This window comes from Lampetra planeri, chromosome 25 (assembly GCF_965212315.1).
Source record: "Lampetra planeri chromosome 25, kcLamPlan1.2.h2, whole genome shotgun sequence".
Taxonomy (NCBI): Eukaryota; Metazoa; Chordata; class Hyperoartia; order Petromyzontiformes; family Petromyzontidae; genus Lampetra; species Lampetra planeri.
Genome location: NC_136131.1, coordinates 5,592,720 through 5,664,808, shown reverse-complemented (window position 1 = coordinate 5,664,808; position 72,089 = coordinate 5,592,720). Strand labels below are relative to the sequence as shown.

Below are 72,089 nucleotides of genomic sequence, written 5' to 3'. Positions count from 1 at the left end.
GTCATCTGGTCCAACACCAATGGAGACTAGGCTCTAAGAAAAGCTGTCTCGGGTGTGGACGAATCAACTTCAAGGACAGTGCATATCATTATCATTATCAGAGTTGTTTCTTTTTGTTTGCATTTTTGACTGCTTGTGTTGTGGTTATTGCAAACACGATGCCTTGTATAAAGGTGCCAGTTTTTGTACCAGTTGAAAGGGTAAAAACCTATTACTATATTTTGCCACTGGTAAAGGAGATGTCTCATAGCGTAAACTATAACGTTCTTTGGGCCGTATGCATTTGCGAGTGCCGCTCACGGGCCTGGCGCTCTGGGCAACCTCAGCCCTGTTGATGTCGCATGGCCCTTTCAAAATCCAACCGTCAGCTCGTGTTCTCATGGCTCAGCTGCTGACTTGCAGCACAGCTCAACAAATCAAACCGCATACAATCTCAACATGTCCAGTCGGTCAGTGTGCTGCCCACGATTCCGTTATTCCATAAAGCCACGTATACAAACACACGCGCGCGCGCACACGCACCACACACACACACACACAAGGTCAATGAATGTTTGTGTGTGCATAACTTTACCGCCGTTTCGTTTTGTTTCACGGATTTACACCCGAGGTGTTATACATGTGTGAATCTTGTCCCGGTTCAGGCATGTCGCATCAGGCGTGCAGAGTTTAAAGTGTGGTGCGTATGGAATTGCTGTTACATGCCCTGAGGGATCTACCAGTTCCATTCATTCAATAGATGTAGCCAATAGACTTGGGAAATCACTCGCCCTTCACCTGCCCTGTATCTATCGGACACATCTGGCAAGGGAGCATTTGTAAAACTCTGCTGTACACGAGGTCATAGAAACCCCACCACAACACAACCCTTTGATTTCAGAATCAAAGGAATTTGAAGAAAATAATAATAGATCTATAATGAGTCATTATTTTGTCAATAAGGTATGGAGGGACTCTTTTGATATATTTTGTTTACACCGTAACTAACCAAACAAAAGTGTTGCCATTGATTTACACTCATCAGTGCAGTAGCTAAATAATGTAAGAGCCCTTTGTCCACACAAGGCTAGATGAAGGTCTCCCCATGCCTTTCGGTCGTGGGCTTTTCTTTTGGCCATACTTCAGCATGCTGGTCAGTGCGGGTTGGTGCAGATGTTGTATGCCCAAGACCGGCTACAATGGTCAACAAGGGACTCATGCATTCAGATACTGATTATAATCTGATGTTACTTGATTGCATTGGACTCTATGATTATACATGATCATAATGATGGTTGTTGCGCTGATAACAATTACAGAGAACAGCGGCCTGCAGACCAGCACAATAACAAAGGTAGCAATGGGGACGCAGCTTGAAGGCGAGACGCCGAGCTTCGATATCACAATGGTGCTCACCGATACTTTAAGCGGTAGATGCATTACAAAGAAATTGCGCACGAAGCGAAACCTTGCAGCCCAGTCATCCAACCCACAATGTAGCACACGAGAGAGTTGCCAGCCGAGTAGGACACGTATGGTGTACGGATAACGTTGTCCCGCCTCCGACGGCGTTGCAAGGCATGAGTGAATTCAAACCGCAGAGAGTGGGTTTTGAGTAGAAATAGGTTATGCATGTGTGTTGAACTTCTTCTTGGTTCTTTCGGTAAAGTCACGTAGAAGGGAAGTAATAAAATAATAAAAATAAAACATAATTTATTTCTTCCCTTCTACGTGACTTTACCGAAAGAACCAAGAAGATGAATCGCTGCAGTCACGAAAGCTTTCAATCGAAATGTGTTGAACTTCTTTCGCACCGTACGTAGCCAAGCATACTAAATCGCACTAACATCACCCGCATAGATCAAGCGAAGGCTGTACATCGCTGCTCCACCCGCCCCCCCCAAAATGTAACATTACTGTATAACATTAAAAATTATACCCATAAATGATCAACGTTAAATGGTATGCATGGGTGGCTCTGTGCATTGGCTCTTAAAAGAGGTGAGAATCACTCCCATTATCTCCCATTGAAAATTCTGACATTTGCACCGCGAGCCCGATTGTTACTGATTAAACAAATGACGGGGGGAGGCTTCAGCTGGGGAGGGACATCACATCATCGGCAGGTCGCACATGTGGACAGAGATGGCAGATGCACTTAGAGCAAATATTCCCTTCAATATACGTAAACAAAAATCGATTCAGCTCAGTCCAGATTTTCATATGAAAATCAATCTGCGTCCCCATTGCTACCATTGTTATTGTGCTGGTCTACAGGCTGCTGTGCTGTATAATTTAATCAGCGTAACAACCATCGTCATGATCATGTATAATCATAGAGTGCAATGCAATCAAGTAACAGCCCATTATGATCAGTATCTGCACGCACGAAAGGCTCTTGTTACCGTAGTTCCGTCAAGGTAAAAAGTAAAGGTGCAGCCCGGCAAATGCTTTCTCACTCCGCGGTCACAGGGTGCAAGTGTCTGAAGCGGCTGCTTCTCCACGTCGCTGCGATGTGCAGATTCATCTTCTTAGGTTTTCTCGGTAAAGTCACGTAGGTAAAAAATTAAAAAAGTAAAATAAAAATAAAAATCACGACGTTTCGGAGGCAACACAAGCTTCCGTCTTCAGGTGGAACCGTCACAGCACGACAGCTGTATCAAGTAAATGAGAGATTACAAGAGATACCACTCCGTAGAAATAACATCCTCTACTGGTATATATTTAGGGAGTTCGGTGAGGACACAGCAGCGGATGTGAGTGTGAAAGCGATGGGTATTACCTTGTTATCTCGACACCTGAAGACGGAAGCTTGTGTTGCCTCCGAAACGTCGTGATTTTTATTTTAATTTTACTTTTTTAATTTTTTACCTACGTGACTTTACCGAAAAAAACCTAAGAATATGAATCCTTGTAGTCACGGAAGCTTTAAATCTAAAATAGATGTGCAGATTCATCCCCGTTGCAGTCGGCGTACCCGGAAGTTCCACAGCACCGAGACTTCTCTACTACACGGACGACTGGCGCGCCGCAGTGTTGGTTGACCTAGATCTCTCTCTCTCTCTCTCTGAGCCGACTTCGACACCATCAGGTGGCTGAGGTCACTGTTCGGTGTATTGGAAGGGGGGGGGGGGTACTGGGGTGGATTGCTTTGTACCTACGTGGTCGATCACAGTTCGTCAAGCCGGGCGACGAACGGTCATCGCCCGTGCCGAGTCCGCGTGCTGCAGGGGAGGAGGAGGGGTCCGTCATCGGGCCCTTCCTATTTTCAACGCGCGTCTCTCCGATCGCGATGTCATCTCATCGCGTGACGTGAAGCTCCATCAATATGATTATGATAATGACGATGTTACACAATTGTGCACCGCGGCGAAGTGAAACTTAGACGTGGAGAGCCTCGGTACATTCGAAGATTGCACGGCGAGCGGTGCACGTGTGGTTGTTTGCACAAAATGAAACCCAGGAAAGAACGGAGGTTCTCTGCTGGTTGGCACTTGGGCTTATCGGCTGTAACTTCAGCTTGGCAGGTAAGGGAATCGCAGGTCTTTCGATGAGTCTGTCCTATGGTTAGGTTCCGTCGAGACAAAGTCACCCTCAGGTGGTCATCTACAATATTTAGATGCACCCTCTTTCCGCAACAAATTATTTAATCTGAACTGACATAGTTTGCTTAGCTGTTCATACGAGTTCTGATTTGCTATATAAGCTCTAAGCAGTCAGAACTCTTGTATGTGCTTGACGGAGCTACATGTAGAGGGGTGGCTCCCCCTATGATATTTAAGTTGGCTTCGTGGTGCAAGCATTGTGCCTCCACGTGGTGCAAGCATTGTGTCTCCACGTGGTGCAAGCATTGTGTCTCCACGTGGTGCAAGCATTGTGTCTCCACGTGGTGCAAGCATTGTGTCTCCACGTGGTGCAAGCATTGTGTCTCCACGTGGTGCAAGCATTGTGTCTCCACGTGGTGCAAGCATTGTGTCTCCACGTGGTGCAAGCATTGTGTCTCCACGTGGTGCAAGCATTGTGTCTCCACGTGGTGCAAGCATTGTGTCTCCACGTGGTGCAAGCATTGTGTCTCCACGTGGTGCAAGCATTGTGTCTCCACGTGGTGCAAGCATTGTGTCTCCACGTGGTGCAAGCATTGTGTCTCCACGTGGTGCAAGCATTGTGTCTCCACGTGGTGCAAGCATTGTGTCTCCACGTGGTGCAAGCATTGTACCCCCACGTGGTGCAAGCATTGTGTCTCCACGTGGTGCAAGCATTGTGTCTCCACGTGGTGCAAGCATTGTGCCTCCACGTGGTGCAAGCATTGTACCCCCACGTGGTGCAAGCATTGTGTCTCCACGTGGTGCAAGCATTGTGTCTCCACGTGGTGCAAGCATTGTACCCCCACGTGGTGCAAGCATTGTGTCTCCACGTGGTGCAAGCATTGTGTCTCCACGTGGTGCAAGCATTGTACCCCCACGTGGTGCAAGCATTGTGTCTCCACGTGGTGCAAGCATTGTGTCTCCATGTGGTGCAAGCATTGTGTCTCCACGTGGTGCAAGCATTGTGTCTCCACGTGGTGCACGCATTGTACCCCCACGTGGTGCAAGCATTGTGTCTCCACGTGGTGCAAGCATTGTGTCTCCACGTGGTGCAAGCATTGTGTCTCCACGTGGTGCAAGCATTGTCTCCACGTGGTGCAAGCATTGTACCCCCACGTGGTGCAAGCATTGTGTATCCACGTGGTGCAAGCATTGTGTCTCCACGTGGTGCACGCATTGTACCCCCACGTGGTGCAAGCATTGTGTCTCCACGTGGTGCAAGCATTGTGCCTCCACGTGGTGCAAGCATTGTGCCTCCACGTGCTCTGAGCTGACAGACAAGCCACCGCCACAGGTTATTGAGGGCTCACTCGACTGGAGCCGGAATGTCACTGTGGTGTCGTGGTTAGCACGCTGGACTTGCAGTCTAGAGGTAGCGCCGGCTCGCTCTGTTGGCACAGCAGTCGAAACAATTGGCGCGTTTCTATCGTGGATGGGCAGTGTACCACAATAATTGAATGATCATCTAAGCAATTCTAGGAAATCTAGAGAAAATTAACCCAGGCACAACCCTGCTGGTGTGTCCATGGTTAGTCACCAGTCCTTAGGCTTACTCGTATGTTTTGTGTCAAGTTGTGTTCGTGCATTTGTTATTCATCTTTAATTACAGGTTGCAGTATTCTTCAGAGTTGTGTTTTTCTGTTTTACAATGATAGCAGTGTAGTGCTTCATTTAATACTTGAAGACACAATGTATATGTAGGTGTTGCACACGACAATAAACACAGGAAAGCCATTGACTGTGCTCACAGCTTGCTGCCAACGCTCTTGGTTTTCCGACTAAAGCCAGTGCTGTTTTTCAGCAATGTTTTTTATAGCCAAACCAGAGTCCACTAAGACAATGATCTTTAGCTTCGACTGCCTGGGATAAAACAACAACAACAACATGCAGGCATGAATCTATATACATTACAAGCAAACACGAAACGATAAAATAGGTCATGGACGAAAGCCTCGTGAAATAAATAAAGATGCAACGTCAACAAAGCAACATAGCGATTGTGTGTTATACAACAGTGCCTGTCTATAGACAGTGCCTGTCTATAGAGATAGAACGGCCATCGCCATAGAAATGTTGCATTTTTCACACTTGACTGACGATTGCCAACAGGAATCAGTAACCACCCAACGCTGGTTTAATCTGAGAACACTGAATCTTAATCGCTGTGTATACAGAGCAGTGCACACTATTGTAATGTAACCGATGTTACTTGCAAGCGTAAAAGCGAATGCGAAACAGCGTACAGCTCAGCTCAAGCGGCGAACAGCATCGAGCCATGATTGGCGATGCATCCTCTCAGACGGGCATCTCGCTGCGAGGAACACAATCCCATTAATCCGTGGTGGGGCTTAATTACCGCTCGTTACGAGAGTGTGCGCGCGCGCGCGAGCGAGCACGCGCATAATTCAGCACCACGGACAGCGCCCCTGGTCCCAAGACTCTGTGTTTATTGAGGCGACCTTCGTATGGATCCCCGCCTCGGATCGTAATAAGCAGGCTTTGATTTATTGGAAATTATAGTTTTCACGTAAGGAGAGCTGACCAGGGATGTGTGTTGTTTTTTTTTTACTAGGGGGGGGGGGGGGGGGGGGGGAACGAGCTGCATCTGCGCATCGTGCAATGCATGCAGAGATGGCTCTGTCGTAATCATTGGGGCACACATTATGCGCGCCCGCAGTGTCGCAGTTTCCTTATTGACCGAGCTTAAATGAAGGGATAGGAGGAGGCATTCATTAGCAGAGCATGTCCAATCATAGCAGTTACTCCCCCTTCCCCGCCAAACGCCCCCCCCCCCCCTACCCAGCCGACGATGGTTACAGAAACGCGTGAAGGCGAGCCGTGCACAAGACGTGCGTTGTAATACTAAAAGTAACGGGTGTCTTGTCCCGATTCATAATTCATTTCTTATGATTTATGTCGTCTAGGCATAATGTCACATTTCAATTGTAACCCTCCACCAGCCAACAGAGCCAATCAAATCAAGTTGTCACGTCGTGGGCTAAGACGATATGCAAATTTATTTGGTTTATTAGCAAGACCGGAATGCTGAGGTGCAAGCACACTTGGACAACGTTGCACGAGGTTTCTATTCTGGCGTGTTTCGTCCCCTTCACCAACCCGCGCTTACCAGAGTGGTGAAGTACGGTCAAACAACCCCTTCCATAAACCGACAAAAGTCGATTGCACAAAGGGCTGAACATTATTGTAATTTTTGTATTATTATCATTTAATATCAAATCAGACTGTCCAATTAGGATGGAAGGGAATGGGTAATACAATAATGATAATATAACCTTAAAATTAATGATGATATGTTTTGAGATTTGAAGCTTTCGTGACTGCAAGGAATCATCTTCTTAGGTTTTTTCGGTAAAGTCACGTAGAAAGTAAAATAAAATAAAAACAAAAATCACGACGTTTCGGAGGCAACACAAGTCTCCGTGTTGCCTCCGAAACGTCGTGATTTTTGTTTTTATTTTATTTTACTTTCTACGTGACTTTACCGGAAAAAACCTAAGAAGATGATATGTTTTGATTTGTGTGTGGAAGTGTAGGCGTTTGTGGAAATATAAATGCTGACATTTGAGAACCCTTGCTTTATAAGCAATTATACTGCACTGTAATTAATGTTTTAAGGTATATTACAATGCACATGAATATGCTGGTGCTACTGGTTTACTGTATTCAACATGTATTTCAACGTTCATTATAGAATTCACATGTGCAGCATTTATGTAATAATAGCAGTTCATGATTTATTTACGCGATATTTAACGGTCTCACGTGTTGTTCCTTCATTGAATTTGTGTTAAGACCTAACTAGTTTTGAATCGCATGCACGTGCATGTTCAGCTTTTCGTGCAACGTGCACAACCCCCGAGAGAGAGGCATCTTTACTTTGTGTGGCTCGTGCAAGCTTCGTTGATCAAGATCAACAATAAATGACATTATCATGGGGCAAAGCCACTGATGCCTCCACATCCTGGCAACGCTTTCTATTCCTCAACCAGCTCCTGGAGGCACCGTACACACAAATAGGCCGCAGGGTCTGACACATCTCAATATTTTGTAGCAGCTGTGATTTAATTGTTAGACTTGGGTTCTTTCGGAGACAGCTGGGTGTTCTGAGAAATAAAGTATCTCCCCCGCCCCAATTTCACACGTGGCCATAAAAACTGCACCCGTTGATATGAACTTCAAAGGTTACACCGGGCCAAGAAAGCACAAAGACCACCTTGTCGGCTGTCTCATTAATGGGCGGATTGATGGCATGTGTACTTTTTCACGCCTATGCGTCGAATGTGGCCACCGTATGTACGAGTTGCAGCGATATTTACCCCACGGCGCCTAATTTGACACTGTCCGTTTTATTTTGCTCAGGACAAACTCACTGACGCGTTCGATCTCGTCCAATCCGGGCAGCTAAGCAGGGGTTGAGTCTCCGTGGCGCTTTGACGGATGACCACTATGCACAAACAGGCTGCCATAGGGCTAAGGGAGGGTAGGGGGGGGGCTCTGTAGTGGGCATCAGAGGGCAGTGCAGCTAAAAGAACGGGATTGTTCACGCGTTCGGTTTCATGTAATATTGAACTTAGTTTTAGCCAATTGTTGACATCATTTAAACAAGCGTGGGTGGTGCTCATATTATATTGACGGCGCTAAGTCAGCGGTGAAGATTCCACGTTACTTTGACGGGAACCAGTCTCCTCGTGGGACAATCGCTGCTGTGTTTTTTTTTTGTACCAACGTTGTGTGCTTAAGTAATACTTGATTCACCCCGGATAGATGACCCCGGAGAGATGATGAGTCAACTCTCCCCCCATAAGAATGTGTACTCGCCACTTACCCATTGGATGCTGCCGCGGTGTAACGGTCAGCACACTGGTCTTGAAATCCATTGACGCCGGTTTCGGCAGTCAAGACAATGGGGTGATTTTCTTTAAATCCCGCCGCTCTTCGTTCACCAGGCGGTATAATTGAGACCACCCCGGTCGATCGACAGGTCACGTGTGGTGGGGTAAAATGCGGGAACTCCCACCTGCTCGGAGACGTCCGATCGCCGTGGAATTTTAGACAAAAATTGTCCTTTTCGTGCCTCCTCTGCTGAAAGACATTCTGCTTGCAGTGGTGCGAGAGCAAGCCATTGCAAGGCTGCGCCTTTATCTACAACAATAGCAGTTCGGTATACCGATATCATAGATTCACAAAGGGCTTTTTTTTAAAGGCGTGAGCTGCATGCTGAGGTGCAGCCTAGAGCGAGGGATGGCGAAAACGTCGCGATTCACGGACAATTGATTTTGGCCTTGGGCGCAACAAAGGTTCCAGCGGTAACAATGTCGCATTCTGCGTGGTTTGAAGGCTAATCCCAGGAATTACCACGGAAATATCACCCATACACAGTTTGGAAAATGCTATGGATATAAATAGAAAATGTAGTGGCCTTGCAGTATGTGCGTGTATAGCACGTATCTTTCGGATATCTATGGAAGCTGGCCACTTCATAATTAATTCCACAAGAATCGTATCCTTTGGCAGATAACAACACAGCCGTGAAATGTCACTGCTGTTCTCTCAAAGGTATTCACGAATTCTAGCAGGCTATAGGGGGGAAACGGGCTATATCTCTGGGTTTATAATTGGTCGTTGGCGAAGTTTTTCAATTCATGTTCATAACAAAACAATTATCACTTAAAATCTCATTCACCGCCTCCCAAATCACTTCGTAGATGCGCGGCCTCGTTTTTGTTTTGTTTTAATCCAGCTGCTGGATGATGCCTCCCCGCACACGTGCGCGCGTGTGAGCCGTGGGGGATATTTTTAAATCCTTTATATTAAGTTCACTTGCTTGCTTGCTTGCGCGCTTACGACCGTGCAAATCTTTCGGTCGTGTTTAAACCCACTTCCCGTGATCCAATCGAGCTGACATTTTGCACACAGACTCGTTGTGCGTGATAATTTATTTTCGTGAAAATTTTTTTCCAAAATTTTCCACTTTTTAGGAAAAAAAAAATTCATATTTAATTTAAAATACCAATGTGATAAAATGAAACTCTTACTCAAGTAAAACAGAAATGAATAATAAAATAAAACCGATGCCACGCATATAAAGGATTTATAGTGAAAAACTTTGTTTTTACGGGTTAATTTTTTTCGGACCAAACCTCACCACGCTGGTCAGCTGCGGGGTTGGGTTGATGGGGAGTGCAGGCCAAAGTAGACTTTAGCTGCAGCGACCCCTTTGCTGCTCATAGCGCTCACGACACCTCTCTATTACACATGGCAGTATTGGTGGTGGTCAATCTATCCGAGCACTGACCAAGCTCAAACCGCCCTTCTGGGCTCCAGAGATTTGACGAGAATGGGCATCATCCCTGGTGATTTTGTCATAGCCAGATCAATAAGGCGCCGCGGTGGCTAGGAGATGTTAACTCTCTCGCCTGGTATACATACAGGTGGTCGTGGGTTCGATCGGGACCCTGACGCCAGCTGTATATTTGGAGTTTGCACGTCTCCCGTCCCGTGGTCGTTTGAGTTTTTCTGCGCGTCCTCCGGGGTTTCCTTCCACATTCAGACACGTACGTTCAGAGTATTTGGCTGCGATAAACTTTCGCACGATAAGCCACTTCGTTGAGCTATCATGTGTACTCAGGTTGCTTCTGAAAAAGAGCTACATTAAAGAGTTTAGTTTAAATAGTTTAATGTAATCACAAGTTGTTCATAAATTCGTACTGCCTCCACCCCGACCGGTTCCATCGCCCGCCTCTAACCTACTCCCAGGCCCTCCCGTCATCTTCCTCCTCCTCCGACCCTAACTCCTGACCCGGCTCCCACGTCTCGCTTTCTCCACGTGCACCTAGCCACGTCTCTCTCCCAGCCCTACGCTGTGCTCCTCCATCGGCTCAACTGTCTGGCCACCAGACCTCTGCCCCGACCAACCTTCACCTACCCTCATCCATACCCATTTCACCACTTCACACGTGTGCTCCCACAACCTCACTGCCTCTCGTCCACGTTGCCCCCATCAGACACCCTCGCTCACCATCACACTCCACCTTATTCCACCTGGTATACCACCTGAAGACGGAAGCTTGTGTTGCCTCCGAAACGTCGTGATTAATATTTTATTTTTATTATACCTTTATTAATTTTAATTTTTTTACCTACGTGACTTTACCGAAAAAAACCTAAGAATATTATTCCACCTTACCTACCACAGCAACATCTGCTCCATTCCCAGCCTCTGTTCATTCCATCAACTTCCTCACTGAACGCCGTCGGCATGCATCTTAATAGAATAGACGATGCCCCACATGTACATGTAGGCTACAATATGCGTACACCTACTTACATTGCCAAGCAAGTGTGCACGAATTTAGCAACACATCTGCCTGCGTGGTGAAGTGTGGACAACAACCATCGTGACCCAACGACGTCGCGAGGCCTTCCTTCATCCAGCAGTGGATTGACAGAGGGTTGTAAATCTGCCTCGTGGGGTGTGCAACATCGCATTGACGTGCGTATGTTAAATGAACGCTTTGTACGTATATTTTTTGCCTTGGTTGTGACGGATCGGCTGTGATTCTAATTAAGCATTGTTGAAATTATGTTTACGGGGCAAGGGCAAGCGAAGATAAATGTGGGCGTAATGTTCATTGCTATGCTAGTGTCTGCAAATAGCCCAAAGGACCACTTGCCGATGATGTTCTCCTGGCGCCGAGCCTCATGAACTTCTGATTTAGTAGCACATCGGATTATGTAAATTCGCTCAAACTGTGTTACAATCTCGCCTTTGATTAATAGTCGTTCCGTGCATATTGCGTTGTGGAATAATCAACAAATGATGTCTCAATGTGCGTGCGTATTAAGCTGTGCTGTGCCCATGTATTATAATCACAAGCTATGCATTGGTGAGCCACGTTTGCCTGGTGCTTAGAGAGCGATTTGAATAATGAAATCACCTCGGATGCGCCCCGATCGCGCTGCATCTCGGAAGCTAAGCAGAAAAAGAGCCTGATTATGATGATTGAGATGAGTAATCGCCTGGCAATGGCAGGCGTTGTGTGATTGGGCAGCCAGGTGGCCAGAAGATGGCAGTATAACAATGCAGCGTTGTGTTTCATCGTCAAGAGTTTAGAGCTTTAGCATCGCGTACGTGCGAGTTTCATCCTGGAACTCAGATTTCTTCCTATAAAGCCAAATGCACAGAAACGGAATTGGCCAAACATTCCAATACATGATCCTATTTTTTTTTATAAGTATGAAGATTCAGTGAGGCTTAAATTAAGGACGTTGATATATCTTGGGTCATGTCAAAGTGCTTTCCCTTCTCATGTGCGTGTTTCACGGCGCTCAATTTTCTTCAGCGGTCCTGAGCCAGCGTTGGACATTCCACGTTACGATGGCGGGGGCCAGTTTAACCATGGAACGGCCAGTGTGTATTTCCTGTATATTGGTTCCATTTTTAATGACGCCAGAGAAGTGATGGGTGGCGTCTACCGTCGACCTTTTACTTGTTAAATCGAAGGCTTTGGTCATAGTCCCACCCATCATCATCAACAGAATCCTCCACAATCAATCCACTGCTGGATGAAGGCCTCGCAAAGCTGGCACCATCTCGCACGGTTCCCCCAACGGGGCAATGCATTCAGCGCCTCGGCACGCGATCTCGATTTCGGCTGCCACTCCGATTATCACGGTTGGCTACATGCGGTGCGAAAGAAGTTCAACATCGTACAGACGTACAGCACCACCGAGCCGAGACTACGCGTTACCATTGGGTGGAAAACCTGTGTGGATTTGACCTTCACAAAATGTATTTTTTTTGTTAGTTTTTACCGGGACATTAATCTGTTAAACGAGAACGCGCCGTTCCTTGAGAGGCTGCGGTCTGCTTGTGCCAACGTGTTATCGCTCCCCTAACACCCTCCACCACCACCACTGTCCCAAACCCCTGTGGGCGTTTGTCCTTTGTGACGCGTCTTGGTGTGTTGCCGACGCCACGCGAGCCGACAACACACAAAATAAGTAATATTAAAAAAAAAACTTTAAAAAAAACACGCTTTTATGAAATGTACCGTGCTAGTAATGGAAGAACTCCACGACTCCAGGAAGTGGCCCCGAAGCTTGCCATAACGTAAGGGAACGTGACCAATTACAGCCAACGTCAGTTGAGCGTGGACATTTAGACCCAAGCCGAAACATAACATCTAAAAAAGAATGTTTTTTTAATGATATAATATAGTATTGTCATCAGTATGACATAAGTATACCAAGTTTGCAGTTGATACCACATTGGGAAGTGTGTTAAAATTGAGTTACAAGATTTGAGGATACAACAACGACAACAACAACAACAGACAGAGTGAGTTAAATGAAAGCGTGTAGTAGTAATAATAAAAAGACCCACGGCGGCTCTACTTTGGGACGTCATCCAGTCAAGGCCCAGCGTCCTCCTATTCACCACGTGACTTGTTGGTGTTGTTGTGTTTCGGTTTGTTTCATTACCGAAATCGAAACAAAATCTCTCTTCTCGCAATATTAGTGGCCAAGACCCTCCCCCCCCCACGCCCCCCACGGCCTATCTATGCCAACCGTGGAGCGTGACCTTATTTTAAAAGGGCAGGAGCAGAAGAAAACAACAGAATGAATATCGGTCTGATCCGGCGCCAATTGCTGTCGTGCAGTCTGTTCGAACTCCAACTCTCTGCATACCCAAGGAAACGCGCATATGTATATAGATATATCAAGTGTGTTCATCAACATTTGTTTACTTGGCTATCACAATTTCGAAGGTGGGGGGAGCGTGAGAGAGGAGGTTGAGCCTTCATCAGCTGAGAACATTTTGGTGGCCTCGGCCCACGTGACCTCTGCTGCATTGCCCTCTGCTGGCAACGTGACCTCCGCCGCAACCTACAGCACCTGTGCATCGGGCATTGGTGGGCGCCCATCGATGCGCTGTCAAGGCTCAGCTCTCGCTCGGCTGCCCGATGTTCGGCGAGAACTAGCCCATCCCCGGATGATTCTCTCATCGGGGAAAGCACACGAATAACAGGCTCGAGTGTAAGTTTGCGCTTTTGTTTAATATTGAGTGGCGCTGTTGCGCTCTATGTAGGGCGAGGGGTAAAGGGGTAAAGGTGCGGCCCTGCAATATCTCTTTGGTTCTTTCGGTAGCGTCACGTAGAAAATAAAATCTAAAAACAATAGAATACGACGTTTCGATTGCAACACAAGCAACCATCATCATGTAAGAATGAATGAGAAAAAAACAAACCTAGAATGATGATGGTTGCTTGTGTTGCAATCGAAACGTCGTCTTCTATTATTGTTTGATTCTATTTTCGACGTGACGCTACCGAAAGAACCAAAGAGTAATTCCTGCAGGCACGAAAGCTTCGAATCCAGTCTGCAATATCTCGTTTAAAAAAGACGCGTGGCGGTTTTCCCTCATTTAGAAGGAGAGTTGGGTAGTTTGGTCTTCTCTTCTACGATGGCCAGAATCAGAATTTGTTTTATTGTTTTAGACTGGAGGAATCCGATGAGTTGTGAAGCTCTTTTTGACGTGCAGAAGTGGGGCATACCCACGGTTTACCCCACCGCACTGTGACCTGCCGATCGACTTGTGGTGTAAACGCACGGGGAAATCGAAAACCAACCGGAGACCTTTCGGATCGCAATCCCGACGCGCTCACCACCCTATTACACCACGCGGCACCTCCGATTAGCACGGTTGGCTACGTACGGTGCGAAAGAAGTTCAACATCAACACAAAGCACGGTTGGCGAAGCATGGTGCAAAAGAAGATCAACATACGTGCACACATAGCACGGTTGGCTACGTACGCTGCGAAAGAAGTTCAACATACATACGCATATCGGGCAGCACGCTGTCCACTAGCGCAATACACGTGGCATCAATGTTGATTTGAAGCTTTCGCGACTGCAGTCCCCTGCGTCAGCAGTCCTCCTGGCTGTGTTTGTCTCACCTCCTGATGACGGTTGCCTGCGTTGCGATCGAAACGTCGCGATCTATTCATGTTTCTATCCACGTGACTTCACCGAAAGAACCAAAGGGTCACGCACGGTCTCATCGCGTGGCGAGGGGGCTGGCGGGAGACGCACGAGACACACGGGATGAGCCCCCCCCCCCCCCAAGAGCCCCCCCCAAGAGCCCCCATCGCGTCTCTCAACAAACCTCGTGCGTCGCGCATTCTCGCCACGCCAATCACCGTGCGCACCAAGACGCGCGCAGGAGTGAGAGGCGCGACGGGATGGAGGGGACTTAAAGCGGTGGTGGTGGTGGTGGGTGGCGGCTTGCGTGAGAATTCCGGCTCAACCCTCCCCCCCACTCACCACCACCACGCTCGCTCGCGGCGACTCAGAGCGTCGCTGCTTCTGTCGCGATCACCACCGCCGCAGCAGCAGCAGCGCGCTGTTGCCGGCGAGAGCATTTGGCGCGCACACGCCGCTCGGAGCCGCGTGGACAGACGCAGCTCTGGGTGGACAGACGCAGCTCTGGGTGGACAGACGCTGCTCTGGGTGGACAGACGCAGCTCTGGGTGGACAGACGCAGCTCTGGGTGGACAGACGTAGCTCTGGGTGGACAGACGCAGCTCTGGGTGGACAGACGCAGCTTTGGGTGGACTCAGCTCTGGGTGGACAGACGCAGCTCTGGGTGGACAGACGCAGCTCTAGGTGGACAGACGCAGCTCTGGGTGGACAGACGCAGCTCTGGGTGGACAGACGCAGCTCTGGGTGGACTCAGCTCTGGGTGGACAGACGCAGCTCTGGGTGGACAGACGCAGCTCTAGGTGGACAGACGCAGCTCTGGGTGGACAGACGCAGCTCTGGGTGGACAGACGCAGCTCTGGGTGGACTCAGCTCTGGGTGGACAGACGCAGCTCTGGGTGGACAGACGCAGTTTTGGGTGGACAGACGCAGCTCTGGGTGGACAGACGCAGTTTTGGGTGGACAGACGCAGCTTTGGGTGGACTCAGCTCTGGGTGGACAGACGCAGCTTTGGGTGGACAGACTCAGCTCTGGGTGGACAGACGCAGCTTTGGGTGGACTCAGCTCTGGGTGGACAGACGCAGCTTTGGGTGGACAGACTCAGCTCTAGGTGGACAGACTCAGCTCTGGGTGGACAGACTCGGCTCTGGGTGGACAGACTCAGCTCTAGGTGGACAGACTCAGCTCTGGGTGGACAGACTCAGCTCTGGGTGGACGAGACGCAGCTCTGGGTGGACGAGACGCAGTTAGTGGTGTGAGAAGATCGTTACAGCGGTCTTATTTCGCCTACCGCCAAGTTTGGGCTTGTCGTGCCCGCATCAGCTGGCAGCCCCGACTTGACACGGATGTTTTGGTTGTTGTCGAGCGACAGCTCGTGGTGCCGCGCAGTGCGGGGGGATGAGAAGAGCGTGATCGACGCTTTTTTATTTATTTTCTTCGTGGTTCCCAAAGTACCGAATTGAAAGCGGCGCCTCGTTTTGATTTGCGTCAATTAAGGCCACGTGCTCAGTCGAGTGAGTCATCGTAGACACGTGGTCGAGGTTTGCACGTGGTGTTTATTCGCCTTCGTGTGGATCATAAAAGACATGACGAGGGCTTTACCTACCGAGGCTGTGGTCAGCGGCAGCGATGCGAGGGTGTAGTATTATCATTATTATGCGCGTGCATGACGCACGCACGCGCGCGTGTCGACTCGGTGACGGTAAACGAATGCTTGAGCGAGCAGCAGTGGTGGCTTGACCGGTGTAATTAGTGACTCTCCAGCGCGAGTTGGCGCCGGATGAAGCGCCGTCTGTTTAGGCAATGGTTAAATTCTCAGGACTTTCTCCACTCCCATACGCGGTGCTGACTTGTGTGTGCCTCACAGTCTCAGCACCACGCAAGCTGCAGCTGCTAGACCGTGTGTAGTCACCAGACGGTTGTCATCATCATCATCATCGCCATCAGCAAGCCACCAGCTCGCTGCCTTCGCGATTCCCCAACAATGGGCCACTTAATCAATAACAGCAGCAGTAGCAGCAGTAGCAGCAGCAGCAGCCGAAGCGTCAACGACTCCTTCTATGACAACGACTTCTTCAACAGCTCGGGGCAGGCGTGGGACGCAGACGCCAGCAACGTGGTCATCCCCTTCATCTACGGAGTCGTGTGCCTGGTGGGTCTCTCGGGGAACTCGCTCGTCATCTACATCATCCTGCGCTACGCCAAGATGAAGACGGCCACCAACATCTACATCCTCAACCTGGCCGTGGCCGATGAGCTCTTCATGCTCAGCGTGCCCTTCCTCGCCACGGCGGCGGCGATAAACCGGTGGCCCTTCGGCGCGGGTCTCTGCCGCCTCGTGCTCAGCGTGGACGGCATCAACATGTTCACTAGCATCTTTTGCCTCACCGTGCTCAGCGTGGACCGCTACATCGCCGTGGTGCACCCCATCAAGTCGGCGCGTTACAGGTTCGGGTGATCGGTTCCGTTACAGGGGCCGTTGATCGCGCGTTGTCGAAGTTTGTCAACGGCCCTTCTCTAACCACCCCTCCCCCTTCCTCCCCGCGGCTTTGCGCAATAACAACAATAACAACAAATGATTGCTCTGACTGTCCCTGCGCTAGGTGGTGGTGGTGGTTGTTGTTGTTGGTGTCTGTGGATCTCGTGGGCACGGCCGGATTAGCGCAGGGGCTTTAAGGGGATGCTGCCCCTGGACTTCGGATAAAAAAAATACAAGAGGCGGTCAACCAAAACACATACAGGCTGCCTTGGATGTACGTTGAACTTCGTTCGCACCGTACGTAGCCAACCGTGATATTCGCAGGTGCGGGGTGGTTTAAATGCGATACTGATGTACCGTTATGATACATATTTCAGTGTCATGTGTCCATGGAAATCCGTGGCATTACCGTGTGCGACTGGCAAATGTGTGCCGAAATTATCACGGTTTTGTTCGTTTTAACTTTCATCTAGCTTTATCATTCGCGTATCAGATTTCACAACAAGGGGAACGGAAATACAGGAACCAAGGTAAATAAGAAAGGGAGCATTTGTCATCGGCTATGGGTGGCGGTAAGACAGTAAAATTGAGAAATGAAATATAAAGAGGGCTCCCCCAAAACTAAAACAGCCGCGAGACCACATTAAACCCAATCCGGCCCTTGCCACCATGAGTCAAACATTAGAGTGAGCAACAACTGTGTGAGAATGCATGTACGTACGAATGCTGAACTTCTTTTGCGCCGTACGTAGCCAACCGTCGGTGCGAATGTGGTCAGGCTATGGCTGCCAGCCACTGTGGGTGTCGTGGTCGGGGTGGAGGGGGTCCAGGGACCCCCCCCCCACGGCACACGATTTTAGATGCGGCTAAGAGACACCCACAACACATGAGACGCCAATGCTGATGACGCTGATAACACTGGTCAACAACAAAAAAACATTTTTTATGGCCTGGACTTTTGCAGCTGTTTTAGACTAATTTCAGGGTGCTGATTCCAAATCTGAGCTCAGATTTGCTCTATCACATCTCATTTTCATGCTATCGGCATACCCCATTTTCATTGATTTTACCCGAAATTTACTCTGTCACTTATGATTGCAAGTTGTCGCGAGTCAGTGACTGCTTTAGTGTTAAAATATGGTGCTGTATTTTTAGGATAGTGTGTTTATAATATAATTTTATGTAGATATACACATTTATTTAATATTTTTCTTCTGCAGTTTTTTATTGAAAATGATGTGATAGACAAAAACTGATGCCAGATTTGGAATCCGCACCCCAAAATTACCTTAAAACCTTTGGAATACCTTATGCTAGAAAAAGTGTGTTGACCAGTGATAATGGAACCTTTAAAGACACAGTCGTAGTAGCAGCGCACGAGCTGCAGGTTCATTACAGTGCTCAGTTGCAAGTAGTTGCATTTCTTGTATATAATTCACAGTGCAATAATTTAGTCAAGTTAAACGTGCGTTCACTATTAAATCTAGATTGAAAACGAATTTCTTCAGGACTGTTTTTTTTGTGTTTTTAGTTTTCTCTCCTTCCCCCGCACCTCCGATGAGCATGGTTAGCCACGTACGGTGCGAAAGAAGTTCAACATACAAACATACAAATAGGATCTGTCAGTGCTGTTCTACAAATGTCGTAGCTACGTAATTAATGACAGCATTCGCAAACAGCGGGCTACTGCGTAACTGCAATCTATCCAATAACCGCCAAGAACCATTCACTAGGCGGACATTCCCCAACTTCCAGAGTATGGTTTCAGCCCTGCTTCAGGCCATAGGAATGTGGAATTTCTGCCCGCACGCTCGGGGCTTCTGACGAGAAGGAGCACCACATCACCCTCGTTCAGAGTAATCACGGAGACGTTCGAATTTGGGGATTTTTTTTATTTACTTATCACCAGGAGGTGCTCATTACACTGGTCAACACACTTTTTCTGGCATAAGGTATTCCAACGGTTTTAAGGTAATTTTGGTTTTCGAGATATCAAATATTGCATTTTCAATAAAAACTGCAGAAGAAAAATATTAAATAAATGTGGATATCTACATAAAATTATATTATAAACACACTATCCTAAAAATACAGCACCATATTTTAACACTAAAGCAGTCACTGACTCGCAACAACTTGCAATCATAAGTGACAGAGTTAATTTTTGGTAAAAGCAATGAAAATGGGCTATGCCGATAGCATAAAAATGATGTGATAGAGCAAATCTGAGATCAAATTTGGAATCAGCACCCTGAAATTAGTCTAAAACAGCTGCAAAAGTCCAGGCCAGAAAAAAATGTTTAATTTTTGTTGACCAGTGTAATTATTACGACCAGCCCTTCAGGAACAATCAGTTGACTCTATCCTCATGGGAAGTTTACATCCGCGCTCTCAGTGTCCATGGGTTTCGCTGGTGGATGGACCACAATGCTTGACATGCATGTTTCCACGTGTGTGAAGTTTCCAACGAAACACGTCTTCCAAACTCTTTGTGTTGGCAAGTTCCTCCCTGTTTGTACAGCATCTTGCGATGCGGTCGCTTTTAGATACTTGATGTTCAAATTGTACCTTATTAGTCTTAAGTTCACTTGCGAATGGATGATGAGCAATTGTTGTTAAAGCGTGGACTGAGTTATGCTCTTTTGTCTTGTCCCCCCACAATGTAATGCAGATCTTGTGCATTCAGCATCACGAGATGAATAATCCATTCAGAAGCCTTGCAGAATATCGTGCGCACTGCACAGAGAGAATGGCTGAGCAAAGTACCTTTACGCGCACAAGTACTGATCCCGAAAGAGTGGCCTTTCATCCCTTACACGTTCGGGGTCGCGTTTTCCCGCACACCGCTATCCAACTGTCGCATCACAGTCAAAGCGTTTTCTAAATTCTCAGAGATGGAATTCAGCCAAACATACGCGCAAGAGTCACATTTTTAATACGATGGATTGCCGTGCAGTCAATGGTGGCCAAGCCGCGACCATCAACTCTCTGCACTTGACAACCCGATTTAATGATGGGTGGCTGCAGACTTGGTTCAGGGGTCAGAGCACTGACCTCGGATCCATCCAGCTCCAGAGGGTTTAATGTCGACTTTAGAGTGGGACGGCTTTGTTCATTCCCTGCAGGAAATTACCGAGCTGCTCCAGAAGATGACCGGTCAACTCTTTGAATGCTCAACAAACGGCGAGCATGCTCACAAAGCGTACGGCGCAGCAACACCCAAATTGGCAGCCCGTCCAACAGTTAAAACGAATGCACTCTCAGCATGCCTGGCAGAAGAGCATCGTTCCAAAGTTCATCTTCTTGGTTCTTTCCGAAAGAACCAAGAAGATGAATCCCTGCAGTCACGAAAGCTTTAAATCGAAACGTTCCAAAGTTGTATGGCCACTCGAGTTCGCGGACTGTGGAAGTGGGTTCGTGGTTAACGGTGATTGCAGAGAGAGAAGACGGATCTTAAGCGGTAAGAATCCCAGGATCAAAACCCAACATTGCCCCACGTCACAAGGAGGAGCCATATCAAGAGGGGACACTTCGCATGCTTCGTCGACAAGGGTAGAGCGCGTGGGAGAAACTCGGTAGTTGCACACCGAAGTTGTCACTGGGGAGTGAGTGGAATAGGAATCACGGCACTATGGAACAAACATATATTGCTAATTGTTGGCAGGTACAGCACCATCTGAATAGTTAGAGATCTAGTAGTAGGGTTTTACCCTTCAAACTGGTACAAAAACTGACACCTTTATACAAGGCATCATGTTTGCAATAACCACAACACAAGCAGTCAAAATGCAAACGCCTTTTGGCGTCATCTGGTCCAACACCAATGGAGACTAGGCTCTAAGAAAAGCTGTCTCGGGTGTGGACCAATCAACTTCAAGGACAGTGCATATCATTATCATTATCAGAGTTGTTTCTTTTTGTTTGCATTTTGACTGCTTGTGTTGTGGTTATTGCAAACATGATGCCTTGTATAAAGGTGTCAGTTTTTGTAGCAGTTTAAAGGGTAAAAACCTACTACTATATTTTGCCACTGGTAAAGGAGGTCTTAGTGTAAATGCTTACCCCGAGTTAGAGATCTGTTACCTGAAAATGGGTCATGAAACAAAAGGCTATGTTATTTCGTGGCTTGCACAAAGCCTCATGCCGTGTACACTCAGAGCACTGTGAGTGAAACATCGTCCTACGTTGATGTGGCCTTCAAGCTATGAAAAGTCTTAATCACCAGTGAGGAGCATTATTGGTCAGAATTGGATCAACGGAATGACGCATCATGGGACCTCCTTTGCCAGTGCCAAAATATGAGAATCGTTTTCCCCCTCTTTTTGTGGCAATAAAACAGATGTTAAGATGTTAAAACACCAAACTGAAACCTTTTACAAGGAATCGTGTCTGCATTAACCACAATACTTGTGGTCAGATTGCAAAGAAAAAACATACTCTGATAGTATATGCATTGTCTTTGAAACTGATTGGTCCACAACAGAGACAGCTTTCTTTTGAGCCCGGTCTCAAAACGGTGTTAGGCCTTTTGCATTGTGGCCACAAGTATTGTGGTTAATGCAGACATGATTCCTTGTAAAAGGCTTCAGTTTGGTGTTTTAACATCTTAACACAACAGTTTTGTTGCCAGAAAAAAATGTGAAAACCTATCCTCAGACTGACGCACGTAAATAACACATTTGTCAGAGTGACAATCTTGTTGGGCGGTGGAGGGATTTATGACAATAATGTTGGACATTAAACTACCACGTGGCCTCCTATCCCAAAGTAAACAAACTATGGAACGGTCAACACCGCCTCGACTCAGTTACATGATGTGGGATATTAAACCCATTCATTCGGACTCGGGACACGCTCGCAGCATCGCACTCCGATGCACGTGCGAGAGATCACGTGGGGCTCACGCTGGGAACAATGGTCGCATTAAGGTTGCACGTGCCCACCAAGCGCGGTACGATTTGTAAGCATGGCCTAAAGCCACGGGCTTGCTGTCATAACGGGCAGTTGACAGTGTTTGCGCAGGTGAGAGTCGGCTTTGTTTTAATGAGCTGCCAAGCGTTGAACAAAGGTTATCTCCCTCTTTGTAGCGATGCTCCTCCATTCTCGCTAACGGCAGCCTCAATTTCCATCTCAAAAAATGTTTCACGTTTGAGCGATGGCATAAAAGACGCGTAGAGTGAGCCGCTTCTTGGCTCTGACTCGCCGTCCACACTTGCAGGATCGTCGCTGAAATCCCAGACTTCTCAACTGCCTACGTGATGTTTGATTACTGTGAGCAGCAGTGAATTCTTTTCTGGCCTGAAACGATTGGCAGTTCGGTCGTGCGGCTGAATCGGGGAAAATGGGCTTCTCACGCACGCTCCCAATGTAGAATTAAATTGACTATAACTTTTTAAACAAATGTCTCCTTTACATATTTGTACTTAATTTTAGTTTCCCGATTATTAAGGCTGTAACTGCCGCACTACATAATTGTTTAGATTCGTCGTAAAACTAATATAATACGAATTATCGTGTTTTGCATTCCAAGTTCGAGCATGCACAAATTACAGGTGCTGCAAGAATTATGCGGAGCGCCTATTTTACTGAACGTTCCGTTTTTTTGAATAAATGTCATTTAGTTGGAGTGTAGCTCGTTGGTTAACCTGTAGCAGGAGACAAGTTAATCTGCGCATTTTTAAAATGTCACAGTGGCTCCAAATCGCTTTGTGACCTCTGGGTGAAAGGCGCTATATAGAAGTGCAAATTATGATTATCATTACTTCATCATCATCATCATCTGCCATGATTTACCCACTGCCCGATGACGGCCTCCTCGTGACATGTGGCAATGGGAGTTGTTTGACCATACTTCATCAAACCGGTCAAATGCGGGTTGGTGATTCGAGCGCCCAAGACTGTTTCAGATATCGCACACCAATGATGTTAAGGCGTAACTTGAAATTAAATTCACTTCGTTGGGTTAATTGTGCAACGTGTAATGTTAATCACAGTACCTCGGTGGCGAGATGTTAACTGCCCCGCCTGGTGTATAAGAGGTTCGTGGGTTCAATCCCGACCCTGACGCCTGCTGCATATTTGTAGTTTGCATTTTCTCTCCGTGGTCGCGTGGATTTTTTCCGGGTCTCTCTGTTTTTTCCTCCACATCCGAACAACATCACGCGTTTAGAGTATTTGGCTGCTATACATTTCCAGACGATAGGCCACTTCGTTGAGCTATCATTTGTTGGCCAGGACGCTTCTGAGAAAGGGCTATATAGCTCATAAAATAGATGTGTTTTGTTTTTTTAGTTTATACGTGAAACATCGTGACACCATGCCACTTCAACACAAATTAATTGAAGCTGACTCTTTAGAAACTGAAAAATGTAGATAAGAAAAACCTCATCCATAGTAGTGTTCGACAACACGTGTGGGTTGTACGTACGTATGTATGTTGAACTTCTTTCGCACCGTACATAGCCAATCGTGCTCATCAGAGGCACGGGCAAGGCACTCAGCTTCATCATACGGGAGTCCGCAAAGAGGACTTGATGAATGATAATTCGTTTCTTTTGAATTCGATCATGGAGGTAATGTCAAAAATGTCAATTTTAAAAATATCCCAACACCACCCAACAGAGGCAATCAACTCAAGTTGACACGTGGGAGATGTATTGCCAATTGAGTTTCTTTTTTTCAGCCGAACGGAATGTTTAGAAGCAAGAAATACATTTTGAAGAATACAATCAAGCACACGCACACATGCAAATCCCTTTGGAAGCTAGCTTGATAAAGGACTTGAATTAATGCAAAATTTGCTCTTGCGTTTGACTGATTAGTTACAGACAGCAGTAGATGGCACCAGTTCTTACGGCAGCATTGAGGCTCCCGATAAGGGAAACATTTACCTGTCATTCACACAAGAGGGATATCTGGCATCGGCTTATGGCATGCTTTGTGTTTATAATTAAGCAGACAACGAGTTAATCCATCCACATAAAATATAAATGCTTTATAGTCCATTGTCCAATTAGCCTTTGGGACGAGCATCTCATAACAGCCTTTGTTTAAACATAAAAACTTTGGACCGTATGGCAATTTTCTGGGTTTTATCTGCAGCGTCAGACCTTTGACACTAATGCTGTTATGTTTCCAGATGTTGTAGGCGGGATCTGTCCATGTAGCTGTAGGACTCATCAGTGCTCGAACTATCCTTCATCCTTCTGCCTGTGCCCCAGTGCTTATTCACGATCCCCTCTTTTTTTACGATCAGTGGAAACAAGAAAATGCTCGGTGTAGTCGGCACTTTGCTTCGTTCATCATTTCGTAATAAAAAAAAAATAACTTTGCTTTATGTAAACCCCCACCTCTCGCTCACTCTCTCGTTCACTCTCTCTCTCGCTCTCTCGGTCACTCTCTCGCTCACTCTCTCGCCCACTCTCTCGCCAACTCTCTCGCCAACCCTCTCGCTCACTCTCTCGCTCTCTCTCTCGGTCACTCTCCCGCTCACTCTCCCGCTCACTCTCCCGCTCACTCTCCCGCTCACTCTCCCGCTCACTCTCCCGCTCACTCTCCCGCTCACTCTCCCGCTCACTCTCTCGCTCACTCTCTCGTTCTGCACGCAGCCCCTCGATCCCCTCTCACCACCCACGAAAACCCTACCCTATACTGATCCCATGATGCAGCAGGAGGTGTCGACACAAGAGCTTGCATCTTTTGCTTGTGGCCACTTCTCCTCCTCACTCGTTAAGCTGGCTGTTGTTGCAATGGCTCAGTCTGTTTTTTTAAAAAAAAATTTCGAGTCTTAGGCGCAGCCCTGCAAATGTTTTGCTCACGCCACTGCCGGCAGAAGGGGCCCTCGCTCGAGGCGGCTCTCGAAAATCCCTCGCTGGAGGGTGTAATTGGCCTACTCTTCCACACTGGCCAGATGTCTTGGAAGAGGTGGAAGTACCCCACTTCACGCAATCTGCCGATCAGCGAATTGTGGTGTGCCCAATTTGTATACTGCTGAGTGTGGACAGAGGCGGGAGGGATTTAAGAAACTTGCACTATTGCTTCATTCACCTACAGAGTTGGGGGATTTAATTGAACTGGCAAGGGGGCATCCTCACACAGCTTTGGAGGTGGCCTTAAAATGTAATTAGGTTCCAGCATGCCTCCTTGCCCCCTGAATTGGAATAGCATGCCCAACGAACCAGTCAAATCCACTCATAATTCACCTGTACATGCAGTTCTGTGAGATAACAAAATAATGATCTTAATAATTGATCACAAATGTATGGCTAAACGTTTATATGAAAAAATATCACCATCAATAACACCGGTGCCTCAGGCAGGCCCACAATTATCGTACGTTCTGGCTCATTGTTCAACACGCAGCTATTGCTAGCAAAAAAAACGACTTTACTTTTCATTGCCACATTCAGAATGTTTAACCCCCAATAGTTGTTGTTTAACCCTGGTTTTGAGATCACAAGTAAAAAAAAACCTATACATTAAGCGGGCTTCGATGAAATAGCGTTGAACATAAATATCCCCGATTCAGCCCTTACCATTATTACATCTCATGACAGCGAATATGTTGGGCTAATTGTACATATAAACTTAAATGTCTTTGTAAAATCACTTTAATTCTCCAAACCAAGCTATTAAGAGACTCGATTGGCCTTCATTGAATTATCACTGGGCAGCAAATGCACCGCTGATGAGATTACTTGAAAGTGTTCTGTTACGTTCAAACGTCGCCTTTCGCCACTAATATCATGTTTGAAAGCTAAATTCATCGGCACATTTGCACACGCGACAGCTCGATTTGATTGGCGCTTGTCAAGTGGGTGGAGGGTGTGCTCGCTAAGCACTGACGATGCACCCACACGATCTATCCCAAAAATAAACTAATTCCGCTCTTTCGGTTAAGTCACGTCTAAAGATAAAATAATAAATTAAATTAAATAATAGAATACGACGTTTCGATTGCAACACAATCGAAACGATTGCAACACAATCGAAACGTCGTATTCTATTATTTAATTTAATTTATTATTTTATCTTTAGACGTGACTTAACCGAAAGAAACAAATAATAATTCCTGCAGTCACGAAAGTTCTAAAATTAAGATTAATTCCGCTCTGTATGTAACGACATCGGTAACAGTAATCTGTTCAACAATTCCGCGCGACAAGAACCAAACGCCTCTGACCAAAATCACCGGAATTGCACCTGACCTTGTCAGATCTCGAAATTCCCCCCAGCGGTAAGCCTGGAGGATAAGTGCTTGGATGGACCACCACTATGCCTACCAGGTGTTAAAAAGCTGCTGCAGGCACTAGGTGGTGGGCAGCAGCAAATTCCACGTCGATCTACGCTGTCTGCGAAGCAATGGACCGATATCGATATTTTCCGATGTGTTGCGTTTCTGATGATAGTGTTTTGCGTTTTACGAGAAGAAAAAAAAACACCTCTTAAACCGTGAATCTTGAGTTTTAAAGGATGCCCGGATTTGCGACAACAAACATTTTTCCTGTCCTCGGCAGCTGCCCTGCAATCTGCCTGGCTGTGTAAATCACACCGTGCATGTCAACTTCGTCTTCATGTTGTGCTTTAGGGGGGCTGCTCGCTGCTGGGGTGCAAACAGAACTCGGGCATGTCATGGACAAAACGAAGATGAAAACAACCGTCTCCAAATACCAGGAGAGGGGAGAAAGTGCGCAAGAGCTGGCGAAACTTTCTGACGTTCACCGTTCCATGGAGACTGTCGAGGTTTTCCCAGGCCAGCTGCCTCAAATAGAGGAATGTTGATTCTGACAAAACCAGTGAAGGGGCCGAAAAACCAATCAGCGCCACATACTTGCCAATCTTGTTCAACTTAGGCAGGTGGCTGCCGATGTACGAACCCTTTTGCCGCATACCGTATTTCGAAGTGAAGACCAAAAATGTTTTTCAAAAGTATTGGAGAGTGTGGCATGATTAAAAAATAAAAAATCAGTGAAAGCATTTACATGTGTTTCGAAAAACAAATCGCTGCTTAAATTGATAGGATTGGCAAGTACCTTGCTATTTATTCATGAATCAATGTGTCTCAGATTAATAGCCTTAACAAAAGCAGTTACAACCGACTTTTGTTTGGCAACGAGGGGGTGCATGGGTAATTTTGGAATTCAATATCAGACACTCATGCCTTTCTGATTTAAAATTTCAGGCACCTTGAGGTTCATATAACCCACTGACTATTGCTTTTGACAGAGAACCTCTGTAGTTTCTTATTATACATTTAGTATGGCCTATGGAGAGCGTCTACAATGCTGTAAATAAATTTTCCTGCGGGCAGCGAGCGTCATTATAAGATTCTGGGTTGTGGAATGCATTTTCCTACGCCACTGGTTCGTGTTAGCGACTCACAGATCGGACTTATTATTCCTACTTATAGATTTGACTGCAAGGATTCATACTTTTTGGTTTTTTCGGTAAAGTCATGTCGTTGTTTTCATTTATTTCATTTATTTTTTACTTATTATTCCTACAATTTTTTTTTTATCTGGGGAGCTGCACATGGATCCAGGGATGTTTACAAAAAATGATCCAACCTGGAACGGATTGACGGAGAGTTTCGCTTTACCTTTTAAAAAATGTCCTGAAATGATACGGGATTTGTGGCACCAAGCTGCTTTGACACAGATTAGCACAAATTATGTTTCCATGATCTGGACTAAACCCCTCACCACTTTCCTTTCTTCCTTTACCACATGGCTGAGCCCAGCGAGGTGCTCGGCTCACCCTCTGGGCATGAATCTAAGTGAGTGTGGGGAGGTGATGGATCAGATAGGAGACAACGCTTTTTACGCCGTACACCCCAATCTCACGTAGGTTACAAACCACCATCGCCATCATCATCAGCCACAATCCATCCGCCATGTACGTGTGCATGTTGAACTTCTTTCGCGCAGCGTGCGAATGACCGAAGGCCTCCACAAAACCCTCGGCACAACTCTAACAATCTTTGAGTGTAAGAATCCACCTCGCTCCCGCGCACGTGCTCATTTCGTTGTTCCATCTCTCTCTGGTGGAGCTCACTCTTCGGCGCATTCCATTCCCTTTGGCTGCCACTCCGTCCATAACTCTGGTTCAGTGGCCATCAACGTTTCTTGCTAAGTTATGAAAATAGTGTTTTTGTTTCAATAATAATAATAATAATGTTTGAATGAGGAAATTAGGTTGTTATTTAATGGGGGGGGGGGGCGGCATTATTCATAATACACTTAATGACATATCGTTCTTTACAAACCCGTGCATAACAGCCTTGCGCCGATGACTAAACCACCTGGAATGATCCTGATCTTGTCATATCTCAACAGCTCAGCGGCACTAAGCTGAAATAGGTTTTTCGGACGGGGAGACTACCATGCACGGCAGGTGTCGCCTATGCACGTACGCGTGTATGCTGAACTTCTTTCACACCGTACGTCGCCAACCGTGCCACCCGTGCTGGGGGCAGCAGAGGGCGATGCACCAAATCCACGGTTGTACCGCACTTTGACCCTTCCATGTCCTCTCGTCTCCGCCAAACCTGCACTGAGCCAGAGCGGAGAATAGGGTCGCCACCTGTTACTGCTTTTCCAGGATCGCCCTCGTCAAGAGGTTGCTCTCCTAAAAAATCTGAATGTCTTCACTCAGCATCAAAGGTCTTCTTCTCATTAGACGCCAAGTGGCGGTGAAGTACGGTTGAATAACCGCGATGATCCACGCGGTTTGGGGGGAGGTGTTCATTGAGCAGCCGATTGACAAAGTGCCGAACGTGTGCGTTGTGCATATACATATGCAGAAAGGACCAGTCTAAATTCATTCTAGATTTGAAGCTTTCGCATCACTTCTACATAACAAAAGGCTCAGTCCCATTTGCACGCACCTTTACATCATCCGCACCCAGTTTACACAACAAAGGCTCATTCCTAACAGCGTGCTTCAGCCGCACCGAACCTCACAAAAATAATATTCAGGGCCTACCTTGGCTCCTCCCACCCTCAACCAGTATATATACAAGGACTGTTTTCTTGGAATTTCTCTCACTTGATACAGCTATCGTGCTGTGACGGTTCCACCTGAAGACGGAAGCTTGTGTTGCCTCCGAAACGTCGTGATTTTTTATTTTATTTTAATTTTACTTTTATTAATTTAATTTTTTTATCTACGTGACTTTACCGAAAAAACCTAAGGATATGAAGTCTAAATTCAGTCCAAAAGTAGTGCCCACAGAGCATATGGTATGACGCTATTGGCTCGGGCAGGAACATCCCAAGGGGGTCCATCTCCCAGTCAGTGCATTGCCTCTGTTGCAGTCGTAGCAGCAGGAGCACAGCTGGGCCACGCCACACCACCGCTATGTTGTGTGCGAGCTACATATGATTGAGACTTGTTCACATAATCAACGTTTTAAGCCACAGCGTGCTTTTATTTGTTTCCTGAAACACTGATTTGTGCCTTATGAAAATACACTTTACGAGATGAACTGGCCTGGCATTAATCCTTCTGCCTTTCTTTACGTAAACATACTTTGTCACTATTAACAGTGTGTTGAAAGTCGAGAACACGGTGGGGAGTACGGTGTCGTACCTTGCCAAGAACCAAATGAACCTGATGATGAGCGCTTGACATAGTGTAAATAATATACCCTGCTTGTGAAATGTGCCATGCACCGTACGTGTCGGTGTGTATATGTAAACGTGAAATATGTAAGAATGCCATTTAAACCACCTATTAATGGCATGTGTAGTGGTTCATTGCATTCGCAGTATCCTGAGAGATTGGAGGAGTCTTCTTGGTTCTTTCGGTGAAGTCACATAGAAGGGAAGTAATAAAATAATAAAAATAAAACATAATAAAATAATTCTCACGACGTTTCGGCCACAACGCAAGCAGCCGTCCTCAGGTGAAGACCAGGTCTGTCGGGGAGACAGCGTCACCTGAGGACGGCTGATTGCGTTGTGGCCGAAACGTCGTGAGAATTATTTTATTATGTTTTATTTTTATTATTTTATTACTTCCCTTCTACGTGACTTTACCGAAAGAACCAAGAAGATGAATCCCTGCAGTCACGAAAGCTTTAAATCGAAAGATTGGAGGAGGTTTGGGGAGGCCTTCATGCAGCAGTGGATTGTCCATGGCTGCTGCTGCTGCTGGTGCTGCTGCTGCTGCTGCTGCCGCTGCCATAGCAAATGGCAGCAAAGTCTAAATGTCATTTTTTTCCATGTAGAACACTGATCACCTGATTTACATGAACCCGATTTACATTGACACGATTTCCATAAATGTCAGTGATTCACAGTCCACATCATCCAACCAGACATCGCGTAAGTGAAACGACACCAAAGGTCAAAGCACGGACAGCCTTCAGACCCAACGTTGGAATGCTTTAAACGCGGCCACAGGGCAAAACGCAATGGCGTAGATGGGATTTGAACGTGGCTGAGATTGCGACGGCAGATTCCAACATTTTCCAACTCCCAATGAGAGACGGTTTTTTTCGTGAAGCTCGCTGAATTTACAGCACTGTGTCGATAATGTAATGGTGCTTTAACCGGTAATTAATGGCCAGTTGCATGCTCTGACAATGCAATTCACACAGGTGCCTCTTTTACGAGTAGCTTGGAAAATATATATTATGGTTGTCTGAAATGGGAGTTTGTTTCCGTCCATAAACATGACGACAACGCAATCTTCGTTGCACGTTAATTCCATTGCCTAAGAAGGGTGGCGGGCCGCTCACGGAGGCAACAGAGGTTGGTTTTCAACAATTGATCTGGGAAGCAAATCGGAATAATAACAATAATAAACAGGACCGTGCGGGGTGGGCTGGTAGGAACGAATAACCAAAGAATATAAACATAATGTATTATTACACTTGTTAAGCCAGGAAAGCCCCACTGAGTCAAAAGGTTTTTGTAGGGTCCTGCCAAGTGTTTGCAGTAGGGGGCGATGTTGATACACGGACGGACGGACGGACGATATAATCTATTGGTGGTCTGGTCCACTTCGTTCCTACCAGTAAAAGTTTCCCTTATCTATGGACAAATCACACATGTTGTTTTTTCCCTCCCAGCAATATATTAAGACTGTTGGAGGGGGGGGGGAGTCCGGACACCCACGACACCCTCAATTGCTGAACTTCTGCTTGCGATGCATTGCAGCTCAGCCAAGCTCCAGCGTGCCGACTGACAAAGGTCTCATTCGGCGTCGCTAATATATACTCGAAGCATTACAATGTGCATTCGGCGTGTTTGTGTGTGTGTGTGTAAGTGCTGCGTGTTTGTGTGTGTGTGTAAGTGCGGCGTGTTTGTGTGTGTGTGTAAGTGCGGCGTGTTTGTGTGTGTGTGTGTGTAAGTGCGGCGTGTTTGTGTGTGTGTGTAAGTGCGGCGTGTTTGTGTGTGTAAGTGCGGCGTGTTTGTGTGTGTGTGTAAGTGCGGCGTGTTTGTGTGTGTGTGTGTAAGTGCGGCGTGTTTGTGTGTGTGTGTGTGTAAGTGCGGCGTGTTTGTGTGTGTGTGTAAGTGCGGCGTGTTTCTGTGTGTGTGTAAGTGCGGCGTGTTTGTGTGTGTGTGTAAGTGCGGCGTGTTTGTGTGTGTGTGTACAAATGCGTACCGACACGACGTGGAGGGTGGTGCTGAAGCGGCTAGCACGCTGCGCTACGGACCCGGTGACCCCAGTTAGATTCCTGCTTATGGCCAACACAAGTGGCGATTATTTGAATCGATCCCGGGCCCCCCTCCCCTAAGTTGTCTCGGCCTCAAATGAGCACCTGGTGTGATGTGTAAAACATCGCCACGAGGGAGACAAAGGCGGCCGGACGTGGTGCTGGCCATCCACACTCTCGTGTGCCATGCCGGCCTTCATAGGTGCTCGCTAACAGTACTTGCCCCAACAGCCTGTTAAGGCGACATGGGATATATATATATATATTTTGATCGTACACTTGTCATCATCGGCCATAATCTATGCACTCCTGAATGAAAGCTGCCACAATCCCTCACAGTCATTGCGATGCGACCAGCCATCCATCTAAGCACCTGCACGTGAGATAATTCCATCACTCCATCTCTCGGCTGGGCTTTAGACGAGCGGAAGATAAATACAAATCCCATATTAGGAAAAAAAAATAGCGGTCCTCTTCGGATCCTAGGTGAGTGAGTCATACCTCGGAAGGGCAGAGAACGGGGGAGTTGTTTTGGTACGAACGATTGTTAACAGAAATGTCCTCGTTCCATACATTATTGGAAGGCCCCCTCGAAACCACGTAGCGTAGCTGTGCAGTCATTTCTTGATTAACTCCTCGAACATATCGAGCTCCGACGGTGGATTCGGTCGGGGATGCTTTTGTTGCGCGAGCAGGCCACCCGCTGCCCTCCCAATGTTTTTCAGGAAGAAAAAAAATGAATTGCCTTTGGCGAAAGAGAATCTCCCCCATTGTACCGTTGGCTCGGTTGGAAAACAGCGGGGGTTTATGAAATGTGACTTCTGATGAGTGAGCGGTATGACATTAGGAAGGATTGGCCACAGCTCCCTTTATGAAAGGGTGGACAATGCGAGCCTTGCCGAATTGTGTATCGCCACCAGCGTAAAGGGAAGAAACAATCAAAATAACAAGGTTGTTGGAACAACCTTGCTTCCTCCCGTAACATCGTCAATCTGTTTCGATTTAAAGCTTTCGTGACTGCAGGGATTCATCTTCTTGGTTCTTTCGGTAAAGTCACGTAGAAGGGAAATAAAAAAAAAATAAAACATAATAAAATAATTCTCACGACGTTTCGGCCACAACGCAAGCAGCCGTCCTCAGGTGAAGACCAGGTCTGTCGCGGAGACAGCGTCAGTGACTTTACCGAAAGAACCAAGAAGATCGTCAATCTGCCTTCAGACATATCCCGAAGCCGTCGATCGGTGCTGCATACAACTGCATTTGCAGATGTGATTTGCAAACTTTCATCCTTACGCATGTTATCGGTAGTTCAATGTGATAGTGCAATGCCATTGAGGGACTGCGTGTCTTGGTGCAGTCTGGGACTCTCTTTGCTGTTTTACTTGATCTATTACAGGTAGGAACAACAGGTTCCACACTGCCCACCAGGGATTATTTGTCTGTCTGTCGTGCACGAATGCGCTGTCCGACCAAGTTCCTACCTGCCCACTCCGAAGGAACGTGTTATACATATTGATTTTCAGTGATTTGCTTAGCTTTCCCATACTTTGCACTCCTATCGTTTTTTTCAGAAGTGTTTGTGGTTGCAACTTTCTGACCCTGTGTCCCGACTGGACATCTGTAAAAACGAGCTTCATAGCTCATCGGATTTATCCAGCATAAATTCAGATTCTGATAGAGATTCTGAAGTGAACATTACTGTTTACAAGCCAGTGACCATTTTTATCTTCACGTAATCCAACTGTAAATGTGCCTTCGTCTTAGGTGCATTACTGGCTGTGTTTATTTGAAAACAGTATTGACAGAGGTTTTACTGGTAGGAACCTCCTGGTTACACCAGCCCACAGGGGATTATTGTGTCCGTTCGTCCGTCGTTCAGGGAGAGGCTGGGTGGAGAAGGAGGGGCTGGGTGTGGAGGGGAGGGTGAGGAGGGGCTGGGTGGGGAGGGTGGGGAGGGTGGGGCTGAGTGGGGAGGTGAGGGTGGGGAGGGGCTGGGTGGGGAGGGTGGGGAGGGGCTGGGTGGGGAGGATGGGGCTGGGTGGGGGGTGGGGCTGGGTGGGGAGGGACTGGTCACCCCGTGGTGCCCTTATAAAACTCAACGTTTAACCTACTCACGCCGGCTTGTGCCCGCCCTCACAGTCGGGCATATTTGGGGAATACACCACGCCGCCGTTGACCCTGGCCATTGACCGAGCAACCCAACGTTCCTACCAGCTCCCTCCGCAGGAATGTGTTCTTTTTTTATTCAGTTAATTATTGCCCTCTGAATCTCCCACTGTGCAGCTTCTCAGGTGTGTGTTTCGCATTGTATCACGTGTTGTTTGGCATGGCGGCCCAACGTTTCTTCACAAACTCGACGTTTTTCTTCGGGTCCTGAAGAAGCTCCGAGCACTTTGAGCAAAACGCTTCAGACATCGCGACAATCAACGCGGCACAATCTGGAAACGTATTGCAGAGCCGTACAGCACAGCCGCTGTGCATGAGTGTTTATGCGTGGGATAAAACCTGAGCGCCTGGAAAACAACCACCAAACGTGCGAGGAGGCAACACTCGATCCCAAGCTTAAGGGACAGGTGGCAATAGTCCACACTCTTGCGGTGCTGTCTTTCTCTGGCATGCCAGGGTTTGGCGCTTTGATGCTCAAGGTGAGGGCTTCTCACAACATTCGTGTGGTCATCCAACCCTCACCTCCATGGTGCTGCGGCCTTCGCCACTGTCTTCAAGCATTGATTGCTACATTCATGAAATTTGCTCTAAATATAATTCCTTGCCCTTACCACATTGTTAAAATGTCCCTAACATAGGTTATATAAGACATACAACTCAACAAATTCGTCAGGAACACTGCCCCAAAAGGAAAAAAATCTAGATTAGGTGACGTGTAGGGCTTTGGACCTTTTTCATAGCACATTTGACTTTTGAAAGGTCATCAGATGCAGGAGTTTTGACCTCTGCAGACCACATCGTACATCATACATTCACCGGTCACGAAAGACCATCGCCTAATGTGTTAGCGTGTTACGAGATTGCAATATCCTGTTTATTTCATGGTGTTTGGTAGTCATGATGGCAAGAGAATTTGACCCTGTGGTTTAAAGCATTGCGTTGCTATTTGTCGACTTTCACAAACCTGTGCATTCATCATCCAAGAGTGACAACAACAACAACAAAAACTGCGCTTGCACACACAACCCAAATTGTGTTGTGTGTTGTTAACATGGCTAGCATGTGTATTACTATTGTAAGAATGCTAATCTCAAGTCAAGCCTGTGACCAAGTCACCCAGAATGCACCCAATCCAGCCATAGGGTGTGGGATGAGGGGGTGGGGGGAGGGGGGACGCGGGGGGAGGGGCCCCCTGTCCTCTTTCAAACATCTTATAGGCAAGCAAAAATATGTTGGTACAATATTTAACGTTTAACGTTTGATAATTGTTTTTTTACCCTTCTATCTGGCAACGAAACTGACACCTTTTTTACAAGGAGTCATGTTTGCATAGACCACAATACCTGCAGCCATAATGCAAACAAAAAACATAACTCTGATATATGCACTGTCCTTGAAGTTGATTGGTCCACACCCGAGACAGCTTTCCTTAGAGCCTAGTCTCACATGGGTTGGACAAGGCGTCATCTGTGCCATGACCCCCCACCCTCACCTCATGCCCCTTTAAGTAAGGTCACGCTACGATCTCGTCAGAAGCTAAGCGGGGTTGAGACTGGATCGTACTTGGACGGGCGAACATCACTTATTTATGAAACAGGTGCTATAGGCTCTTGTGGGGCCACGTTGTCAGTGCAGCAAAATTCATCGTTGTACTGTACTATGTTGCAATGTCTATGCTCCCCACAGTCATAAACCCACACTGACCAGTGCAGTCAAATACTCTAAAAACATTTTTATTTTACCGTGTAAGGCCCACCGAGCTACGTAGTTCGTTTTGAGAAGTGACCTGGCGATCACAAATGAGAGCTCGACGAAGCGGCGTATCGCCACGTAGACATTTAGAGCATCCAAATACTCTAAACGCGCGACGTTGATTCTAAATGTGGAGGGAAAAACCGGAGGACCCGGGGGAAAATCCACACGACTGCGGGGGAGAGAGACACGTAAACTCCAAATACAGTCGGGTTCGAACCCACCACCTCATCCATACCATGCGAGGTAGTTAACATTTCGCCACCGTATTTGACCGAATAAGGCCAAATAAATCCCCGTGACCCATACAGCATGGGGAAGCTCTCGTTCAGCGGTGGGTTGACCAATGGGCTGTGCATGCGCGCTGCTAAATGTCGGCGGCGTGTCTTTATCACGAATAATAATCTCAAGTCAACGTCGGCCCACAAGGAGAACTTGAAATCTCCGAGCATCATTAGCACGCAGCATATTTCACGAGAGATGAATTCACGATTGCACACTTATCGCCTCCCCAGCAAGCTGCGTTATTGTGATTATTATAATTCATGTCTGCTAGGAAACTGTTGCAAACATTGGAATGGATTTTTGATGCGCAAAACCTACAGAGATATACCGGTAATTGTTTCATCTTTTCATAATTGTTCCTGGTGCCTGCGAATAGAACTAATTTTGAGTGATAATGAAGCCACTTTAACTGACGAGACAAGCAATGATGTGACCTGGATGTTAGCTTTTCCATTTCTTTTAGTATAAAGCACAGGTGGATTAGACATTATAGTAGTGTATCAGATGGTAATTGGTGACTCTACCCTATTTAAAGTGAAAGGCATGGCCATATAAAGTGACAGCATGGTAATAACCTCATTAAAATCGAAAAATAAATGATAGCCCCGTGACCCTAATAGGTCATTGTTTGTAGGCCATGCAAAACTACTTCACGTGGCCACCCTTGAGCCATTAATTTCAATTATAAAAGTGTGTAATGTTTGTACAAAAAGAATGTTCCGAGCCAAAGGCAGGTTGAAATAATAAAACTGTAAAAGCCCACTTCACATTCAACTGAGATCTTTCATCCAGGCGAGGAAACCTGCATAGGATTCTAATTATCAACATTTTGCTTGCATATTATACTGTTCCGTTTTGCTGAAAAAACTTAATTAATTGGCACATTTGCCCACGTGAAAACTTGATTGTATTAGCTTCGATACATGGTGCAGGGTTACATTGGTAAGTTGCCATTATAGCTACACGACGATCTAATCCAAATGAGCATGATTATGAACCAGGATTATAACGCGGGCAGTAAATCAGGAGATATGCCCCTGCAAGAATCATTGTTGTAGGGGTGGCTGAGAATAAGAACGCTCAATGGCAACCAGTTGGGGCACGGCGGCAATTTTGTTTTAATGAAAACAAGAGGCCCTGTACAGAGAGTGCGCGACAGGACGGGGGAGTAGTAACAGATTTCCCGCGAATAAAAAAAAACCCCAAGGCCAGAGCCTTTTTTAAAATTTAACAAATGAGATGATTCATAATAAATTTCAGCTCAGATTGCCACGTGGGTGCAATGACAATGTGTGTCGTACACCCGACACGGACGAATAAGTAAGAGTTGTCACGTGTTTATTCTAGATTTGAAGCTTTCGTGACTGCAAGGTTTTTTCGGTAAAGTCACGTAGGGAAAATATTATAATAAAATAAAATTATAGTAAATTAAAATACTGTATCAAGTAAATTTGGCTTTGACGGTCCCGCCTGAAGACGGAGACTTGTGTTGTCTCGTGATTTAATTGAGTTATTTTCATTATTTATTATTTTACTTTATTATACATTTTTACCTACGTGACTTTACCGAAAAAACACCCAAGAGTCTAGTTGTCACGTGGTCAAATGTGACAGTTTGTTATTGCCCCGAGCACCCTCCCTCGTGTGTTGGCGAGCACTGCACAAGGACACGGAACGAAGAATGGGTGAGACGTTTCGCTGGGCGTTACAATCACCATCGTCAATTGTGAATTCCCCCCCCCAGTCTCGGGTCTTAGGGGCCCTCCATAAATGACGTCACGCACCTGGGGGGGGGGGTCAGATATTTGTGACGATGTGTGACCAGGGGGGGGGGGGGTTGAGAAATGTGACTTCACATCAAAATGCGCAATTTTAAATTAATATAAACAACACGTTCTACTTAATTAAATAGACTTTTTAAATAAATGTTTTCTCCCACAATATCAGAGTGCAGCGCCACATTAAATACGCACTACAATGACAATAGTTTAAAGCGATTTGAAGCATGCTTTATTTTCAAAATGGAAATACTGTATGGTTTGGGCGGGGGGGTGCAGAGCTTTGTGACGTCATGTTTGAGGGGGGGCCTGACTTTTTGTGACGCCGTGTGACGAGGGGGGGGGGGGGGTCAAAAATCGTCCAAAATCGCGTGACGTCATTTATGGACGCCCCATAAATGGATGGTGTCATGTTATCACTGCACTTCCACAAGCTTGCAGGAGGTAGCAGGAAGTGATGTCTAGAGGTGAATATATTAACATAAACAATTACATTAAAATTAATTATGTTTGATATGTTAATATGTAGGCATTATGTGGCGATACAGGATAGTTATAGTTAATGATGCGAAATGGTTATGCTTGGTTATAATAAATTATATTACATATGTAATCAGAAAGTCCATAAACTTACCCGGTGATACAGGTTAGTCATAGTTAATTAATTATATTATAGGGTTAGAAATGTTATAAAATGCTATGCGAATTGAAATTAACGTCAATATTGTTCACTATACTACTGAGGTTGTGACGTGATTACTTAATTATTCATGGTTAAGTAATGAAATCACAACCTCTTACTCATCTTGCTAAATATCCAACTCTTGTCCATCTATCTTGTCATCTCAACTCACGAGGTGGAGGAGGGGGGGGGGGAGACCAAAAAAGAATGACTGAATTTCGATTTGAAGCTTTCGTGACTGCAGGGATTCATCTTCTTGGTTCTTTCGGTAAAGTCACGTAGAATGGAAATAATAAAATAATAAAAATAAAACATAATAAATGGAAATAATAAAATAATACGAATAAAACATAAGAAAGTAATTATTTTATTATGTTTTAAAAATTATTTGATTATGTTGTATTTTTATTATTTTATTATTTCCATTCTACGTGACTTTACCGAAAGAACCAAGAAAAAAGAATTACTGCTTAGGGCCCTTAAAGGTCCACCACCACCACCATCACCACCACCACCATCACCACCACCACCATCACCACCACCACCATCACCACCACCACCATCACCACCACCACCATCACCACCACCACCATCACCACCACCACCATCACCACCACCACCATCACCACCACCACCATCACCACCACCACCATCACCACCACCACCATCACCACCACCACCATCACCACCACCACCATCACCACCACCACCATCACCACCACCACCACCATGGTATTTACTGAAGTTGAAACATCTCACCTGTGCAACATGAGGCCGGTGTTCCTAATCTTACCGTCGTGTTTGGGGCTCTGTTTTAGCTCTTTCGCGCGAGGGGAACTCAACTTTTGTCAACGCCCGATGATGCTGGGTGTGATAATCCGCGGCGAAACGTCGTACAACGTTGTCAAAAATACATTTCTCGCTTCTCAACATTCCGCTACGTTTTGCTGAAATACCGAATCAGTTAGATTTGATCAGCTCGTTCAGGTGGAGGTGGCGGGTGAAAGTCAAATGTTGACATTATACCTACAAGACGATCGAACCCAAATGGAAATAATAATAATAATGATGAATCACGTGTTTAGCCCTTCCTTGTCCATGCGTTTTAAAGAGCAAGGAGATGTATTCGGTATGAATTAATGGATTGTGTTGTGACCTTGCGCTGAGTGCAGTAAAGCACATTCGCTACAAATTATTTGAGGCATGTCGCGTGAACCATTTAAGCTCGGTAATGTGGTTTAGACATTTATTTTTAAAGTCTCAATCATGTTAGCAGGTTTCAATTTCTACAATGGGGCACTTAAAAATCGACACGATACTCAAGAAATTAAATTGAAAACCAGCAAAAAATGATTTCACCTTCGGGCAATAAAGCTCCTTAGATGCTTATTTTTTAAACAGTTTTTTTTTTTAAATTGAAACTAGCAGCTCGCACGGACTTTAGATGTGTCCATCCAACCGTCCGTCCGCCCCTCCCTCCAGCGAGCCAGCAAAACTTGTTTCAAATAATATAACACGAAACTACCTCCCCAGTAGCCCTCCCACCCAGGCCCCCCTCCGTGCCCCCCACTCCCCACGCACTGGAATCTCCCGCACCCCCCCGCAGTGCGCCGCTACCTGGCGACACGCCGCCGCCGGCTCCTCCTCCTCCTCCCCTCTGTGCCCTGGACGGCAACACGTGGTCCATCAGCCAGGGCAAACAGGAAAACTTTTAAAACAAAGTAAACGGCACGGAACACCGCTTTGGCATTTATTGTGGAAAAAAAAATCGACGGTGCAATTAGAGGCAGAGTCATAGATGTTTCATTTATAATGTTATTGGAAAACATCTGCTTTTGTACAGGTATGCTGAGACACACACAGGGACAGACACCACACACAATCTCTGATCTCAAAATTCAAGATGATCCAAAATGCAGTTTCCAGAGTCCTCACCTGCACCCGTGAACGAAATCACATCACCCCAATTCTCCTTTCGCTCCACTGGCTCTGAATTCACTTCCCGGATCAAATTTCAAGATTTAATTCATTGGCTTCAAGATGCTCCATGTACTCGGCCATACCTACATCACCACTCTCATCTCACTCGAATGCCTTCCACACACTCCTGCCTCTCTCCTCTCATTTTTCTCTACTCCCTTCCACACACTCTCCTGCCTCTTCCCTCTCATATTACGCTACTCACTTCCACACACACTCTCCTGCCTCTCATCTCACTCTACTCCTTTCCACACATTCTTTTCTCTCTCCTCTCTCATCCAACTCTACTCCCCTCCACGCACTCTCCTGCCTCTTCCCTCTCATATTACGCTACTCACTTCCACGCACTCTCCTGCCTCTCATCTCACTCTACTCCTTTCCACACATTCTTTTCTATTTCCTTTCTCATCCAACTCTACTCCCCTCCACGCACTCTCCTACGTCTTCCCTGTCATTTCACTCCACTCCCCTCGCCACACTCTCAAACTCTCCACTCTACTCAATTTCACGGACGCCTCTCTGCTCCAGCAGACAAGGCATTCTATTGAATCTCCCTGTCAAGTCTCTTCTCAGTTGGTGGTCACTTTTTCTCCTCTGCTGCCCCACAGTCCCAAACACGTTCCCCCCAGCTGTCCATGCTGTCGACCCCTCCCCTCCTTTCTTCCTGATCAATTCCAAGGCTAAAAATATTCATTTTTTTGAAATTCCCTTTGCCTACATCTCTGAATGCAAATAAATATGCCCACTGTTCTGTACAGCCTCAAATAAATCCAAACCGTATTGTGTGCAAGTGTATCTCTGCCTATGCCATTCCCTGCAAAGTAGTAACAATTCCCGCTGTTTGGCATGGTTGGCTAAGAAGTTCAACTTGAGATGTGACCATCGTCATCATCATCATCATCTCTTCCTTAACCACGATGATCACGGGGGCACCGCTAATGCCTCGGCTTGTCAACTCGTTTCAATATTTCTGTTTCTGCACCCAGAGTCTAGAACCCCCTTCCGCCAGACGCTACGTAAATCCAGTTTGTAATTGCGCGACGATTACTTTGCCGACCATGGAGTAATTTGGAAAACAAATGTGGGTGCTCGCAAGCGGAATATTTCGTGTTTTTAATTGGAAACGGCCAGAGAGATGTACTGCATTGATGGCCTATGAGCCAGAGGCGAAAAACAAAAGTCATTAATTTCATGAACACTAAAGTCAACGATAATTCTTGTGGATTCATATTCAGTATTATCCGCATGTTGGCCATTGCATTGTAGCTCATACTTGGCTTTTTCTCTCTCTGTATATCAGTTGCTGCGCAGGAGAAACAGGAGACAAACTCAAAAACAAAAGTCATTAATTTCATGAACACTAAAGTCAACGATAATTCTTGTGGATTCATATTCAGTATTATCCGCATGTTGGCCATTGCATTGTAACGCATACGTGGCTTTTTCTCTCTCTGTATATCAGTTGCTGCGCAGGAGAAACAGGAGACAAACTCATTAAGGACATTTAACACGTTGCAGGCTTTCGCGACGAATGTTATTCATAATAAAGGTGTTTGGGTTAGATCGCGTAAGTAGAAATGCGTCGTAACACTCCACCACCCGACACAGCCAATTAGTAAGAGATTTGTCGCGTAAACAACGCGCCAATTAGTTACTACTTCAGCCCACCGGTGTGTTGGAGAGTAAATCTACATTTACAATTTGAATATTACGTTTCGCTGGTAATTACAACCAGCATCATCGGGCGATTTGCCAGAAGAGTGAAGCAATCCACCTGCTTCCGGTCCTAAATCGAGTAGCAGGACAACGTCATCTCTGAACCCATCAGGTGCAGAGATCAGAGGAGGGTGGGGGGGGGAGTATTGTAATTATATAATAGATTAGTAATCAGTTAATAAGTGTAGTATGTGTTTCCTTTAGAAGGAATTGTAAGATGTGTTGTTTAAAAATACGCTTCCAGGCCGCACTAAGCCTGTAGCTGTCAGAGCGGTTATTAACGAAAGCAAGCTACTCCGCGTAGATATTCACTTCTGCTTTCAATGCGCCCGAGGGCAATTTGCATGATTTTCCTCTGCAAACTGGCCTCCGTGTGAACGTCGTCTCTCGCGCTTCACCTCTGACATGAAAACATTTGAACAAAATGTTGCTACGCAGAGGGCATTGCACTTCGATGCCAACTTTGAAGATTGGATCTTTAAAGGCTCGTTCACCACCGTCTGCTTTGGGGGGGGGGGGGGGCGAGCACCGACTCTTGCTGTTCTTCATGTTTCCTTCACAACGTCTCATTGGAAGTCTCCTTCCGCTTGTTACAACAAAGCAAAGCAACCGAGCTGTCAAGCCCAACAAGATGTGACCACTCGGCAGAAAATAGCTGTATGAGAATGAAACTCCCAAGAAATATTATCCGAAACAATTTTGCACGCAGTCATTTGTTCTGCTAAATTGTCCATTATTTCACGTGGGTTGGCATAGTCTAATGCGGTTTCTTCCTCAGTTGAGCTTGAGGCCGGTTCATACATTTCTGTGCGGTTTTTACTGTTCTTTTGTGTTTTTTTATTTTATTTCACAGTGCCATCGTGACTAATGCACTGCATGACAATTCTTGGCATTCTAAAGTTTCATTCCAGCTCATACATTTATTTATTCGGCCACACCTAGGTACCTGAAATGAATGCATGGTGTCAACTTCTGCAATGGGGAACGCGAAAGTTAAAGGTCTTCAAAAAATGTGAATAGCTAGTCTTCGATAATCCACCGTGAACATGGAGGCACCATGGATATTGCACCGCAGAGGTCTGTCCCAATAATTTGGTGGGGTACGTCACAGAATATAGGAGGAATTAGCCATGCGATTAAAGTAATCAGCAAAAAAGAATCACGGATAATGAGGTGGCAATGTTTTCCTAAGACCCAAATGGCACAAGTTTACCATGTGGGTGATGGTTCAAAACAACAAAATTTTGTTGCATTTTTAAAAACTTGATATCGGAGTCTAAATAAATGTTAATTTCTTTTCTGTTTAACACGTAGGCTTTCGCGGCTAATATTATACACTAGCTTTTTTACCCGTCCAAGGACGGGTGTAATATTGCAGCAAATCTGAAATATTCAATGGAAAAATTGTTCAGCTCATGATTATTCATGATGGGGGGGGGGGGGGGTTGGCCCATGTGGAGTGACGTCACCCGCTAATGGTTATTGTGAAGGGGTGCAGCATGTGGAGTGACGTCACCCCCTCATGGTTATTGGGGAGGGGTGCAGCATGTGGAGTGACGTCACCCGCTCATGATTATTAATGAGGGGAGGTGTGCGGCATGTGGAGTGCGCGACCTTCTTGCGCGTTAGTGTCAATTTCCACGCGGACATTAATATTAATGAAGGGGGGGGGGCTCTTTTGCAGTGACGTCACGCACGGATGTAGCACTGTGCTGCGTATATTTATTTTGTACGGTCACTTTCTGTAAAGAAACGTCATAAGTGACTTTGAGTAATAAATTATTTCATTCAGCTCGACCTTCCTCTGCGTTAGTGTAAAAATCCACCCACTCATGAATATTAATGAGGGGGGTGGGTTTCATGTGGAGTGACGTCACGGGGGGGGGTGGCGTCATGTGGAGTGACGTCACACGCGGGACGGACAGACATTTCTGGGTGATTATAGTAGGTAATGTCATAGAGGTTTTTATGGGTTAGATCACGTAAATATAAATGTGTCATCACACGTATCCCTCTATTTAAGAATGAAACAGGAGCATGTCTCCATAAATCTGGCTGTCGCCTGATGATGCTGCTTGTAATGACTGGCAAAACGTCGCACTCGAATTGTAAATGTTGTGGGTTTACTCTCCAACACGCCGGTGTGCTGTTCTCGTAATGAATTGGCATGTTTTGTTTACGAAACAAACCTTACTAATTGGCTGTGCTGGGTGGTGGTGGGTATAACGACACATTTATATTTACGTGATCTAACCCAAAAAAACCTTTATTATGGATTTACTCAAGGAATTACGTTGGCACAGCTAGTCTAAATAAATGATGCATTGCGGATCGCAAACTGACATTCAGAGAAGTTGGGCACGGCTAACGCTGAGCTGCAGGAGCACAGCTAAGAAAAATTAACCCGTAAAAACAAAGTTTTTCACTATAAATCCTTTATATGCGTGGCGGCTAGAGTCCTCTCGTCCTCTGGCTTGAGATGGCTGCCACCTATGGGTCAGATGATTGCCTGCCACCATTAAGCAATTGGTAATTAAATATAATTTTTTTTTCCTTAAAAGTGTAAAGTTATGGAAAAATTTTTTCACGAAAATAAATTGTCACGCACAACAAGTCTGTGTGCAAAATGTCAGCTCGATTGGATCACGGGAAGTGGGTTAAAAAACGACCGAAAGATTTGCACGGGCGTAAGCGCGCAAGCAAGCAAGCAAGTGAACTTAATATAAAGGATAAAAAAAAAACAACCTCCTACCTCCGCGTTTTCCCTGTAGCTCCCCGCTCCTGTAGCTCATCGCGGTTTCCCATCCACCGCGGTGCGCTGTGGATTTTGAGGAAGGAGCTGGCCGCCTCCGTTGAACCCAAAACAAATATTTATTTTGCGAATTAACAAAGAGGTTTGGCGCGGCTCGCAGGTTAATCCGCGGACGCAGCCGATGCAGTCGGTGCACCGCGGATTGCGATGGGAATGGGCTGCTCCCGTAAGCGGGTCTCGATGTCCGTGACATTTTTTTTCGAGTGTTTCTGGATCAACGGTCCTGGGGAGTCCAGGAAGGATTCGTTAACCGCCAGTGATCAGCGGCTTCCTGCAGCCCCGTGGATTATTGAAGCCCTGTTGTACGTAAAATATTCGAGCCGATGGCAGAAAAACAAACCTCGATTACGAGCGTAGTGTGGAAGCGCCTTAATGATGCATTATCACCTGCTGAGTGCCTTTCAGAGCTGTGATTTGGTTATCACACAATGTCTTGTGCGTTGACCCACTAAACATACCCATCCGCCGAGTGGGAATTGCTCACCCATTACCGCATGCATTAGCAGGCACAGGAGTATTTTTTTTTTACTGAGAAAAGAACCGCACATTGCTCCGTGTGCAAAAAGGTGATAATGAAATGGATGACATGTTCAATAGAAACAACCGTGACCACAGACGCCAAGGATTGCCCTGACTTTGTACCACTTTATTTATTAAACATGAGCAACACGGTGCTGGGAAGAATTACATGAGAAATGAATGGTTCGTTTTTTGCGTGTGAGACATCTGAGTGACAGTGGGCTGGGGCCGGGTGAGCGATAGGGAGGGGAGTCCTGCTAATGGGGTGTGTTGGAGGGGTGCTGTGAATTCTATTTGAGGGTGGATTTTGGCTGGTGGAGGTGAGTGATAGCGAGAATTGCCACCTCCCGCGGTACAACAACAAAAAAGCTGGGACGCGTCACGCGAAGGGAAATATCGCACAACACCAAGAGCGAGAATTACCTTACGAGTAAATGCATTGACGGGAGTGGTGTGTTATTTCATCACTGACAAAAACAAACCGGGACTTACAGATGTTCTGAGAAAAGTTCTCAGAAAGAGGATGATTCTTGGGACGCCCAGGGCAAGTGGCAATCCGACTGCGCGCGTGATGGTGGTTGGCTGTGGGCAATGGCGAAGTCAGGATTTTCAGGTAGGGGGGCAAACTATTGTCCTATCATCTCATAGAGTCCCTGACACGTAATAATATGCTACACAGTGGCAGTGGGGGTTGCAAAATGCCGATTTATTACGAATAAATCCCAATGATCCGATCGAAATGAGGGATTTCGATCGGATCATTGGAGGGGGGGGGGCACGTGCCACCCCACCCCCCCCCACTGGCTCCGCCAGTGGCTATGGGTGGCGGGCTGGTGGAGTGCAATGTGGTCGATGGATTTCCCTGACTGGAAGCACGTTCGCTTCACCGCAGTCTGACGTTGTCCTTCTCGTGTCCAACGATTATTGCAGGCGACCCACCGTGGCCAAGCTGATCAACCTCGGCGTGTGGGTCTTCTCACTGACCGTCATCATGCCCATCATCATCTACGCCGACACGGACTTCATCCGCGAGGACCTCGTGATATGCAACCTCATCTGGCCCAACGAGACGTGGTCGTCGGCGTTCGTCGTCTACACGTTCATGGTGGGCTTCCTCGTGCCCGTGGTGGCCATCTGCCTCTGCTACCTGCTCATCATCGTCAAGATGCGCGTCGTCGCCCTCAAGGCGGGCTGGCAGCAGCGGCGGCGCTCCGAGCTCAAGATCACCCGCATGGTCATGATGGTGGTGGCGGTGTTCGTCGTCTGCTGGATGCCCTTCTACATCATGCAGCTCGTCAACGTGTTCAGCCGCGCCCTCGACCCGCGCCTCACCAACTTCTTCGTCATCCTCAGCTACGCCAACAGCTGCGCCAACCCCATCCTCTACGGCTTCCTGTCGGACAACTTCAAGAGGCTCTTCCAGCGCATCCTGTGCCTGCGCTGGGTGGAAGGCACGGCCGAGGAGCCCATGGACTACCGCGCCACGGCGCCACGCAGCCGCCCGCTGGGAGGGCAGCAGCTGCCCGCGCAGCCGGCGGCGGGGGGGGGCGCGCACCACCACCGGCAACAAAACAACAACAGCAGCAGCAACCCCGGGGCGAACGCAGCCACGGCGGCGCTCATGGCCGCCCGCCTGGCCGGGAGCAGCACGGAACAGGGAGGGGGCGGCGGTAGGGCGCGCGCGGACGTGGGCGGCACCGCCAGCGGGAACTCCAGCACGGTGGGGGTGACCCCCGTGGCCGCCGCGGATAACTGCGCGGCGGCGCCGTTGCACACGGTGTTCGGCAACGGCATGTGCACGTCGCACACCACCACCCTGTAGCCAGCACGCGCGCGGCACGCACGCGCGCGGCACGCACGCTCGCTCGCTTGCCCCCGGTGCGTGCGGTGTTCATCATCTAAGTTTGCAAGTTGCTGACTCGCCGCCCTGCCCCGTTCCCTTGGAGCCCTCCCTCCCTGGCTCTATCTCGTCGAGCTGATTTTCTGTGTTGCGGCATCACTAAGCGACTTTGTAGAACTTTCTGACCCGACCCTGCTGTACTTCTGTGTAAAAAAAAAAGAGCTTTATAGCTTATTCCTCCAGTACAAATACAAATTTGAAATCTGAACGTTAGGCTGCCTTCATTAGTGTGGTAATTTTCAGTGCAATATACACTGCAATTTAGTTTTTGCAAATTTTCCACGTTAGAGTGTTTATATATATATGTTGCAGTCTGTCATTACAGGCATCCCTCGTTTTGCTAAAGGGATGCGTTCTTCAATAAACACGGCGTTAAACGAAATTTCGTAAATCGGAATGGCTTTTCCCATTCATATCATGCTTAAAATTAGGGATGCGTTTCGGAAAGTCATTCCAACTCTTCTTCCTAACCTAAAATAAACACCTATATCACTTTCCACAGTACACTGATTAACAACAAAGAACACACATATGAAAACTATTGAATGATAATTCATTTCAAACTAAAATAATTAACCTTTCGGGGAAAGCATCAACAGATCTGCATTTTGGAATTGACTGGGAAGGTGGTTCATATTCTTAGGTTTTTTCTGTAAAGTCACGTAGGTAAAAACATTAATAAGTAAAATAAAATAAAAATCACGACGTTTCGGAGGCAACACAAGCTTCCGTCTTCAGGTGGTACCGTCACAGCCACGACAAGTACTTAATACAGCTGTCGTGGCTGTGACGGTACCACCTGAAGACGGAAGCTTGTGTTGCCTCCGAAACGTCGTGATTTTTATTTTATTTTATTTTACTTTTTAATGTTTTACCTACGTAACTTTACCGAAAAAACCTAAGAATATGAATCATTGCAGTCACGACAGCTTCAAATCTAGAATGGGAAGGTGGTGCGAGGCGTTACGACGCTGTCGCGGATGGACGATGCAGCCTCCCAGGTGCTCCTTGTTTTATGTCACGGCACGCGCCGTGTGGAATTTCGTTCACGCGGAAATTCGATTGCGTCGATCGAAAAGTGTCCACAGTTTCATAATTGTTTTTTTACCCTTCTATCTGGCAGCAAAACTGACACCTTTTTTACAAGGAGTCATGTTTGCATAGACCACAATACCTGCAGTCATAATGCAAACAAAAGAACATAACTCTGATAATGTGCACTGTCCTTGAAGTTGATTGGTCCACACCCGAGACAGCTTTCCTTAGAGCCTAGTCTCACATGGGTTGGACCAGATGACGCCAAAAGGCGCACAACTCAAAGACAATGCACCATCAGAGTTTGAGAGCTCGGGGCAAGCATCGACACTATGGGAACCTCATTTGCCAGTAAAAATATGATAATTATTTTTTTACCCTTCTATCTGGCAGCAAAACTGACACCTTTTTACAAGGAGTCATGTTTGCATAGACCACAATACCTGCAGTCATAATGCAAACAAAAAACATAGCTCTGATAATGTGCACTGTCCTTGAAGTTGATTGGTTCACACCCGAGACAGCTTTCCTTAGAGCCTAGTCTCACATGGGTTGGACCAGATGACGCCAAAAGGCGCATTATGACTGCAGGTATTGTGGTCTATGCAAACATGACTCCTTGTAAAAAGGTGTCAGGTTTGTTGCCAGATAGAAGGGTAAAAAACCAATTATCATATTTTTACTGGCAAATGAGGTTCCAATGGTGTCCACAGTTTGTCAAGTGCGAAATTTCATCAAACGAACGTTTGTAAATCTTGAGGGATACCTGCATTGATGTTCATACAAGAAGAACTGTATTCAATGATGTAAATAAATATATATATGGAAGTTCAACTGTGAAATTGGGAGGGCGATTGCTGCCGTAGGATGGTTTGGTAGAAGATGCGTTGGCGAAATGTGATTTTTATAAACATATATATATATGGGAGTGTATTTTAAGTAAAGGAGGTGACGACGATGATGAATGTTCTGACAAGATAAGTTGCCACGGCTTCGGTGTTTACGGTTGTGATGGGCAGCTCCCTCCGACGCGTTTTCGGGTCGTACCGCGTGTTGTTTCGACACGATGTCCGACGTCTCGCTCCGCGTGCTGGGAATTCATTTCCCGAAGCAGCCGAGCAAAGACGTTGTATACAACCTGAAACACATTGCAGAGCAACAGAATCCATTGGGGTTTTTTTAATACTCCTTTTTAATTTCCACTCGACAAAAGCTGATTAATCTAGCACTCAACAACATTATCGATCCTTATCACACCATTCTGGCGCAAAGGGAATGCTCTCTAGCCAAGCAGGCATATGTTTATCCAAATAGGCATTAAAAATAGCCAATCTGCAGATGAACGTATTCATTGCATTCTATTGGTTTGGCTATTGTTATTTTTTCACGAAAAATTTCCCATCAAAAATTTTAGTGGATGCCATCATGTTTCATTATTAACTGGATATGTCACGCAGCATCTGATTGAATCATTAGCAAGGGTAAGTGCAACTCTCTGTGGACGGTCTATCCATACGGCGTGAGATCAGGCCACAGCAAAAAGACGGTACCGTCTATGCTTCATCTACACCGGTTCGTTAATGGCTGCTCTCTCATAGGCCATTACAAATTTTAAGGCTGGAAAAAAAAAGTAACCATCGATGTGAAAATGGCCATCAATATATGCATCCGTTTTTCAACAGCGATAAGTATCGAAAAATATATTCTGTAGCTAATTTAATGCTCAAGAGGCAGCAAAGTGTTGTACGGGGCCTGTCTGAAGTTTTCGCAGCGTCTGTCGTGTGAAATCTCATGTTGGCAGGGACGGGTTTCATTCAGGGAAGAAAGAGAATGGGTTTTTAAGGAACGGCCTTTTAAATGCCCCAAATATTTGGTCAGGCCACTCGGCATATATCCGCTGGGGGGGGGGGCGGTATTGTAATTGAGCAACCAGGTGGGAGGGTGAGATTAGATGAAGTGTAATAAATGTGCATGTAATTTATTACTACGGTTCCATTCTATCTAATAGCACTGAGTGATTTAACCAGGCTCGTACAAAAGTGGAAAAATATCATGGTTCGCTTGTCATTTTCCCCCATGCATATATCCAGTAAACTCATACTCAGAGGGATTAGGAGTACCGATGCCTGTATTTCAGAGAAGCGAGATTATATCTATTTAAGTAAAGACCTTAATCTGCATGTGTGTATGTTTGAAAACCTCTTAGGCACTTCCCAACAATGTAGAAAGCTGAAATTTTGTACGTAGCTTTAAGGACACAAACAACAGGAAACATCTGAAAAACGGAGATTTTTAATTTTCAGGCCCCCAATCTCGATTTTAGGTGCCCCATAAAAATGTGCCTGATGTCATTCAGAAACCGTTCAAAATATAAGATTGCGGTGTTTTCATTTGATAGAGCCTTAAACAGCAAATCAAATCAAAAGGAGAACCATTGTTTCATATTTTATTGCTTTCGAGATATTTCGGATTAAAGCGGTTTTGAAAGAAAAAATATACGAATTTTATGACGTTCAAATCCCGAATAATTCGAAAACGGTCAAATATGAGCTTCCCCTCACAGAGTATGAAGTTATTAATGTTTTGTTCTAATAAAAAACGGGATCTTTAAATTGAGCGGTTTCCGATGGGTACGTCTTTAAATATAAGAAGTTGAATCAAGTCGTCAACAATTTTAGGTTTTTTGTGTGGAAAAATACAAATTTTTGGAGTCGCTGTTCGTGTCAGATCGTAGATACAGATTGTAAAGTAATCAAATCGGGTTAATTATTATATTCATTGAAAACTTTTGTCTGGACAGGCTTTTTGAGCTCGTATTAAATATTTGGTTAAAGCAAGGCTGTTTTGCGTTGACACGTCCATTTTGGTTGGTTTCACGTGAGATGCAATGCATGATGGGACGAGTGATCCTATGCTCATAATTTCCCCTTTTTGCTGACTTAGAAATACACTTTTGAAGGTATTTATACGTCGAAGGGGTATTTAGAATCACCAGCTATTGGTGGCCAATAACAGCAATTATTTAATAGAGTCTGCAATGCCAACGTGAACTACTAAAATAAAAATGTCTTATTTAAGTATCAGTGCATATCATCCATATGCTACAGGTTTTACGTTCAATGCAGTACATGCAGTACATTTAAACCAGGGGTGGGGAACGTCCGGCCCGCGGGCCGTATAAGGCCCGAGAAATCATTTGGTGTGGCCCTGCCAAGGCAACCGCAGGCGGGACTCGAAATTCAATAAATCTAGGAGCAAACCTGGAAAAGCAATTCCGAGTAGCAGCAACATCATCAAAACCAGCTAACATCACACGCCTCGCCAAAGAGAAGCAGTTCCAGCCATCACATTAGGGGCGAGTTAATTAAATGTTTGAACAAATATAACAAGCACATTTTTAAGTTGATTATTTTTCATGGCCTGCGAATGATGTTATAAATATCCAAATGGCCCTTGGCAGAAAAAAGGTTCCCCATCCCTGATTTAAACTAAGCGTAACATTACAAGATTTGATTTAGTGCAAGCAGACAACTTTGTAGGATGCATACACTTGCAAAAAAGTTACAATTCATTATATTAAATATATATTATATTGTGTTACTGGGCTCGGTGAAGCCAGTGTGTTTGGCTTTCACGTGTTGTTGTTGGTTTCTACCGTACCGGTCACTGTCTGCCTCTTGGCATACTTTCTTGTGCTGCAATGGTGCATTTTTGAAGAATGATATGAATGTAACATTCTCAATCTACAAAAAGGAACTCACCCATTACGGTAAAACTATCTGGTGACGTGGGGCATGAACATCGCAGATCTTATTGTCCCATGAGGTAATTCACGAAATGACTCCACTACCCATGGGGAAAGAAATCCTTGGAGAATCGCAGACAATGAGAAGACTAGGATCATATATAATAGGGGTTTCGACCGTAAAACTCCCACGGATAATAGGAGTCACTAGTAATAGCTTTGCAGATTACAAACATTGCTCTGTATACCATGTGCACTTTGACAGATAAGTGTCATGGACATTGTTAACATAGGTTGAGGTTAAATATTTGCATTCACACGTCAATGCATCCGCATCTCAAAGCGCTGTACAAAACGCACGTAAAAGATGATGACACCAAAAGGGCAGTGGGTCAGAATGCAGCGTTGTAGAGACAACAATAAAATAAATTATTTTCCGACGAGAAGCATGTGAGCAACATGGATTACGTAACCACCGCCTTCCAACGTGTGTTTTGTCCTCGGAAGTATTTTATTAACGGTATGGAAGCTGAAAGGTATCTCCTTGGGCAGATACGTTTTCATATTTGAAATACTACTTTTTGTTTCGATTTAAGGCTTTCGTGACTGCAGGGATTCATCTTCTTGGTTCTTTCGGTAAAGTCACGTAGAATGGAAATAATAAAATAATACAAATAAACATAATAAAATTATTCTCACGACGTTTCGGCCACAACGCAAGCAGCCGTCATCAGGTGGAGAGCAGGTCTGTCGAGTAGACAGAGTTTAATTTTTTTAATTTTATTATTTCTATTCTACGTGACTTTACCGAAAGAACCAAGAAGATAGTACTTTTTGGTTTTGGTTCTGCTTTGTGTTTCCAAGTTGCTGGGCAGCAAACGAAATCCTTTCATTAATTTGTACAATTTCAATCAGGGTAAGAGCCCATTCGCTGTCGCGGCACAACTGTGGACTTGAGTTTCATTCATCCTGGAACATTTTTTTTTTACGAGAGTTACAGTGTCTTCTAGCCACGTCCACCGTTCAGTCCATCATTCAAAATGAAGACATTCCATCACAGACAACCACCCCAATCTAGCCACAAGGTTCTGCAGATCCCACGAACGCAACCCTGTGTCCTTTAAACTAAAAAAGAAATATGTGCCGTGCCTCAAATATTTGTTTAACAAACGGTGATTTTGGTGGTTATTTACAGATGTTATATTTCTCCTTGCTAGGTGCAACGGTACGTTTAGATGTCTCAGAAGGGGAATCCATTGTGCTGCTCTTGGATATGTTTGTTTTTATTTCCCGTAAAACGATTCATTGCCCCTATTACTATTATTATGGACATTATTTTAAAGTTATTATGGTAAACCGAAAAGAACATTTGCTGGGGATCGCTGTACGTGTTAATGCATGTGCATGTGTGAAATGTTGGAATGCAGCCAATGTGTATTTGGATAAAAAAAAGTCATCGACAGGTGAAGGAGTAATATGTGTTATATTTCACACTATACAATGCACAGTATAATTTTAGGAGGCTGCAGAGTTGCACTGAAAATGCAGTGTTATGTGCATGTGTGTGAACATATGCATGACTACACAGCCGATTGTGAGATATTTAATTTGAATTTTTTTTTCGAGGTCTGGCTAACTTACTGCAGAATTTTTATGCTTAAAATAGTGGCACTTTGCTCCAGCCTGCAGTAAACAAATTGTTGGAATGTGAATCAAATATTAACTCCTGACTTTGATGTTTGCCAGCATCTCTGCCTCACACCTGACAGAGGGATGATTACGTTTAATTAAATACATCTCAGACACAAGCAAAATAATTTTGCATAATTGTTGATGAAGAGTCGCACAAATTATTCCGCACAAATTAAATACGGTTGCATCATATTCTTGGTTCTTTCGGTAAAGTCACGTAGAAGGGAAATAATAAAATACTAAAAATATAAAACAATAAAAATTCTCACGACAGGTGTGAAATCCACCTGAGGATGATTGCTTGTGTTACAGTCGAAACGTCGTGAGAATTGTTATTGTTTTATATTTGTATTGTTTTATTATTTCCCTTCTACGTGACTTTACCGAAAGAACCAAGAATATGAATCCCTGCAGTCACGAAAGCTTTAAATCGAAATTTTATTATGTTTTATTTTTATTATTTTATTATTTCCCTTCTACGTGACTTTACCGAAAGAACCAAGAATATGAATCCCTGCAGTCACGAAAGCTTTACATCAAAAAGGTTGCATCAATTGAACATCAGGCTTACCCTCAAATACAATGCTTCATGTACCAACAAGTGACATTGAAAAATGTATTTCTGATATTGAGTGCACTTAAAAAATGCAATGTTTTGGTCTTAACTTAAAGTACCGTCTGCTAGCTGGCTGTAACATCATGCCGGCACACACTTGGATTAATTTCATCTTACAATACCAACAGGCAGCAAATAAATACGGTCATCCACAATGCTTATGTAGATCGGCATAAATCTCTTGTCACGCAGTGTCCCCCACCACTGCAGAAGTTTTTTTTCTTTCTTGAGTCAGGGGCTTGCTTTTGGGATTCGGCGTTGTGAATAAAAATTCTATCCGTGGCTGAAAATAAAGCCAGAGTCAAACAACAACAGAGGCACTGGGCGCTATCTCCGTTATGAGAGATGGGCCTCAATGCTAGTAAAGAGGCCGGAATGTGCGATGGGAATGGTTTTCGCGGCATATTGCAGACGGATAAATGTGAAACCGCACTGATAAAACTCGCTTTCGCAAGGTGCATGACTCTTGATATTCGTGACTCCTGCTGTACCTTGGCTGCAATCGCCTGCTCAGGTCACTGCTGTCAGAACTAGGGGGGGGGGAGGCTCTCTGGAGCTCCCTCTGGAAGTTATTATTGGCCTACTCTTTCACGCTGGCCAGACATCTGGGAAGCCGGTAGGAGTACCACAAAGATCCCCCGTATAGCCTTAACAGACTGTTGGGGCAAGTGCTGTTAGCGAGCACCTATGAAGGCCGGCACGGCACACGAGGGGGTGGGTGGCCAACACCACGCCCGGCCGCCTTTGTCTCCCTAGTGGCGATGTTTACACATCGCACCAGGTACTCATTTGAGGCTGAGTAGATCTAGGGGAGGCCCGGGACCGGTTCAGATAATCGTCACTGGTGTTGGCCGTGAGCGGGAATCGAACCCGGGTCGCCAGGTTCGTAGTGCAGCATGCTAACCGCTACACCACCGCTCCTCACTAGTACCACACGTCAACACACACACAAGCTGTCAATCAACGACACGAAGTCCTTGGGAATGAAACCGCGGCATTATTTTATGAATATTCTTGAGCATTGCTGTTTGCTACTCCCGTGTCTATTTTATTGCGCGTGTTTGAAAATGCTACAAATTTTTAATCATGACGTATTTTACTGGTATAGTGTATAACGTATACATAAAACATGGAGACCGGTATTTGCACAGTGTTTATTTAAAATAAAACCACTCACATATTTTCTATTTATTTATGTCTTGGGTGAGATGTTTTAATTTAAACCAAATGCGCCATTCTAATCCACAACATTACACACGCTTGAGTGACACAGATACACAAAAAACAACACACACACGCGTCGTGAGAAAAAAAACTACGCCCTTTCTTTTTTACACGTCACTGCTTAAAAGGACAATGCAAGCTCCAGGAAGCCATCTGGCACAAATGTATGCATTCTATTGCTCGCCTTTCTCACGTTGACACCGGCGACATTCCACACCGTCATATTGAATATTGCTTTGAATAAAGAGTTGTGTCTAAATGTTTGGAGACCAACCCAATCGCATTTACACAGTTGCTATCAAAGTCCGTTGGGACGCCTAATACTCTGAGCACCGTATATTACTTACTGTAATACTGGTAGGAACCAACTGGTTCCACCAGCCCAGAGGGGATTATTGTGTCCGTCCGTTCGTCGTGCATTCAAAAATGGGAGGGGTGAGGCTGGGTGGAGAGGGGAGGGTGTGGAGGGGCTGGGTGGGGAGGGTGGGGAGGGGCTGGGTGGGGAGGGTGGGGAGGGGCTTGGTGGGGAGTTTGGGGCTTGGGTGGGGGTGGGAGGGGTGGGTCTGGTCACCCCGTGGTGCCCTTATAAAACTCAACGTTTAACCTACTCACGCCGGCTTGTGCCCGCCCTCACAGTCGGGCATATTTGCGGAAAACACCACGGCGCCGTTGACCCTGGCCATTGACCAAGCAACCCAACGTTCCTACCAGCTCCCTCCGCAGGAATGTGTTTTACACGCTCTGTCGGTCACGGTAAGGGTTGTTTTTTTGTACCATACTTAACCAAGCCGGTCAGTGCGAGTCGGTGAACGGGAAGCCTAGGGGAACAGATCAAATATACAATTCGCTCATTGCTGTTAGCTATAGCCGGGAATCAAACTCAGGTCACTGGGTTCGTAGCGCAAGTGGGCTAACAACAGCAGACAATCTATATTTGAAGTTTTCGTGACTGCAGGGATCCATACTCTTTGGTTCTTTCGGTAAAGTCACGTAAAAAAAAAGAAATTCTTGCTGTAGTTTTCCCACCTGATGATGATTGCTCGTGTTGCAATCGAAACGTCGTGATTTAATTCATGTTATATTTTATACCCACGTGACTTTACCGAAATAACCAAACAGCAGACATGCTCCACTTCACTCTGCCACAGTGCAGTCGTCACAAATGCCCTACCACTGGTCGCGAGACGCGATCGACTTGCTTCTTTATCATCCTTCTGAGATCGGTAAATTGCGTAGCAACTTTGTGGGAAGTCTACAACGGGATATCGCGTGGCAATGTGGAATTTCCCCACGAGGTGAGTGCCAACACAATGCTCATGTGGCCGCAGATTCACTTGATTTCTCCCATTTTATTAACCAGGTCTGGTTAAGAGACTCTGCTTATTGGTTTGTGTGTGTATATAACTGGCATATTCCTGAGGACATTGTGTGCCGTGATATATATCTGTAATGTCCGCAAGCATTCATCAAATTGGAATTAAAAAGTAATGAATTTGAACGTGCTGAATCCTTGCATTTTATGTTTTTATTAAAGCTTCATTCATGGATTAATCACATTCATAATGAGTGTTTACAAATGCAGTTCGCTTGCATTATATCATCAGGCATAGCTGTGTTATGAATTGACCACGTGTTAAATATTTAATTCTCTACTTTTATGGTGATTCACTGCCCTAAGCAGTTGCTTATATATATGTAAAGCAAAACAAAAAATCCGTAACAGTTGTTAATCAATGTAAATTTTGAAACAATTGTAAATGTTGGTAATAAAATGTATTTGGACCGAAGTTTCATTTGTATTAAATGTCTTGATAAAACATTTTCCACTTGCCAACAGATTTTGAATATCTTCCAAACGTTAATTGCGATAAAACAGGGGAATAAATAATTGCGTGTAGGGCCAATATTAAAATATTAAGTCACATCTATCCTATTGAAGTGATGCTAAAGTAGATGCTCATAAAAAAGCCAACTAGCAAAGTGAATTGAGTAAATTCGAGGTGACGCAGTGTTGAGCACGCCGCTGCTCCGAACCTGGTGGCTTGAGTTCGATTCGTGAGCGAACATCAGTCGATGAGTGATATGTGCACCAACCAGCGTGGTGAAGTATGGTCAAACATCCCCCGTGACCGACCGATATGGCACGGGTGTGGTACTTCATCCAGAAATTGTGTTGACAAAAGCCTCTGAATAATAATCATAATAACACTTATAAATATTTAAAACAAATTTGCGTGAAATAAAAAAGATAGATGCAAATCAATAATGTCTGAAATTTCATTAAGCCGAGAGAAAGAAGGCACATTGAACAGAATCTATTTTGAGAGACGCTGAGATGCAATGAGCCTCGCTTGGTGAATGTTCATCCGTTGACAAGTGAGAGTCGTTCTTCTGCGCTTGGCAAAAGTGAACATGGCATTACCCTTCACCGCAAGCTTGTGATCCGCTTGATTTATTTTATTACTGACGGGAAGTAATTTTTACTTGACATGGAGGGCGAACTTTTTGTTGTTGCTCAAAATACATTCGGGGTTACGTCTCGTGGGTTTGCAGTTGCAATATTTTCACGATGCGAACGAGTAATTTAATCTTCGTGGTTCTTTCGGTAAGGTCACGTAGAAGGGAAATAATAAAATAATAAAAATAAAACATAAAATAATTCTCACGACGTTTCGGCCGCAACGCAAGCAGCCGTCATAAAGTAAAGAACAGGTCTGTCGAAAAGACAGCGTCTGAATGAACACCACCAAGCTTGGCAGCGTATATTTAAGCTGGGTTGGAGGGGGAAGAGCGCCTTGACAAATGAATTTGCATATAAAGAGGAATTTAGCATATTTATGGGAAATGCAGATATGGGATTAGTCACTACTTATGGAATGCGTAGGAGGTGGGCGGGGGGTTTTCAAAGTCATATTATGCCCGTGCATTATGCAATTTAATAACAAGTAATGCAATTATTCGCAGTGTTATACAACGACAAACATCCCCCACGTAGCCTTTAACAGTATGTTAGGGAAGATAATGTTAGCGAGCTACTTTGGAGGCTGACGTGGTACACGAGGGGGTGGGTGGCCATTCCCACGCTCGGCCGTCTTTGTCTTCCTCCTGGCGATGTTTACACTCGGCACCAGGTACTCGTTTGAGGCTGAGTCGACCGAGGGGAAGCCTAGGACCAGTTCACATAATCGTCACTGGTGTTGGCCGTGAGCCGGACTCGGGTCGCCGGGTTTGAAGCACGCTAACCGCTACCCGCACACACGTACGTCTACCGATACATATGTAGAGGAGTAAAATGGGGACGTGACGTCAGGCGTGCCGTTCAGTGCGATGACGTCACGTCTCCTAGGGTACTTAAGGGATATCCCGTGACGTAAGCGGGGTCACTGTGGGAACGGGTAAAGTAAGAAGGGTGAAGAGGGAACCAGGGGTAGAGAGAGGGATCGAATAGGGAGTCTGGGGAGAAGCCGGTGGTAGCCGTAGAGGTGCTTCTCTCTCCGGTCGGTGGAGTCGGCAGAGTCCACGATCCGACACGAGAGAGAGAGACCGGAGCTAGCCGGCAGGGACCCGGACTCAGAGTAGGACCCCTAGCCCCTGGGAGTTGTGTACCCTGTGTAATATTGTAACAGTTCTAGATTTGAAGCTTTCGTGACTGCAAGGATTCATATTCTTAGTATTTTTCGGTAAAGTCACGTAGGTAAAAGTGATACAGCTATCGTGCTGTGACGGTTCCACCTGAAGACGGAAGCTTGTGTTGCCTTCGAAACGTCGTGATCTTTATTTTACTTTTATTAATTTTAAAATTTTTACCTACGTGACTTTACCGAAAAAAACCTAAGAATTATTGTAACAGCTTTAATAAACCCTGGCGGAAGCCCTTAACTTACCTCCGTCTCCGAGTGCGTCCGTCGGAACTTCTCTACACATATACACAGAGGAAAAGACACCCCATTTAGCACGTTAGCGACAAACCTATTAAATCAGGCACTGCACGCCAGCGGCGATGTGGTGAGCACCATGCCTCGCAGCCTCTGTCTCCGCACTATTGATGTTGACACAAAGCTGAGTTGACCTTGGGCAGGCGTCGGCCACCTGCGGCTCCAGAGGTGCATGCGGTGGCTCTTTAAGGACTGCAGTGCGGCTCTTGAAATTCGAGCAAAACATTTGGATCTTGTTATTTTGGTTGCCGTCCCCTGACCTTGGGAGTCCAGTTTACCATGGAAGTCTAGTTCACCGTGGAAGTCCAGTTCACCATGGGAGTCCAGTTCACCATAGGAGTCCAGTTTGCCATGGGGAGGGGTCGGCAACCCGCTTTGTGACGTTATTTATTAAGGGCCACCATTTCGTATTCACAGGCATTGCGGCTCTTGAAATATTTGTTATTTTTTTAACGAATTCGAATCTTTTTTCTCTTCTTGTTGTTTTGGTTGCCGACTCCTGGGCTAGCCGTCGTGATTTTTTATTTTATTTTATTTTTTATTAATTTTGATGTTTTACCTACGTGACTTTACCGAAAAAACCTAAGAATATGAATCCTTGCAGTCACGAAAGCTTCAAACATAGGAGTCCAGTTCACCATGGAAGTCCAGTTCACCATGGAAGTCCAGTTTACTGAGGAAGTCCAGTTTACCATGGAAGTCCAGTTTACCATGGAAGTCCAGTTCACCGTGGAAGTCCAGTGCACCGTGGAAGTCCAGTTCACCGTGGAAGTCCAGTTCACCATGGAAGTCCAGTTCACCGTGGAAGTCCAGTTTACCATGGGAGTCCAGTTCACCATGGAAGTCCAGTGCACCGTGGAAGTCCAGTTCACCATGGAAGTCCAGTTCACCGTGGAAGTCCAGTTCACCATGGAAGTCCAGTTCACCATGGGGAGGGGTCGGCAACCCGCTTTGTGACGTTATTTATTAAGGGCCACCATTTCGTATTCACAGGCATTGCGGCTCTTGAAATATTTGCTATTTTTTTGAACGAATTCGAAGATTTTTCTCTTCTTGTTGTTTTGGTTGCCGACTCCTGGGCGAGCAGATGCACATTACGGGGTCAGCTGCTTGTATCCATGCCCGCAGACGTACAGAACAAACAACAGGTTACCTTTGTAGCCTTTTGGGTGAAAGTGCTTTTAGCGGTTCATCCTTTTTGTCCTGTATGCCACGAGACGGAACTGCAGCCAGCAGCCCATTTTCCAAATTTGGCTTCTTAGTACGACTGCTGCTTTTACACACTCCACACGGAACTCAATGTAAGATTAAATTGACGTAGACTCGCCACTGATGTGCTATCCAGAACGTCGGGGCGAAGGTAGGTTGCCGGGTTCGTACATCCACCTGCGACACACACAGTACACGCGTAAAAACAGCACTCGTGTCAATCCAACGCTGAACAGAGGCCTCATGGCGGGCGGGTCATGGTGGTTCGTTTGACCATAATTCACCAAAGCTGATCAATTCGGGTTGGTAACGGTGCGGAGCATAGACGTTGGAGCATAGTAAAGTACAACAATTTGTTTTCTGCATTGGCCCTTGCTCACAATGGAGCTCAGAAATCGCCTATAACACCTGTTTTTATAAATGCATGGTGGTCACCCATTAAAGCAATGACATCCAGGTTTAAGGCTTGCCAGATCCGATGAGATTGGGCACAATTCAGGTGATTTGGTCGCAGGCCAGAACACACTTGCATACACTCGTGTAGTGGTGGTTTCTATGTACTTACGAATGAGTTCGTAAGTCGATTTGTTCGTAACTTCTGTCGATTCCAAACATGCTCTATAGCATGTACACTAAACACGGGGAATGGATATTAAAGTTGTATTATCTCCTCTAGATGCCACTGGGTTTTCACGTTCTGCAGATATAGATGCCACCACCACCGTCTATTGTGCGGTGGTTGAACTTACGCTCTTGGTCCGAACAGGGAACTGGACATCCGGACAGGTTTATTCTTCTAATAAGGGGTTTCCCCTTTTTTCTGGCAACAAAACTGACACCTTTTGCAAGGAATCATGCTTACATTAACCACAATACTTGCAGTCAAATGCAAACAAAAAACAATACTCTGATAATTTATGCATTGTCTTTGAAACTGATTGGTCCACACCAGAGACAGCTTTCTGCATGATTCCTTGCAAAAAAGGGGAAAAACCCTATTAGTATATTTTGGTACTGGCAAAGGAGTTCCCATGATGAGGTTCATTCTTATCTCTGAAAGTTCGTAAGTCAAATGTTCATAAGTAGAGGAGTCAATGTATGCATATATGTATGTTGAACTTCTTTCGCACCATATGTATCCAACCGTGCTAATCGGAGGTGCGGACGTATAACCAGGACCAGAACTACATATGGCAATGTACGCTATGATTAATTATTAGTTTAACATGCAGGGCACGCCATGGTTGCAAGATTTAACCCAATTATTCATAAGTTCATAAGTTCAACTGTACTTTTCAAATGTGTGCATGTCATAGAAGAGATGGGGTGTGATTCGAGGGCCTACATTCTTAGGGTGAAAGTTCAGCATCACCGCCTTATGAGGGCTTCAACAACAACAACAAAGCCAACATCCCAAGTCACTTTACCAACGTGGGAGACCGCATTGAGGAGAAATTCGGGAAAAGTTTTGGGGTGGGTGGAGGGGAAGAGGAGTGTGGTTGGTGGGTGGCGGGGTCAGGGCAGGGAGACATGGGATAAGGAAGAGGAGAGAGAGGGGGGGGGGGGGTAACACCGTGGCGGCCCAGCCCAGGATGAGACACCTGGCGTTCATCACCAACGACGACAACAACGCAACAGCGAGCCTCTTCCTCCCCATGCACAGCTTGCTGGGTTGCAGCCAAAGAAACAAAAAACTATTTATCTTCTTGGTTCTTTCGGTAAAGTCACGTAGAAGGGAAATAATAAAATAATAAAAATAAAACATAATAAAATAATTCTCACGACGTTTCGGCCACAACGCAACCTGAGGACGGCTGCTTGCATTGTGGCCGAAACATCGCGAGAATTATTTTATTATGTTTTATTATTATTTTATTATTTCCCTTCTACGTGACTTTACCGAAAGAACCAAGAAGATGAATCCCTGCAGTCACGAAAGCTTTAAATCGAGAAAAAAAAAACGATTTGTAGAGCGGTCCTGCAGTGACGACGGTCCCATGGACATGTCTGGCTTTGACACGGAGAGGGAGACGGGGCAGGGCCCATCACGAAGCTCACAAGGGCCCCTCTTCTCTTGAGCTGGTCATCCGTGCGAGCGTAATAAAACTACGATGTACCTTGGCGGTAGAAAATGCAAAAATGCACGCGTGAAAGCCGCGGGTAAATCCTTTATATTGTTGAAATATGCTCAAGGGGAATTGTTCTGTAACATGTGCCAGTTCTTACAATCATTTTCAATTTGCACATGCGACACAGACAATCCTCGGGGCCGAAGAAACGCAAGCTACTGAGGTGAGATTTTAGCATAGTTATTGACGTTAATGTTCGCAACTTCTTCGGAATACAAATTACAAAGTGAAGCGCCAGGCGTATAGACTGCGAGGCTCAAATGAATGAAGGATAATTATGAGACAATGTGGTTAATTTTGCACCGTGAACGTCTCTCGGCAATATGGCCTGTGTCTTTGTTCAAACTCGATTTGTAAAAAGATATTAAACGCTTTTAAAAAAGCTCAAGACATTGTTTTGTCGTGGTTATAAATACCAATAACGATGATGAACTAGAATTCATATGTACGTTGAACTTAGTTCGCACCGCACGTAGCCAACCGTGCACATTCTAATATCTATTACAAGACTTCCGATGGTTTTATTTCTACAGTTCACACGTTAAAAAATCCCTCCCCCCCCCAATTCAGCCACTGAGACCATAGGGGAAAGTGCTGTGAACGAGAACCCACTCGTACCTGCGCGGCACGTAAGAGCCTGGACATTTCCCAACCACCTTTGTCTCCCCCATTGCTTGACATTCACATGCCGCAGCAGAATGTGATGCGAGCTCATCGCTTGGCTGTCTTTTTTTCCTGCTCGTTTATAATTCGTTGCGTCTCTGCGTTGGTCTCTCTATCTTCGAGAGTGAGAGCATACATTGCAAGTGGGGTAGGATTGTCAGAGCAGCCTCGCAGACCAATCGTAATCCAATGGGTAGAGCCAACGTGGGGTGTTGTAAAAAAGCACGTTTGTAACGATGGGCCGGTTGCCGATTAAAAAAAAAATCTGGGGGCAAAGCCAGGCGGCCCGCGGCAGGTATTTTAAATGCATCGTTGCAGCTCGTTACGAAATCGGAACAAGGACCCAACTAAATGTTAGGATCAAAGGCTCTGGTTGGAAAATATGACATATACAAGCGAGCTTGTAACAAGCCTTGGGGAGACAGAAGGTCTCAGAAGTTGTAATATAGTGATCTTGTTAGCAATTCGCAGCGCTGCCAAGTGTGAAGCCATAGTGCAGACCACGTTTGGCTTGGTAAAAATACCGCGGTGTTAAAATGAAAAACGGGACTTGCAACTAAGTTGTAAATAAGCGTATATATATATATTTTTTTTTATAACCCGTAACCCTGTCTCACTGAGTTATTACATATTTAACATTAACACAGCTGGGAAGTTAAGCTAATCACGTGATGTCACGGTGTTGTGCATCTCGACCCTGAGATGGCACAATGCCTGGGCTCTGTGTGTGTGTGTGACACGGGTTGGGAAAGGAGATCGGGAAGTTGGGTTGCTCTGCTTACTTTTATGAGATCGGCTCAGCACTGCGGGAAGAATGAGCTCTTGGTTTAAGCACCGAGGCAGCACAATTGACACTCGTTGTGGAAACAAAGGGATTGATGCCAGGTGGGTATGTAGTATCTGGGTCTGTCACAATACAGAACCAGATAAACCCAACATTTAACTAAATTCGATGTTGTTTTTGTTTTACCAGGTAAGGTCCACTGAGCTATTGAACTCTTTTTCAGAAGCGACTTGGCCACAAATGATAACTCAACGAAGTGGCTTACCACGTGGAAATGTCTAGCAGCCAAATAGTCTAAACGCGTGTTTATAAATGTGAAGGGAAAAACCGGAGGACCCGGAGAAAAATCTACGTGACTACGGGGAGAATATGCAAACTCCAAATATGCAGGTGTCAGGGTTGGGATCGAACATACGACTTCCTGCATAGCAGGCAAGGGAGTTAACATTTCGCCACCGCGGCTTCCTTTGCTATATGACTTGAGTCTATTCTTTGGGTCTTTCGGTAAAGTCACATAGATAGGTTCAAATAAAATAACAAAAAACTACGACGTTTCAATCGCAACACAAGCGGTCGTCATCAGGTGGAGAAGAAAGGGGGGTTAGCCTCTAAAGGCAAACTGTTGATAAAAGTTTAAAAAATGGGCGTAGCCCAAGTGTCAGAATGGAGTGGGGGCGGGGCACAAGGGCCCTGGGGCAGCATGGGAGGAGGAGCTTATGTTAATGTCAAGGATTTAAAACGGTGGGCTGCTACATGTCGGGCAGAGAAGGTTATGTTAATGTGATGGGGGGGTTAGAAAACTGGTGAGCAACGGAGAGTGCTGAAATGGCAACATCACAGCCAGTTATGACCTAAACTGGTTGATAACGTCCTTCTAGTGATTGCTGAGTTTGTACCCATCTTCTCGTTTGAAATTGTGTCTATGTCTGTATATGTGGATGGCTTCATGAATGAATCTTTGTTTGATAGGCAGTGGATTTGCAAAGTAACTTCGTCTTAGGGAAATCAATCATGGACAAAACCACATACAATAACAAAATACAGGATCTACTTAATGATGGATCCCACCAACAGCCTCGTTACGAAAACCAATAAAATAATCACTGATTCGACATACTTAATCGAACCAACCAAGTGGTTTTCCCTAAAACCATCTGCTGCTCTCTCTTCTCCACGTGATGACCGCTTGTGTTGCGATCTAAACGTCGTAGTTTTTTTTACTTTACCGAAAGACCCAAAGAATATGAATTCCTGCAGTTACGAAAGCTTTAAGTCAAGATTTAATTCTACTTAAGCACACAGCGGCAAGGATCCCACGTGTATCACACACAGGCTGTTCGGGTGTTGAGGCAAATGCTGATGCTTACCAGACCAGGCACTCATTTAAAGGCTGAGTCAACCTGGAGGAGGCCCAGGATATATTCAGACAACCACCCACTGATGTTACCTTTAGCCGGGACTCAAAATCAATGTGCTAGGTTTGTAGTGCCATCAACTAACCACTATCTTAGAGCTTCCTTATCAAATACTCTAAACGCATTTTGATTCTAAATGCGGAAGGAAAAACCGGAGGACCCAGAGAAAAATCCACGAGAACGTGCACACTCCAAATATACAGCAGCAGGCGTCATGGTCGGGATCGAACCCACGACCTCCTGTATACCAGGCGTGGGATTTAACATCTCGCCACCGTGGCGCCCTAAACATGGAGCTCAGCGTGAGCCACACACCCCCACTCGTAGTGAGAGGATTACAGGAATACTGAAACGAATCAGGCATCTGATTTACATTCAATGTCCTAGAGCTGTCCGATTGCACAATGTGGTCTCATTCGATGGGACCGTATGGATCTTTGTGTTTTCAATTGACTACTTTTTTATTTGCACCGCTAGAGTATATATATGTCAAGCCTTTTGTTCGGGGAAAAAAATCTATGCATTGGACCACGCACTGTGTCCCTTTATTTTGTATTTGAGATATGAAAAAAGAAACATGCTGTGTACGTGTGAATGCACGTGTGTACTTGCAGGAAGCTCTAAGATAGTGGATTGTTGATGGCACTACAAATCTTGCACATTGATTTCGAGTCCCGGCTAAAGGTAACATCAGTGGGTGGTTGTCTGAATATATCCTGCGCCTCCTCCAGGTTGACTCAGCCTTCAAATGAGTGCCTGGTCTGGTAAGCATCAGCATTTGCCTCAACACCTGAATAGCCTGTGTGTGATACACGTGGGTTATAATCCACTTTGTTCAGCTCTCATTTGTTGCCAGGTCGCTTCTCAGAAAGAGCTACAAGTGGGCCTTACCTGGTAAAATTAAATAGAAAGAGTCTGTACACGAGGCACTCGCCTCTCGGGGAAGAGACGTCCCTGTAAGAGGCTATAGAGCACGTGTCACGTTTTCAAGCTAATCTGGCAATTATGCGGAGATTCAGTGGCGAGTGAGGTGAGGGTGGATTGCAGCCATGCAGGGGGGAAGGGGAATCTGAGAATGGGATTTTGAGATGTCCGTGCTGTTGGCCGTCAAACGGCTGTAATACTGGGTCATAATTTAAATAAATGTATGTACTTCATGAAATGGAATCCTTTACGGAAAATAAAGGTGTTAATGTATTGAAATTGTGCATGTGAGTGTGTGCACGGGTAGTTCACACAGGGCTCGCCGTTCGGTTTAATTGGTGTTCATGTGGGGAGACCGTTGCTTTGTTTTTTGACATTTTACAGCGGTGGATTTTTTTTGGTTGTTGGGGTGTATTAATAAAGCGATCACATTTTTAGGAGCATCAACCAAGATACGTGGTGATCCAGCACGGTCTATATCTATGGGACTTTTTTGCCAGGATGAAGAATCATGAAACATAATAATAGGATAATAGGTTTTTCCCCTTTTTTCTGGCAATAACACAGGTGTTAAGATGTTAAACCACCAAACTGAAACCTTTTACAAGGAATCATGTCTGCATTAACCACAATGCTTGTGGCCAGAATGCAAACAAAAAACATACTCTGATAGTGCATTGTCTTTGTGCTGTCCGCCTTTTGGCGCCCTCTGGTCTAGCACCGTTTGAGACGAGGCTCAAAAGAAAGCTGTCTCTGGTGTGGACCAATCAGTTTCAAAGACAATGCATATTTAATCAGAGTATGTTTTTTGTTTGCATTCTGACCACAAGCATTGTGGTCAATGCAGACACGATTCCTTGTAAAAAGTTTCAGTTTGCTGTTTTAACATCTTAACACAGCTGTTCTGTTGCCAGAAAAAATGGTAATTACCTATTCTCATATTTTGGTACTGGCAAAGGAGGTCCCATGAAATAATAATAATAGGTGTAACCAACACAGCCTCCCTCTCTTCCTCCCTCCCCGCCCCACCTCCCAATAGCCACCCCCACTCAGGCGCTCGCACTGCCCACGCAGTGAGTGGGCCCTTCGCGCTGTCAGACGTCGGCCCTCACCTACTTTCTCGTAGGCGCCGTCGACCAGAGGTCGCAACCGGGTACCCGATACCCGTACCCTACCCGATACTCGGCTATCCGTACCCGGCCGGGTACGGGTACCCGTTTGCGGCCGGGTACGGGTACGGGTATGCCGTGAGTCACTGGTGGGTAACCGTTTGTCACTCATTTCCCAACGTCTTGTCTCTTCTCACAATTCAAGTTCCTAGACTCAACCCACCCGCGCCTGCAACATGGCTTCATCCCAGAGGTCGCAATCGGGTACCCGATACCCGTACCCTACCCGTACCCGACCGGGTACGGGTAGGGTACGGGTACGGCCGGGTACGGGTACCCGTTTGCGACCCTGGTGCGGCCGGGTACGGGTAAGGAATCAAAACCCGTTTGCGACCTCTGCCGTCGACTACACAGGTAGCAATCCCACCACCCCCGCCCTTTGGCCTTTCCATGATGAAAGCACGATATGACAGATTTTTTTTTTTACATTTTTGTTCAGGAGGACATCCGGGTTTCTTTAACTGGCAGCTGAGCTGCCTAACCAGGATCCTTTTGGTACCCTTTGGCGTGAAGAGGCAGAGTGAGTGAATGTGCTGCAATACGCAATGTTTATAATCCACAATGTGCTCTGAAGATTATTTACACCAAAAAATGTTCGGGCCAGATGAAATGCTCAGTCGTGGAAATGGGCCGGAACGCCATGTTGGGAGTGAAAATGTGAACCCTGACTGCGTTCCAAAAGGAATTAAGGATTAATATTGTCAAGGCGCCCTTCCTCCTCTAACCCAGCTTAGATATACGTTGCCAAGCTTGGTGGTGTTCATTCAGACGCTGTCTTTCCGACAGACCTGTTCTTCACCTGAGGACGGCTGCTTGCGTTGTTGCCGAAACGTCGTGAGAATTGTATTTCATTATGTTTTATTTATATTATTTTATTATTTCTCTTCTACGTGACTTTACCGAAAGAACCAAGAAGATTAATATTGTTTTGACTCACAGACCCCTCGACTAACAGAGACCCACAGACACGCAAACATATCAACAGACAAACAAAAAGGCCTTCAGACACGCACAGAGACCCACAGACACACACAGAGACCCACAGACACGCACAGAGACCCACAGACACACACAGAGACTCACAGACGCGCACATAGACCCAGAGAGGAGCACAGAGACCCACAGACACGCACAGAGACCCACAGACACACACAGAGACCCACAGACACACACAGAGACTCACAGACACGCACAGAGACCCAGAGAGGAGCACAGAGACTCACAGACACGCACAGAGACTCACAGACACACACAGAGACCCAGAGAGGAGCACAGAGACTCACAGACACGCACAGAGACCCACAGACACACACAGAGACTCACAGACACGCACAGAGACCCAGAGAGGAGCACAGAGACTCACAGACACGCACAGAGACCCACAGACACACACAGAGACCCACAGACACACACAGAGACCCAGAGAGGAGCACAGAGACTCACAGACACACACAGAGACCCACAGACACACACAGAGACCCACAGACACGCACAGAGACCCACAGACACACACAGAGACCCACAGACACACACAGAGACCCACAGACACGCACAGAGACCCAGAGAGGAGCACAGAGACTCACAGACACACACAGAGACCCACAGACACACACAGAGACCCACAGACACGCACAGAGACCCACAGACACACACAGAGACCCACAGACGCGCACAGAGACCCACAGACACACACAGAGACCCACAGACACACACAGAGACCCACAGACACACACAGAGACCCACAGACACACACAGAGACCCACAGACACGCACAGAGACCCACAGACACACACAGAGACCCACAGACGCGCACAGAGACCCACAGACACGCACAGAGACCCACAGACACACACAGAGACCCACAGACACACACAGAGACCCACAGACACACACAGAGACCCACAGACACGCACAGAGACCCACAGACACACACAGAGACCCACAGACACACACAGAGACCCACAGACACACACAGAGACCCACAGACGCGCACAGAGACCCACAGACACACACAGAGACCCACAGACACACACAGAGACCCACAGACACACACAGAGACCCACAGACACACACAGAGACCCACAGACACGCACATAGACCCAGAGAGGAGCACAGAGACTCACAGACACACACAGAGACTCACAGACACGCACAGAAACCCACAGACGCGCACATAGACCCAGAGAGGAGCACAGAGACCCACAGACACACACAGAGACCCACAGACACACACAGAGACCCACAGACACACACAGAGACCCACAGACGCGCACAGAGACCCACACACGGATCGAAGCTCCTCAGATCTAGTGTACGGTCCAGATCAAATGGGGGTTGTAATTTCTTCCCATTTCGAGCCTTGGAAATGCAAAGTTCTCTGCTCATATACTCGAGTTTTTCTCCAGGTACCGTGATTTTTTTCTTCCTACCTAGAAATATAATTAAAAAGGTAGCAGCCCAAATGTTGCCAGCAAGACCTTCCTGAAAACGAGAATGTTGAGGCCGAGTGAGGTTTTCCGAGGCGAACAAAGAAACAACCACAAATTTTACGTTCAAATAATCACTTATACACAGTACACCCCTCAACTTCAAATATATTCTTTGACGTTATATAAACTATAGTTATTCACTGTAATCTCTTATCCTCCCCTACAACGTATTTGGGCCAGTCCTGCCCACTCGTCGAGGTTTTGATTTAACAAAAAAAAATCCATTGATCGTGGCTACGAAGGCTGCAACAAAAAAGCTTCACCACTCCAAACGGGGAACAAGCACAAAAGAAACTACGCAACAAACTTAGATAAGCGTGACGTGAAAGCTCGATAGAGATTGTAACATTTATGGATTTCCACAGCTTGGAAAGGCACAGACGGAAAACGATTAAAACTTTTTCACCCCCCAACCCCCTCGCGTATTTCAAGCCTCGAGATGGTGCCCGGCAGTTTGTAAAAGCGCAGCGAGACTGAGGTGAGCAAAAAAAAACAGAATAGCACACAGATTAGAAGCTTGCATTGTCAAACGTACAGTGTCTCGGCAATGCATGCGGCACACAGGAGGTTCTAGTGTGTCCGTCACTTATAAAAGAGAGATGAAGAGGTGATATCGGAAAAAAGTATTCTCATTCATAGTTGCTCTTAGCAATGGGAAAAGTAACAGCTTTCCATTTGTTACCACGCGCCATACGCTGCGTGTCACTATATACAAGTACAGTAATATATGCACAACATGATCATTTTCTTGGTTTTTTCGGTAAAGTCACGTAAAATGGAAACAATAAAAATAATAAAATAAAGCATAATAAAATAATTCTCACGACGTTTCGGCCACAACGCAAGCAGCCGTCATCAGGTGAAGACCAGGTCTGTCGGGGAGACAGCGTCTGAATGAAACAGCACCATGCTTGGAGCGTATATTTAAGCATGGTGCTGTTTCATTCAGACGCTGTCTCCTCGACAGACATGGTCCTCACCTGATGACGGCTGCTTGCATTGTGGCCGAAACGTCGTGAGAATTATTTTATTATGTTTTATTTTATTATTTTTATTGTTTCCATTCTACGTGACTTTACCGAAAGAACCAAGAAGATGAATCCCTGCAGTCACGAAAGCTTTACATCGAAATTTAACATGATCATTCTTTCGGTAAAGTCACGTGGGTAGAAAATCAAGTGTGAAAGCAAGCAAGCTTTCCCACCTGATGACGGACGCTTGTGTTGCGCCCGAAACGTCGTGATTGATTTTATTTTATACCCACGTGACTTTACCGAAAGAACCAAAGAGTGCGTAGAATCTTTCATCCGCTATCCTCTCTAGTCCAAAGGCAGCGACTGCACGAGTGTCCAGTCCAGAGGTCGGCAAACCAACATCACAAGACGAGACATTTTTTTCAATGTTTCAAGAGCTACGAATTCACGCGAACGAACACACGCATAGATATCACTTCACGCGCGCGGTTTGCGGAGCCGCTGGTTGCCGATCCCCCGGTCCAGTTGGTGGCACGAAACTAACAAGGGCAGCGTGAGGGCAGAGGCGAGATCGTGAACCGAGTGCTCAGCGAAACAGCGCCACACGGACAGATAACAACGAAAAGGGAATGTCACCCAGTGAAGAGGAGAGGTGGTGGTGGTGGTGCAGCGGATCACACAACGCGCTATAAATCCGGCTTATCCAGGGTTGGATTCCAAGCCAACTACTTACATCAGTGGCCACGAGGTGTATCTGAACTGGTTCCTGGGCACCCGCTGTTAGTGTGG

The 72,089-nt window shown here is 45.9% G+C and overlaps 1 protein-coding gene across 1 annotated transcript; it reads left to right on the top strand.

Annotated features, from left to right (window-relative positions):
* Positions 1-15,768: 15,768 nt before the first annotated feature.
* Positions 15,769-47,977, top strand: LOC144727265 (somatostatin receptor type 1-like). Its single transcript, XM_078605970.1, has 2 exons — positions 15,769-17,014; positions 46,328-47,977. Exons 1-2 carry the CDS (start codon positions 16,551-16,553, stop codon positions 47,217-47,219), a joined length of 1,356 nt encoding a protein of 451 aa, XP_078462096.1. The 5' UTR covers positions 15,769-16,550; the 3' UTR covers positions 47,220-47,977.
* Positions 47,978-72,089: the final 24,112 nt, after the last annotated feature.

Excerpts from the sequence above, each read along its gene's own strand:
- LOC144727265 (XM_078605970.1), top strand. The coding sequence starts at position 16,551 with ATGGGCCACTTAATCAATAACAGCAGCAGTAGCAGCAGTAGCAGCAGC. Across the intron at positions 17,015-46,327 it reads ATCAAGTCGGCGCGTTACAG|GCGACCCACCGTGGCCAAGC; the intron begins GTTCGGGTGATC and ends CGATTATTGCAG.